This window comes from Pagrus pagrus (genome assembly GCF_965226575.1).
Source record: "Pagrus pagrus genome assembly, chromosome: 9".
Taxonomy (NCBI): Eukaryota; Metazoa; Chordata; class Actinopteri; order Spariformes; family Sparidae; genus Pagrus; species Pagrus pagrus.
In genome coordinates this window covers 19,116,746-19,188,834 of record NC_140193.1, presented here as the reverse complement: position 1 = coordinate 19,188,834, position 72,089 = coordinate 19,116,746, and the positions used below count along the sequence as shown (strand labels likewise).

The window sequence follows — 72,089 nt, the reverse complement described above, 5'->3', positions numbered from 1 at the left end:
GAACCCCGGCTTTAGATCTGAGTCTCATCACATTTCAGCTAATTTTACATAACTGTGCCCCAGTCTGGCCCCTCCATTCAACGGTTTCTAAACCGGGCCTTGGTCTCTCACAAAAACATGTGTTCAGTGCTGCTTTGAGAGGTGATTGCATGCTGTGCCGTGTCCAGACTCCTTGGCCCCGACCTTGGCTCCATTCATTTGAATCAGAAAGAGCTTTTCACTGGATGGTGTTGTAGTCACAGAGCGAGCTGGACTCGGCTCTCCGCTCTCTTTCCCTGGACTTCACAATAACTCGGTGCCAGGGGAGGAATATTCTCTTGAACTGCAGTCCTTATATAAGCCTGCGCGAGGACAAATGATTTCCTTTGCAAAAGTGAACGTATGCTTGACTTTTACGATTTGATCTGAAGCACATGTGGAGCGCACCTACGATTATAAAAATGTGGCTGTAAAGTCAAACAATGCATGATGGGTTTCTTTGTGTGTGTGTGTGACCGCAGGTAATGTCATATTTTTCAGTGACAAACTCTTTTAAAAAGCCTCCACGATAGATTCACCAAAGAAAACATTTCCCCCGTTTTAAAATGACGCCAGCACGATGTCACCTCGGACATGCCCTTTTTGAGTCCAAGGCTCAGATCAGCTGCAGTGTACGCTTCTTCCTCGGTATATTGTACAGGCGTCATAGCACAGGCCCCTCTGCCCTCATAAACACATCCAGAAGGGAGTGATTATTTCTCAAGATGTGGAGATGGAGGACTTGCCAGTTCATGCCTCTTTATGAGTGTTTTGGCATGACGGCCTGTTCCGCCTCACAATGCTTTTGTTCCTCTTGTTAGAGGAGATGCTTAACCCAACCACCCTGTGGGCCGCGGGTCCCTGTCACCTTGATCCCAGCGAGCGACGGGGCCGAGAGAACCAGCGCTGCGGCTTTCCGCGTTTGCGTCTCCCTCTGACAAAACGCTCCATATCGAGTGTCCCCAAATTAGTAACAGTATTGCAGGTCGTAAAACATGGCATCTCCTTTAATCCACAGTGACACGACCGTGCCCGCATTCTCTCATGTTGCAACATCAGGAATGCATTTTCATCTAATATGGGGCTTCTCAGCCATGTTCATGCATTTTTGAGGAGACCAATTTGTCCCCAGATTGTGAAATTCGAAGACGTAATAAATCAGGACGTTTAGCAGGGATCTCATGAGTGGTTGAAGTGTGGGCTTTGGAAAATGATAAAAAGAAAATATGTGCTCAGTCATAAGAAAGTTTTTCATTTTTCCTTTCTTGGAAAGGACCCCTGAATGAATGCCAAGGAGCGAGTTTGTCATTAAAAAGGCACAGATAAGCTTTGATGAGTCAGTTCTTGAAGCGGCAACGTCGTACTTCATCTTCCTCCCCTCAGATCTGCATTTAGTGATCCGATCTAATTACCCTAATGCTTCCTCCCCGACACAAGAGAACTGTCGTATCTTTTTATGATGCTTTATCTCTGATTATTCTTCCATACACACACCTTGGACTCAAGTTTTATTCTCTTGGAAAAAAATGGAAATCTGAACAGCTGCGATTGCACGACAACTGCTGATGAAGATTATATGATATGACTGAGAGCTCCAAACCAGCCATTAAATGGATCTTATGGAGATTGTTTTCACAAATTCTGGACGTCATTCTTCAACTATGAGAAGGTTTTTGTATTTTCCATCCATAAAATTGAAGAAAAACATCGACAAGGTGAAAAATATTTAGGAAATCCATCAAATTAGGATATTTATTTAAACTAGCTCAGTGTTTATTTCAATGCCTGTGCCTGCATTACTCACCATACTGCAGTATAGTCTCTGGAGTCAACAAGACTGAATAATGAAATCATCGCTACTCATCTCCTGAATACCTATCATTTTAATTATATCGTGGAAATACAACTGGCTCTTTTCCCAGACCTATACGTACAGAATCAGTCACACAAGATCGGGCTTGGCAAATGTTTATTTTCCCAAATACTAAATGGGACCCCGGGGATATTATGCTTCATTCCACTTTGTCTCTCACTTCAAAGACGCTGCTGGGAATCAACTGACATATTTCACTGAGCTCACTTGTCCTGCGAACAACTGCAAAACACAGAAATGAACAGGTTATAAAACATATTTGTTGGAGTACCTCTGGATAATTTTACACTTGTAAAGTTTTCTCTATCAAAATGATAAAAACAAATCCCCAGAAACCAGCGAGTAATAAAAAAACCTAATTTCTGATTCTACTTAGGGAGCTCTATTTCACATGGCCAAGCATTATCAACAGGAATGCGCTGGCTTCACATCTACAGACCTCATAAATTAAAATGTGTCGACAAATTACGGTGAAAAAAAAGAAAAGAAAAGAAAATTAGACGAGAGAAATGTGAGCAGTGTGTTCAGCAGCATGCTGTTTGACTCTCTGGCTCTATAACAGGGCTTTTTATTATTGTGCCGCTTCCCGGTACTCCTCAAACAAACTCTCACACTCGCTTAATTAAATCCTCGATTGAAAATGTGTTTGTGGAAAGAAAGGAGATATTCCGTGCTGAAAACACTTTTGCAGACAATTCACGGCCCTTTGTTTTCTCAAAGACGGCTGCACTCGCTCCAACCCAGATTGTGTCTGTGTTTGTTGGCTTATAAGTGGCTGAATTTATTTCCAACAGCCTTTTTTCCCCCCCTTCGTTTCTACTCTTGCGAGGCTGTGGTGGATTTTTTTACACTGCTGTGAGCTGACAGTCAAACGGAGACCCGGGTCATACGAGCAATTAAAATACTCAGCGCATCCAGGATTCCAGATCTGACAATGTGGATTTTATAACGCTAATGAGGCATCTGCTCAGGAGATGTTTCCCTGGAAAAGCCTGCATTCTTGGTTTGTTGGAAGCTGTCACCACCTCTGTTGATTCATGTCTTCAAAATGGTTGTTTTTGAGAGCTAGGATGAAATTTGTAATTTCTACTGAGCATGCTTGGGCTGAAAGACCAGGACCGATGTGGTGAGAAAGGAGCTGAGCCAGAAGGGAAAGCTCTTGATTTACCAGTTGCAGTGTAACAGGGACACACCATGCCGGACCTCCGTCATACGGTAGCAGTTTGTTTAGGTTTAGGCAAGAAAACTACTTGGTTAGGTTAGGGGAAGAAAACTACTTGGGAGTTAGCTTTTCTCAGGGTTAAGCAAGAAAACTACTTAGGCTTAAGAAAAGACTCTGCATTGGGTTAATATCAGTACATTACTACTTCCTTTACAAACATACCTGTTACGTAAGTAAGTTACGCCACTTATTGTACATGACGTAACACTATCCTAGTAAGTTTAAAGAACTTATTGTTGACTTCTGCTTTCACACTGGTCATCTTAAGCATCTTTCATTTACAACTTTATCTGGTTGTTTCCCGATGAGGACAGGCTGGATGATCAACATCCCAACTCTCACCTATTTTCATAAACTGACAAAAAGAATGAGATCACAGATACAGTTTCCTTTGTGGGGTAACTTGGCTCAGCATTAGAGATTGGACATCTCGAGGGAGCTTGGAGGAGAGACACTGGTCCTTCCCTCACGAAAGGAGCTGACTGACCGTGGGCGCCTCCTTTTGCGGTCTTCTCGGCATGACCGACTGGGAAGAGACCCAAGGGCAGACCCAAAAGTCACTGGAGGGATTACATATCTCATCTGGCCTGGGAATGCCTTGGGATCCCCCAGAAGGAGCTGGAAAGTGTTGCTGGGGACAGGGACGTCTGGATTACCCTACTTAGCCTGCCACCACCGCAACCCGACCCCGGATTAGCAGAAGAAAATGGATGGATCGATGGCTTGTTTGGGATGAAAATATGGGGTGTTCTGATAATGGACAGCCTTGAACTGGTGCCTTATTCTGCATGACACCTGCTGGACATTACGGTCTGATCTCTTTTTAAAATGACTTCTCTCGTCTTTCAAGCAGGTTACCTCATCTGTCTTAGTTTACATTTAGCTTTCAAGTGACTGTTAATGGTTTGGATGTCATCACATGCTAATCCAGCCTAAAATAACTGTTTAAAGCCACTTGATATGAATTTTAAAGGCATTCCTCTTGTATTATCATTCTGAGGGTTTGTTCCAAGAGTGGAAAGCCACAGACTAAATCATACATAATGCTGCTCTCTTGCACATGTTTCACGGTTTGGGATCATTTTCGCACAGCGGACTGGGGAGTCCACCGCGGCGCTCTGCTGCGTAGTAGCAGCAACAGGCCTGATTGACACATTTCAAGTGGGATTCGGTGGGATTGAAAGACCGTGAGTGCATTAGGAGAGGAGACACGGCGCCAAAGGCAACACCTGTAATATGAGTTGCATGTTTCAAACAAAGCGTCGCTGCAGTCACTTTCAATCCTGCAAGAAAAGTAAGCACTGCGGTCAGTTAAATCCGGAGAAATCTAAATCTACTCTGTCATCCGAGTTTCTGGTGAGCTTTATTTACCAAAACAGTGACAAGACGGGACATTTGTCTTTTCATTCCGTGCATTAAGGCTTGTCTCCAGAGGCGAAATACCCTCCGTTAGGTGGAGCGGAGAGCAGGAATGCAGCAGGGATGGTAGCTCTGAGAGTGTATTTACTGTAATGAGAAGCAGACAGGAGGAACTCTGAGCTGTTGTGCACAGGTTTGCTTTGGATTCCTGTCTCACCCCTGCAGGCTACAGACCCATGAATATTTAAATAGGAAAGGGACTTCCTCTAAACATCAATCAAAACCCTATCTATTCAATTACTGGCCTCAGATCTGAGATGTTCAGCCAACAGCAGCTTCTGATGAGAAGAAAATTCTGCCCGTGGCAATGCTCGTGATGCGGACAATGAGTCAATTAAAACCAGCCCCTCAATAGCTGGCAGACCTTCAAGAGGGAAAGTCACTGGATATTTATTCAGTGACACTGCACTTGGAGGAAATTCATAAGAAGTTTTAGTCAAATGAAAGCGTCTCAGAATACAGAAGAAAAATCGCAGTAAAGAAATATTATCCCCTTTTTTTGGTGAAGAAAAAAACCCCAGCCAGTATGAAAGTTAAACTCAATTCAATATTTTCTCATAAAGTACGTTGAATAGGCTCAAATTCAAAGGCGCATTCTCTCTCTGAACACATTTCATCCTTGATAAATGCCAGAGGCTAACACTATTTCTTTTGTATGAAAAGAGCAAGAGAAAGCGAGAAAGAGCGAGCGCGTGGGTGTGTGTGAGAGCGCGGGAGGGGTGGGCTGAGATGGGATCAGATACACAAACAGTAAAAATGAAAATAATATATTTGAGAACAAGAGCGATGAGAAAGAAAAACAACGGTTTTGGACACCTGTTCAAAGCCTGCTCTCGTGGGCCTTTGCCATGAGAAAGAGATGACTCACACTGGCAGAGGATCAGTTGATTGGAGGTGTGTCATTTAGCAGCTCCGACATCTCTGTCAGTGAGCGATTGCACACAGCGATCCCGTGATCTTTTTTAAACCACAACAACAACACGGCCCAGCCTGCGGAGAAGCCGTGCTTGACACAAACCTATCCTCCACTAACAAGAGCCAGACACATCAGCCAGAGTGCTATTCTTGGCAGTCAGCGCTGGTCGTCTATGAAAGACAGATCATGCAGCAAGGCCAGAGGACTACTAGGGGGATTTTGCAGCAACCACTGCAGCGGTTAGTTAATATAACGTTTGCTTTTTGTGTTAACTTTACACGTTGTAGCTTCCGGTGCTTGATTTGGTCACACTAATTGAGTTGATGGATCAGAGCGTCGTGCCCTGCAGCAAATGGTTGATTAAGTCTTTAGACATTTAGAGAGGACCTGAATGACCAGTGAGAGTGCTGAAACACTGCGCTAATTAAACATAGCACTTTATTAAGAGAATGGTTTGGTTTCGGAAATGTGACTTTTGGCCTAGATGGTTAGCTTAGCTCAAACCAAACACTGAAACAAAGGAGAAACTGTCAGCAGGGCTGTGTCCAAAGATAATAAAAGCTGCCAACAAGCACCTCTGAAGCTTGCCAAAAAACATGTTGTATCTTGTTTGCTGACTCAATAAAAGAAAAAAACAAAGTGTAAGTGTGTTGCTCCACAGGTGGTTTTAATAGCTCAGCTATGATTATCTGGCACTGGTTTAAGATTTAGCATGGTTTCATGAGAGTGTCATCAATCTGCTCATCCAACCCAGTGGCCAGGATAAAACATTAGCAGTTAACATTTCTGGAAACTACAGATATGTTGACATTTGTATGTGTCATAGGCTATATAATGTAATGACATTTTCACAAAACGTGTCATATCACATGCTTATGATGTCCTTGTGACATCTCAAGCCGTGTTTGTGGCAACCAAAACTGAATATTTTTGACACCAAATCAGGGCGTCTGCAGCTGTGTTTGAGAGGACATGACTGGATGTTTCGCGACCAAAACAGGAACTTCAAGCCAAAACATGATCTTTTCCTAACCCTTACCAAGTGGTTTTTGCGCCAAAACGTGAACACAACATTAAGCACTGTGACAAGGGAAAAATATGTTAGCCTGAGGGGGCAGATGAGTCAAACAAAAGCGGTGTTGTGACATAAATGCGATGGTAGGGGGGAGATGTAATGGCACATTTATCGGCTGTATTTATCTATAACACCTGAAACTGAACCTACAGAAATGTCAAGTTGCAACATAAAAAAAGTTGCATCTAACTCTCTGCAAGAAAGCAAATGAGTGTTTTTGACTGATGTGCTCAGTCACAATTGTATTAAATAGTGTATTAGTGTGTTAAGAGCTTCACCTATAGATATATGATCTGAAATCCTGCAGTTTCTCTCTAAATTAATGGCCTTACTTCTCCACATACTGTTTATGCAACATCGAAACAAAGCATAATGGGTTTGCTTTTGCTTGAGATTAATTGAAACGCTATTCAGAGAGCCACTAAAGAGATGATGGTGAAATATTGTCAGAGCTGAAAAGGATCTGCAACGCATTAAGAGCCTCGCTCGGAGGAGCAGATGAAAGGCGGCGCCCTGATATTAAAAGAACTGCTGGGGAGGTGAAGGATTCTCCTCAGGAGAAATCAGAAACACTCTTTTCCCACTGGCGCACTGACAGTAACTCACCGGGCTGTCAATCCATTTTAATCAAATTACTGTGATGTTTCAAACAGTCTATTTTCAAACTGGAATGACATAAGGCTGCGAGATTGCTAGTTTCACATTAGGAAAGCTGTTTCCAATCAGATCTGCCCAATATTTCATTGTCTTTGGAGCTTCGCTTTAAAGGACTTTGAATACGAGAAGAACACGATCACAGAGATGAGTTGAGTCGAGGGGGATCGTTGGCAGCATCGCGTAGTCACAGGCGTGAGAAGGGAGAAGGCACAATTCATATGAAGCAGTAAAATGTTTCTGAATTGAGAAGAGAAAGAAACGTTTGTTTAGCGCATGTGGATCCTGGAGGAACCATGTGGGTTTTCACAGCGACTCTTGAGGTGCTTCAGCCGAATGACAGCTGATGTTGCTTAAAACAGGGCCTCTGGTGTAGAGTAATTAAACATCAAACAATTATAACCCCGAAATAAGTTGCAGCAGTCATCAGATGTCAGTATAAAGAAACGTGGGAGTGAACTGAGCCTGGAAAGTACACTCTAGGTTTCTGTCATAAGAGATGAAAAGCAGATTGTCCCAGAAAAACTATCAGATAAGTAGCTGATAATGTCATTTATCCCAAAGGTGGGACGTGGTTAACAGCCACTTAGCATCAAAGCGTGGAAAAAGACAGATCATCCCTCGTTTAGCCTCCCTAACATGTATACCATATGTTTTTTTCCTCCTCCTGAGTGTCATAAATGTGTTACAGGCTGCACGGGCACAGTGGCCTGTCCTGACACTGAATCACAGGATTCCCTCGGCTCACCTAAATCTTGGCTCCACTCAACACCTCGACACAAACGGAACTGTTTATGTTGCAAACAGGCTCCAAAAAGCACACTTGCAACGCTGCGTTGAGACAAGGGATTTATGATCGAGATGTCACTGTTTTACTTCGCATTGTCGATCCACCCACTGTCCCAGGATGTCAGTTACTGCAGATGTATGATCCTTCAGATAATCTGTCATTTCGGTGAACGTTTGGACTCTGACAAATGCTCCAGTGGTGTGACTGAGGTATATACCATAACCCTCTCCCTCTGAGACAAACAGGACCAGGCTGCGCCTCAAAGCACGCTGAGGCACAGGAAACGGTCAGCCATCGCTGAGGTCATAAATTGAAGACATGAAAGTATTACATGTTGAACGAACCGTGCATTTTTTAGTCATAAGGTGTACCCAAGTGTCAGAGTCGTCTTGTTCAGGTTGTTTTTGTGCTTTTTAATGTCTTTATATGATGTTAGCTGACACATGACAGAAATCTGGAAATCAGAAATTCAATCGGCGTACAAATAATACAATTTTAGACTTGAATTGTGCACAGTGCATTCGTCAAAGTCCAATTTTGCATGACACAAACGCGACCAAGCATAAACAACTTTCAAGTGACCTGTTATACAGAGCGAGAATGTGTGAGCAGAGTGGAGATCGGGGCTGATGGATGGGTCAAACAATCGCAGGACTTTCACCAAGGAGACTGGTGTTTGTGTCTCCGTGCGAATGAAAAGAAGGTAACGCCTGCACACTTACTCCATGCCACAGACGTTTAATAAAGAGGGCGGTTGGAGCCCACTTGGACCTTCATCAGGTCAAACTGTTTGTGAAATGGAAAAGCCGCACCCATATTTATACATCATGCACAACAATAGGCCTACAGGCTCTACAATGGCAGGTGTGGTTAGTACTTAACGTCCAAAACATCCAAAAGCGACTTGATAATCTGTACACAGACAAAAAATACGTGAGGAGCAAGAGAAATATCAAATCATACATCAAAACATCAAACAAACGTCTTGTATATAAATAAATTTTATATCAAATTCATCATCTGTTGAATCTTTATTACACTTTTGTGGAACAGAGTAAGTGTGCAGGCGTTACCTTCTTTTCAGTCATGCGATTTCCCTGGTACGTGATGTGAATATAACCAGCCTCTCCTCCTACTTGTGTCCCGTGTGAAACCAGAAGTCACTGTTGACTTACAGTAGAGGTCCAATTTGTAAGAACTCCAAACCCGTCAAATACTGACACGTTGGGATGGCGGCCAACCCGACCAACAATCACAAAGCGTCAGTATTTCATGAGCTGGGAATGAGACTCAGAAATCAACTTCCTTAGTTCTCAGTTGACTGACGTGAATTATTTTCACTTCGTCATCTTCTCCTTAATCTAACCAAGGATGCCAAATCGCACAAAATGCCAATTTCTACACAATGTTGCTTTAATAAAGCCATTTGTAACAACTTGTACAAACCTCTTATCAGTCTTATTAGAAATTGTCACATATATGATCTGAAAAATAACTGTGAGTTTATATTTACATATATTTATATTTGTGATTTGTAATTGAGTTAAAGGTTGAACAAACTATTAAATGCTTTATAAATCATTTATTAAGGAATTGTTTATTGTGAAGTTGCGACTAATGTGTAACATAATTTGTAAATGGTTAATAAATACTGTGTAGTTCATCTGTAAGCATTATTTGGATGGCCATTTTAAATTTGCTGATGTTTAGAGGCCTTCTCGTTTGCTTAATAAATGGTTTATAAGGCATTACAGTGTGTTAACAGTGAAATAACTTAACTTAAGTTGAATTAACTATGAATTTACCGCAGCCGTCAGGACATTGCTAACCAAAGCATCAAGTCCATCAAGTGGCTGGCATACGCCGTGAGACGACGACGACCATGAGAGCCGGAGCGGTTGACTTTCACCAGCCAGGCCCTCTGTTTGACATCATGTTTTTTTAATGAGAGCCAGCTGCCCGCGACATCAGAATTCAGCTTCATACCAGCATGAAAAAACATGAAAGTTAGTGCTTTAAACATGTCCAGATTCCTCTGTACGCCACGGGCAGAACGAGCCTGCTCGTCGGTATTACAATCAATGGTGCCTGTGATCATCAAGGGTGGAAATGAGCTCTTAGCCTTGAAACACACACACACACACACACACACACACACACACACACACACACACATACAGGATAAAATACTGCACATTAATTATATAAACATGGTGGTTTGCTGAGCCATGTGCTGGCTTTGTTTTTAATGCATTTAGATCATCTTCATACAAAATAAAAACAAAAAGTATCATCCTGGTGCTAATTTATCCGCGGAGCCAAATTGCTGTTCCATGTAAAACCTTTTTGCCTCTATAGCTGCAGTGATTGCACGTATAAGCTGTTCTTTTACAGCGTAATCAATTTCATGCTCCCTTTTCAGCACATCCCTCATTTTGATTTTTCCCAGGACAACAGACGGATTTAACAGAAATTCTGAAAGACGTCCCAGCTCCTTCATTGTGAGGGATGATTACCTCTGATGCCCTCTTTCAACGCGTAAACAAGCAGGTACATTCATCATGTTGGGTGTAACGTGTGGACCGACCGTCTGAGCCAATTAGGACTGAGACAGAGCAGATTCTCCTCTGAGAGATTTCAAAATAAAATGTAATGTTTATTTTATAAAAGAGCACAATGAAGTACACATATTTTAATCTCTTAACACCTCCCGGAACACATTTTCTCTTCTCTTTTCTCTGTCACGCACGTTTATTTCGACATAAGGAGGGAGCAGAGGCGCTGGAGCATAGTGTTTACACATCAAATTATTCCAGTCACAATTTCCACCTGTACGTACCTGCCACTTTGGATGGCAAACGCATTGTCTTATTAACACCTCCGAATTAGAGGAGATGTGTTTACAGTCTCTGATTCCTTTGCCCACCTTGTGAAGTCTTCAGCCCCGCAGCAGGAAAAGTGGAGGAAGCCCTGAATTCTCCCCCTGACAATATCTCTTTCAACATCCTCCGTGTGGTTTCCATCTGAACTCAACCCCTGACCCTTTCTCTTGTCCCCGAGCCCGGGTCCTGCCCTCGCGCTGCCGTCCATCCTCCTGGGTACACGCTGACCTGTGAACTCTGCCTCGCCTCTGAGGCCCCGGCCACCGACCCCGTGCGCTGACTTCACAGGGGAAAAGAACACAAGACGGAAAGTTGCCCCTCATCACTAGTCACGCCTGGGGCGGTATTGTATTGAGGAAAAGCTGACACCAGTCAAATTTAAAAGCATCATTAGCCATAAAATGTATCATCGAGTGCACATTTTGCCTTATGTATCACTGGCTTGACCACAGCGAATAGATGATAGCAGACTTCCTAACTTCATTAATTAAGAGAGGGTCACTTGGGTCAACATGTGTTTATTCTCAGGAAGGAGCATTAAAGGGATTAACACTAATCAGAGGGGATTATGAGCAGCTATTACCCAGCTGGATGGTCCTTCCCTGCCTGATCTCTTCACTTTGGAGGTTGAAGGATGTTTGGTTTGGAAAGAGGGAGCTGGATAATGATTCCTCTGGTGACGTTTTCTTTGTAAACACAAACACACTGGACCTCTCGCTTACCTTTGACCCAAAGTCCAAAGAATGGCAAGTCCTTTAAACAAAGTGTGTTTCAAGTCAGGATAGGAAGGAGTGTGTGAAATGTTTCATACTGCAGGTCAATTGACTGTGAGGCTCAGCAGAGGACTCGTGGGAATAATGGTCACATATTTTGCGCTGAGTGACCAGTTTATGGGTTAATCTGTACAATCCAATAGTTCTGCTGAAATGTTAAGATTGAGTGATGAAGACATACTGCAGTGTACTCGATGGTGGACAGGAACCCTGTACAGAATAGCTTCCTTCCTCAGGCTGTGAGACTCCACAATTCATCCTCAGCACTCTGAAATTAAAAGTAGTTTCAATTTCATGACTTAGCCAACCTGGATAAATCGTAATCCAGCCTGGTTACAGGCATTAAGAAAAGATATTATAACTAAACAGAAAAACAACAAATCTTCTTGTTGATAGTCCTGTTTGCTTATATGTAGGTCACAGAGAGGCATCAGTACTAAGTTGAGACTGTTTCATAATCAGTTAAAAGTTATTTGTAGTAAGTTAAAGTACAGTTTTAGGTACTTGCTCTTATCCTGAATATTCATGTTATTCCACACCTCTACTCAACTACATTTCAGTGGGATGAGACAGTGTGACACTACAAGGACATGACTAGTACACAGGCAGGACAAACAGTTAAGAGAGGGATGAGGAGAGTTACATTGTTAAATTTCATGCACGTGTAACTATGTGACTATGGGAAATATTGTACTATATACATTTATGTAACAGCTTACATTTACTAGTTACTTTGCAGATGCAAATTGTATCTGCAAAACAACAAAAATACAGCAGGAAGCATTGTTAGAGATCAAAAGCATAAAATGTTAAACTGGGAGATGCTACATGAATGAACAATCAGGTAACGATTAGTTCATAAATGCCTGTCAATCGACATGACCACTTTCTTCATGAGTTGTTCGTGACACAAGGGACGACTCATTAATCACAAAGTACTTCATCATAAGTAACACACAAGTCACATTCTGCAACACTAGTGACGCAAACGCCTCAAAAGTTGATATCGCAGACTTCATCACTTTACTAGAGGAGGTACAAAGAGAGTCATTTAAGATGAAGTAATCAGCAATAGTGTCTAGTTAGTAACTGCTAAGTATTATGTTTCACTTACTTGAAGGTGCACAACAAGAGTAACTGATACTTACGAGCTAATTATTACTTAATGATTCATTATATAGTATCGCCCAATCTGTTATGTAGTAACTCTACACATCAGTAAATCAATTTTTTCCCGATTCCTTCCTCGCTCGTGCTACCAATAATAGCTATAATATAACAATGCATAATAAATAACACTATGAGACAGGTCATTCTAATACCTTTACCAAATGTAAACAGTTTGCTTCTCCTTGTAAGCGAGCTTTTTTGGTTTTGATACTTTTACTTTAAAGAATCACAGCACATTTTCCACCTTTGATTTTACTGAGAGGTAAATGAACATTTTATATTTATATTAATTATTATATTTTATTATATTTTGCCACAACACATTTCTTGGTCACAATCCAATATATCTCTCTAACAACTGCCACAAAATGACAATAGAGCTGAATCAACAGCTCTCTGACAGCATGAATGAACATAATTAAGTTTGAGTTATGCAGAGTTATTGTATCGGACTGCATTTGATTGCACAGGTGAAACATATAAGCCCGTAACTTAGTTTATATGAGAGTGTGAGCTGTACACTAAGGATATGAATACACTGACTGATGTAAAATTGAGAATTGAGAGAGTGATTATTTTTTTATGAGATTATTTTCTTGTGGACGTTTGTGTTTATATTTTCCCGTAGACATTTTCTTTTTTGCTTTGGCTGGACAATAAAGTTTACTCTATTATATTCTCTATTCCATTCTCTGTCATGATTTGGGCTTTTTGGTTTGTTTTATTTTGTAGTTATTTTGTGTCTTGTGACTCTCTACTTCTCTCTCACCTGTACCTGGTGTTCTGTTTCCCTCCTGTGTTCCTGTGCTCCTCCCCCCACACCTGTCTCACATCAGCCCCGTCAGCACTGCCCTGTTCCCAGTGTCTCTCCACCTGCACATCATCCCCCTGTCAGTTTAGTTTGTATATGTCAGCCTGTGATGTGTCCTCACGCTTTGTTGGTTCGTCTGTCTTTTGAGTGTCATTCCCAACTCTTCAAAAACTGATGCTTTGGGATTGTAGGACAGGTCAGAAGCCTCAGTTTTTGACGCGTTGGGACTGAGACTCAAAAATCAACTTTTCTTACAAATAGCACCTTTAAAGCTCACTTATTGTTCCTTTACCTGCCTGCCTCCGTGTGTGTCTTGCGTTTAGTTACATTTTTGCATGACAACATGACGGCTCGAACCAACCGAAAACTAAAACCATTACATTCCATGTGAAATAACTTTGTTGTGGTATTATTACGGCAGCTCAGCTGCTGATTTGTACACCCCAAGATGGCACATCCTCCATTTCATCCAAAATATACATGAATTGAAAGCTTTTCTAGGCTCAGAGACGAGGAAATCAAGTTCCCCTGTGGAGTCACAGAGGCAAAGGAAATTATTGCTAAAATGAAAGGCAGAGAAAAAATACACAGTATCTGTCTGTCTTTGGATGTTTTCACTCTGAATGACCCAGTAGCTGCTATTTAATCAGAGCACACACGTTCGCTTATCGAGCTTTTCACTTTGTCAGAGAACAGCAGACGAATACTAAGCTTGTCAACAGTGTTGTAGCTCTGGTGCTTGTATAATGTGTGGCATGCATGTTCTCAGGTCTGCTCATGTGTTCTGGTCTTCATTAGACTTAGACTGAACATCTTTGCGGCCTGACAGAGAGATCCTTTCATGTGTCCCCTGCCTGGTCCCACTCACCAGAGCCTAAGCAGAAACATGCCACTGCCCAGGGCAAGGTCAGATTTCTCACCATACCGCGGCATTAAAGCAACATTGCCTCTCCTAATGGAGAGAAAGGGGGAAACACTCTGGTTATTTTTCATCAATCTCACAGACAATATATTCCATCTCATCACATTGAAGGAAATTGATGTAGTCCATGTGGTAGTAATTTGGATGATCTCACTGACCTGAAACTCACATCGGGGTAAGATTTCAAATCGTTCAGGTTACGATCATCTGAAACGGGAACGTGAAGTCCATCCATATTCTTTTCAAAGTCACGCTGGGATTTCACCTATCATCGAAACTTCGGTTCCACCCATCCTAACGTCACCGTCGCTCCTTCAACCATCGCAGGATGACCCATAAAAGTGGCTTAAATTTGATAAATAGTGATGCACGGCTCATTGCAATGTTAATCTGCAGAACGGGTGCGAAAGGGGTCAGAGGAAATGTGTGGGAGAAAACAGCCTATCTTTGTTGCGCTCCCTCTCAATGGACTCGCTGTGCTATTCTCAATTCTGGTGAAATGGGGGCTAATGTCAACCAGAAGACGGGTAAATATTTAACTGACTCGGATTATTCAAAGAGCCAAATGAATAATGCTGTTTTCAGAAAAATGTGTTTAAATTTGAAAGCGATATCCCTTCCCTGACTTTCACAATGGGGATGTAATGCATTGCAAAGTGAATAAGCCCTCACTGGCCTTGTACCATCACAGACAAAGCTTTTGTACCGACGACTGGCCTATTATTTAGTTGTTGCATTTTTTCCATTTCTTTTATGTCCTCGGAGACTTGGACGTCTTGCAACACGCCTCAAAAGAGGCTAGAGGCCCTTTTGTTTTGAAGGTTTCACACTTGAGGGTCATGGTATTTGGTGTGTGTGTGTCTGTATGTGTGTGTGTGTGTGTGTGTGTGTGTGTGTGTGTGTGGGTTGTGCAGAGAGGGACTGTGACAGCCTGAAAGGGAGAGGGGCTGGGCTGGCTCACACAGAAAGGAGCCTTGGCTAAACACTGGCCCGGCTCCTAGCAAAGAGAGAGGGATTAACGCGCACAGACCAAGAGGAACTAATCTCCTGTGACATAATAGAACTGTACATAAACAACATCCCTGAGAAGTGAGCGGCGAAGCATTGACTGACTGAAGAGGCTGAGTGTGTGAAAACACGGGCTCCGAATTATTTGTAGCTGGTCGAGCAAAATGGTGACAAGAGCAGCCTTCAGATGTAAACATCTGGACGGCTTCACACACGTCATAGGAAACAGAAAATATACAAACACTGCGGCCATTTCACACTGACACAAACAATACAGTGCAGGGTTCATGATTTCCTATTTAACAGCAACATATTTGCGATTGACCTCAAACAGCAGAGTAGGAAACTATGACTTTGCTCTCTTTGTTTGGAGACATTAATTCTAAGGCGCACAAAAATGTAATATCCGTCATTAGGGGGCTCAATCAAGACGAAATGAGAAGAGGTACTGTAAGTAGCCACCATTGCTGATGAAAATCTATTCGCCGTGGCTCGGGCAGAACTGTTCACAGACGAGGTCATGTTTTAAAATCGTATTCATGTTATGTTTACTCACGTTCCCTGACTTCCTTCCTCACATCCAAAGTTTCCCAGGAAGTCAAAGTGAGAGGCAACCAAAGTAAAAACACACCGTTACCTTGAATAAAATAAGGATTCCTCTGGGCTTGAACAACAACAACACAACAACTTTAAAGTCAGCGTATTTGTATGTCCAAAATGCCACAGGCCTCATTTATAAAACGGATTTAAAATCAATGTTAATCTCCAGTAAGCAGAAAATCACAAATAAGTAGTTTTTATGAAACCTCACTCTGACATGGAAATTATCTTATCTATAAGCCTAGACTTGACGTAAGTGATTTTCCTATGTGTTGCCTGGCTTCAATCTCCTCTTCCATCACCATGATCCCGTCTACTAAAAAAGTTGTTTTTCTCTTCTGGTCCATGGCTGCTCCTGACTAAACCCTCATTTGTGCTGGCATTTTATGAAGGGAAAATGGCAAGGCAGGTGCGTAGTTAAAAGTAGGACTCTTAGAGCCTGCTTAAGCTCAGCATCTTTCAATAAAATGAACATAAGCACACCATCTGAAATTATCATAAGACAAAGTTCAAGTGTAAGTATATGAACATTTTTGTTATATATATAATTGAGGCACCAGATTTTAAATGTCAAGCACAAACAAGGCAGATGCACCGTTTGAACACTCCGACGAGCTGACGAACAGTTCAACGAGGTGATGAAGATACTGATCAATGCAGTGTGATTCGACATCTCTTGTACACATGGAAGATAAATGCACTTTTTGTGAGTCACTTCAGTCAAAAGCATCTGCTAAAAAAAACCCTAAATGCAGCAACAACAAACATGAATCATACAGTCTTACTCTGGTTCAGATGTCTCACTGTAGCCTTGATACTCACAACAGGATACAAAAGGTGGAAACCAGTAAACACCACTCTGCGTCCACTCCTTTCAGGATTATTGTATGTGTGCTAGAAAACTTGCATTCAACAAACACAAAAAAAATCACACGCTGCACACAAACAGGCTCTCACAGTGTCACTCTCAGCTTTATTTTCTTGTAAACATATCCACTTTTCATTTTACGAGGGTGAAAGGCTGCCGAGCGGAGGAGGGATTTAATGCTTTTTAAACACACAAGCGCTCTGAGAAGCAGAGCACTCTGTCGAGGGGTGCCCGACCTCTGCGATGGTAAATTCACTGGTCCTGTTGAGCGGGATGACCTGTTTATTTGGACTTGCAGAGCGCATGTCTCGGGCTCCTGGGCCGATCAGTGAATATGCTGTACACAGTCTGCCATGACGGGTTTTACAGCCAAAATAAGCAACAGTGACTGCCAAATAGTGGAGCTCGGGGAGGAGAAGCATGTCTATTTACTGCTCGCAGCAGCTTCAATTAAAACAAGCGGCAAAAGGGAACTGGTTAAGGATTATTTTATTACTTAGCATTTTGTACAGTTTCTACCATGGAAAAATAACATGTAACATAAGACTGTATTTACAATTCCATTTTTACAAAATGTCTTTACAAGATTTTTTGCCAGGTTCAAAAACTTGAGACTAGAACACACGAGAACATACACATCCACACACATCCAAACCAAACTTTGTAATACACACATAAATAAATATAGACATTCACTGACTGCTCCACGACAAATATTTCTACAGCCAAGAACATGTACAATTCATCGTTTCCACACAAGTTATAATTTCATTAATAAACATAACATATTACTCCCAATATAATTCTTTGTTAATCTGTTAATGAAATATTGCTAACATACTGAAAAAGAGGTAACACAGACATCATTTCATGCCAACAGAATGCGAACGGTTGTCATGCAAAACCATTACAGGCTTTCAATTTGAAGCAAGTAATTCATTTACAGGTCAAAAATCAAATGTACTACATGCAACATTACTATGTGGAATATTCTGGGTTAGACAACAATGACTTTAGTTACATTATCCATCAGTATCGACTGTGTGCCTAAGCGCCTCTTTAACGGGTAACACAAAATAAATAGATGAATTTCTACGTTTTCTTTCCTCGTCAATAAACAGTTGTTTTGCAGTTCTGGCATTTCACTACTGTCCGTGTTCGACCGTCTTCAATCAAGCCGCCAAAGTTTTTCTTTAAACCGTAATCGCTTGTCATTAATCATCTGATCAAATTTGTTATATCATGTTGCCACGACAACGACAGCTGGATTGCGAGCATCTTAAAGCACTATGTAGCTTTGGGGAGGAAGAGAAAGATCTTCGTGCCTAACCAACTAAATACACAAACTCTCTTTGTTTTCATGACTGAATAAACCGAATAAACAAACTGGCCTTAAGGGACAACACAATTTCATACTGTTTTACTTTGTTTATATTTGGCGGACCCTGCCACCTTTCTAGCAGTGTTCTGGGGACCTCATTTTCCTCTGTGAACAGCCTGTTTATTCAGTTATGGAAAACATAAATACTTCTGAGTTTGCATTAGTATCTCACCTAAAATTCGGAGTTTGATTTTCTTCTCCAGAACTACATAGTGCCCCTTTAAACTTTTTACATTTCATAACTTTCCTGATGAGTTGGGGACGTGTTGGGGAGCTGTGCACTACCCAACGCAGAATATGAGACCTTCGGGTATAAATTTCACTGTACAGACCAACCCGTCCAGTGACGCGTATCAGTCAAGACAGAGGTTTTGAGAAGGAATAGCTGATGTGTTGTGGAGCCTGGAGAGGATGGACCCATGTTTCACGAGCAGAGGGGGGTCAGTTCATGGTCTGGTGCGCTGTGTTTCTGTTTGGTTCCACACGTTCCTTCCCTGACAGACTGGAGCAGAGAGCCACTGGTGATTCTCCCTGTTGGGTTTTTTACCTCCGCTTGCAGCTCAGTGTCTCTCTACTGAGGGCTTCTGGTGGTGAGAGTGGTGCTGCCGGAGTCTGGGTCCTGAAATAATAAGAGATCCGTCAGGTCTTAGTAATAATTAACTATTTTTCATGCAGTATAAATGTGCTTGTTTTGCTACTTGCTGCTGATACAAAGCAGCGCTTCACCTGTTATCTAGGTCATAAATACTTTTTACATCCTCTCTTTTTGCTGAGCTAAACACCCACAGTTAATTGTGTCTTTACCTTGAAAATATGCTGCCTAACACTAAGTTAATGTGGCGGAGGCACAGCGTCTTTTCTTGCTGATGATTTACCAACTTACAGGCAGTGGAAACAAGCTGTAAACAGCAGTGACGTATTATCCACTTATAAAGCTGATATGGTGGACTCGTTAACAAGCACATCCAATTTACACATCCGGCAGACACAAAGCAGACACAGAGCAGCATCAGCATGTACTCAGAGTCGTGTTTTTGGCTACCTGATGAATGACAGATCAATAACTTCTCTTCTTTTAGCTTTGTTATGTGCTTCACAAACTCCCCAGGGAAATATCTGACCCTGTTCGAAGGTTGTCGCGATCCCAGAATGTTAATACAATTCTGGTATAAAAAGGAAAGGCAAAAGAAAAAGAAGTCCAGACGCATAATAGGATAATCTTTTTTTCTTTTTCTTGATTTACAGCCTGCACACAGTGCTGGCACTGAAAAAAACCACCACATTTATATAATGTTAATATCTGCGCAGCCTTGGGTTGAAAATCTGACTGCAGATCAGTTTCTGTGATAGCTTCAGGACTTCAGATACAATCTACTGCAGATATTGTACGGTTTTAAACATGTTGTATTGAGACGGTATTAAAGTACCAATAGTTTTGACAACCTCACTATTTTCACCAGCTAGCCGTTTGTTCACACTGTGTCTGGAGATTTTTTGCTTAAAGAAAGCTGACTTTTGCGTCTTTTGAATCTAAACAGTAAAGTTGTGAGCCAGGAGACCAAAACAGTGAGCTGGAAGATGGCAAAAGCGCTCCGTGGAAGCAGAGGGGCACTCTTGATTCTCTGTGGTAATATTCAAAATATATATTGATCATAATAAAAGGAATAGTTGTGTGAATTTCAGGAACTAAACTTATCAGCACACTAATCAACGTGTGATATCTTGTTGGTTTCAAACTTAAAAAAAAAGTTTCAAACACTACTTGTAAAAATCCGCTGTTTGGCAGAGGGCTATGTGCTGGGTTATTTCTTGGCTCTGAGAAGTTGCCAGGTGAAGTGTTAATGTGTTAGCTTCAGAGGTGTGGGTGGGTGGATTTTGTTACTAGGCTAGCCTTTTTCACATGTTTCCAGTCTTTGTGCTAAACCGGCTGTTGGCTTCTATTTATTGCACTGACGCAAGAGCAGTATCCATCTTCTATCTCTCGCCAGAAAGCAATCGCATTAACTAAAATGTGGCACCAATGCTTTGAGGATGACAAGAATAATGGACGACCTGCAGTATGAAGTAAGCACTGAGCAGGAATAGCCACCAAATGAAACAATAGCCCATAATCATACAGCAGCCATTTTCCTCTGAGGGTGGGAAGCTGAACCCTTATAAAAGATAGGTAATCTAACAAATAGTCAGAAGAAAATGGCCACCGTGTAAACAGTCGCGGCAAAAAAAGTAATGAAGCACCACAGATACCAACATTTTAAAAAAAAATGCTGAGCCAATTAAGGCTCAACTCATAAATTCCTTGAGTTATTTGACTTGGTACTCACGGTGTTGGATGACCGGTAATATGTTGGGGGTCTGGAAGGTCTTGACAGTGGCAGGACCTTCTCCTCCAGTCGTTATGACCTGCACCTCCAGCCTGTAGTAGGTGGACGGCCGCAGGTTGGACACGACAAGCAAGTTATGATCCTGCCAAGTGAGGGGGGGGGGGAAGAGCAGCAGAAGACATGCAATCAGTTGAAATACAACAGAACGTACCTCTGAATTTGACAGGACCTGAATTTGAATGGGCTGTAAACCACGGGAGTATCAGCCGCCGGAGCTGTCTTTGCACAAGACACAGACAAAAACAAAGACTTTGTTTTCACAAGGCCTGCTGTCTCTCTTTTTTGCCGCCAGCTTGATAAAGTGTGCGGTGGGTGGTTTTATTTATAGACGAGCTCCAGAGGCTGGGAGGTGCAGATAGGCGGAACGTGTTGTTGATGGAGCAGATTATGTCAAAGAGCGGCTTTTTTCTGAACTCGCACGGAGGATGAAAGAAGAAGACGCAAAGGCAGATGAAAAGGTAGAGGAGGAAAACTTCCAGCAGGACACGACGCTTCCTCAGATCTACCCCTTTGTCTGTCTACACAACGCCGCTTATCGCAAGACTCATGCAAAGAGGCCACAACAGTGTTATCCTTACATCACCCTCACCTCTGACAGATGCAAAGATACGAAGCGTTGGAGACAGAACATACTTTCCAACTGACTATATATGACAGAGCAGGCTCCCCGTGGTACATGAAATCATATTCAATCTACAGAATTTGAAAAACAGCCCTTACTGCATGACCATACTAGAAAAACATCAATCCAGTTTTAAAGAAAATATACTTACTGGAGGCAGAATCTGCGACTGGGAGATGATGCTGTTGGGCAGGCTGTTTTGCCGACTTTCAGTAGTTATCTCAGCCCAGGTGACCTGGAAGCCTGTGATTCGCTGATTGGGAGCCATCCTGGACACACGCCACAGGAAGTTGCCGGTGATGTTGCCGTCGTTGATGGAGAAAGAGGCCGTCAGGTTCTCTGGCTTAGCCAAAACCTTTGGAAGCCCTGGAGCTGTTGGGAGAACGATGGTCTCAGTTAGGGTGCTGATATTAATGGAATGGTTCAACTTTGGGAAATAGGCATATTTGTTTTAGTGCTGAGAGTTAGACGAGAAGCTTGATACCTCACTCATGTACAGTATGTCTGCTTATTATGTAGCTAGTAAGCTTAGCATAAATTGGTTGGCTGGTTTCTCAGCTGGATTACACAAAAACTAAAGAAGGGATTTCCACAAAACTTGGATGGAGGATGGATCTCAGCCCAGAATAGACCCAATTAACTTTTGGCGTGGATCCACAGACACAGACTGAAGGGATGGAATTTTTTCCCTCTTTCTTTAACTTCGACATTTTGGTTAATTTCTCAGGGAATAATGCATGGGTCTTGATGAAAAAAAAACTTGCCTTGGCAAGAAAGCGAATAAATGTATTTCCTGAAATGTCAAACTCATCCTGATCCTCATGATTATAACATGCTACAGTGTCTGCACGAGCACAGATCGATTTTTAAAAACGCCCTTTACGCGTCAAACAGCTGCAGACTCACCTCCCTCCCCCGGGCAGGGGATGTGTTTGTGAGTCTTGCTCCGGATGGTAGCGCAGGATGGGGTGAGGAAGGTGGTGCTCTCGTCCTTGGAGCGTCTCTTGGACTTCAGCATGTGAACGGTGACTTTGTACTTGCAGGAGAACAGCAGGCCCGGGAGGTTGATGTAGTTCTCCTGAGCCAAGAAACACATTATTCAGCCATGATGACTTTGACATGTCACCCAGGTCAGGTCCCATGGAGCTTCAGAGATAATTAAATACACAGCGCCAGGGCAGATCGCATTCCCACTAAGGCTGCAGGAACATGCCCCACATTACAGGACCACTTTGAACAGTCACATGGTCGGGGTTAGACCGCTATTCTTCTATTCAGCTTACAATAAGAATGATTTTTTATCGCTTCCACATGTGGTAAAACATGAGAAGAACTTAATTAACAAGCAGCGAGCAAAGTGAACTCATGTGTAATCTGAAAGGGGAATGGCCTGTAAATCCATGTTAATGAATTCCGTGCAGCAGTCTTCGACTTTACACTCATTTCAAACTTTAATCTTCTATTGATCTCAACGAAAAATGCCTTTCTCATCTATTATCGACGAAACCAAAATAAAATTCGCGCTGACTAGAGGATTTAGATCTCGCTTTTGTAATAAGGAGGTTCTACATTAATAGGCAGTCCCTTGAGAAATGGTGTGTGTATATTCTCTCTGATATGGAACAGCTTTGGTTAAAAGTGAATGAGGCGCTCTGCTCACATGAAAGCACGATCCTGGAAGCCTTCCCAGTGATCTATAGAAAATGTGAACGTATATTTCCTAGCAACCAGCGTGCCGGTCCCCGAAGAATGTGTTGACTGCCAGGCCTCTGCCATCTTGTATCAGCCTGAGCCCCAACAGTTAACCCCCCCACCCCCAGACTCCTCCAACGCTTACGCAGACCCCTCTGCACCCTAAAAGAAAGCCCCAGGCAGGAGCATGTCCGGGGCCGTTGGAGGTGAATGATCCCTCTATTCCGGGAAACAATGTTTAAGTAAATGTGTTTTATTGGCCAACACACCACATGCCTGACCACACGACTGACTCATAATATTCAAAACAACAGCCAGTGATTTGCCCGGTGCAAATCCAACGCAACAGGGCTCCGGCTCACACACTAGAGTTGTTTTCTTTAGCGAGAGCTGTCCTTTTCTAAGCATCAGACAAAAGGTTAGGCACGTGCTTTGCTTATGGCACAGCGCTGCTGATCAAGCCGTAGCTCTGGGCACTGCACTGTGATCAGACGTTGTGTGAAACGGCGGCTGGAGACAAACCTGCGTGACGGATTTCTCTGGTCCTCGGGTCTCGTTGTGGCTGCAGTACTCCGGCATCCACTGGACATGGTAGCGACTCACAGTGGGGTCTGAAACAAAGAGGGTGAGATGAGAGGATGTGGCACCACAAAGACACGACTCAGCGTTCAGATCATCAGAGGATTCTGCATTTTTATGAAGTGTAAAGTTACAGGGAAAACTTTTACTTAAATCAAAGTCTGGTCGTATTAGGGGCAAAACGTTCTAAAGTGTTAAACATAAAGTTTATGCAAAGTACATCATTTCTGTCGCAAGGGATCTTTCAATCAAAACAATAACAAAAGACAGAGTTGTATTATTACTGTGAAGTAGCATGGGATCATGAGTGAGCAACAGAAACAATATCAAGAACAGGGTGGCTTGCAAGCTAGTGTGTCGACTTCCTTCCTCACTTTATGAACTCGCATCTGGTGTTTCAACTAGAGGGGATAAAGTGGATTTGACGGCATTGACAGACAGCCAAATGAAAAAAAAAAAACATTACCTAGAATAAAAATATGGATTTCTCTGAGGTTTGAACATTGTTGGAAACTTTTGGGAGAATGTCAGTACACAACTCAACAAAATACATTAAAAAAAAGGTCTAGCTGTTTTCAGACAGTGTTGTCAGTGTAATATTATTCTATTTGTGACAACAATTTTTGTATCCGGTTCATTCACGAAGCCAAAATGGCAAACGTTTGCAGGTCCCAGGTTCTCAAATTCAATGATGTTTCTCTTGATATTGGCGCAAATCATGCTTTGGACTGTTGACTGATAAAACAAGATGATTCTGGGTTCAGTATTTTCTTACTTTTTATAGCTTAAACAACAGTGTTGTAAAAAGAAGCCACAAATCATACTTGAGTAAAAGTAAAGGTATCGTGCTTAAATCTTACTTTGGTAAAAGTCACTCTTAGGCAAAGTACTTGAAAAAAAGGATCTGATATTTACTGTACTTCAGTCAAGCTGGCAATACATATATTAAAGTATCAGTTACACATACATTTACATGTAGGCCCTTTGCATGTACTATAAAGCAACGGTTGACTGATTATTAGATCTGATATCCAGCATATTTCTGATCACTGGAATCATTGTTGTACCTTCAGACAGTACATGAGTAAATGTTGTGTTACGCTGAACAATAATCAGATACGAAAGACAATCTGACAGACTGAAATGATCAGCTGATGTCTACCTCACAAACTGCAACACTCCCTATCTGAGATCCGATATCACCACGTCCATTATCGATGATCACGATAACTCGAAATAAAAAGGAACTTGAAACCACTTCCTTCTTTGTCTTTGCGTTAGTTTTTTGCTTGCTGAAGGCTAAACTCCCAAAGATTTTGCATTCTCATTCTCGTTTGGCAGCTTCGGTCATGCTGGGACGCTGCGACTCTCTCCGCCGCAGCACCGCTCGCTTCATTACTGTACAGTAGCGCCTCCTGAGCTCATCAGCTGTGTTTATCCGCTCATCACCCTCATCTTATGTTACTAGATTTATTATTCATTCAGCTGTGTCGCTTGCATATGTGAGATACTTCTCCGATTAATAATTGAGTTATGCTATGTTCGCCCCTCGGCGCGGGCCTGGGTTGTAGTGGGGGAGATAAAAGGGGTCCTTTGAAGGCTTAGACACAGATCTGGCACTAGGAGCCCCTTAGGTCCTTGGAAGCAGAAGAGAGGAATTACAGGGAAGCGGGAAATCGGGAAAAAATAAACAAGATATGCTGAGCGGGGTCTGACGGAGAGGGGAAGTGGTATGTAAAACAAGAAATGGGACATGGAAATCAGGTAGAGAACACAACCTCGCCGGTGTTCTATAAATCATGGCTGGAAGCGAGCCTCAGAAGTGCCGCCACCGCCGTCCGGACTGCTGTCTATTGTCTGGGCGCTGGGCAGACAACGATATATTATCTGAGCTGGCAGTACAGTAAGGCTCTCTGGAGACGACCCAGAGGTCCGGGCTGCTCTGGATCACAGAGACAATGAGTGAGAGTGTAATCACGGTTCAGTTAACCTGTCCCTTTTGTCCGTCACACAAACCAGATGTCCAGAGACTCTCAACTCTCCGGGCCATCTGCACGTCTGTATGTTTACAGTAGTGGAACGCAGGTTGTGGAGAGTCGAAGCCGGGGGTCACGGCTCAGACTAATGAGTGGCAGTGACACACACACACACACACGCTGCAAACAAGAGCGAGAAGGAGAGAAAAAACAAGCTGGACCGGGATTAACTCTGCGATTCCCCAGCCATGCTTGATCCCCGTCAGCATCACTCAGCTCTCGGAGTCCAGGCCAACCTCGCTAACAGCTCTGGGCCAACTCCATCTTCCCCTTCTCTCTCACTCTGATTCAGCAGTTGGTGTCTCACCAGGCCTCTCCTTCAGCCAGGGTTTGCATTCTTGACTCTAAGATGTGGAGTTTGGCTGAGGCGATGACATATATTAGTAACATAACATAGACCAGTGAATGGGACTTGACAGGTTACCCTGAGAGCATGGCTTTCAAGGTTTCCATATTTCCACTCTGGTATTAACAGAAGGGCTGGGGGAATGGACGCCGCTGGGACAGGCATTCCTATAGGCTTTAACCCCTTGCGGTGCTTCAACCCGTGACCGTTCCTGTTACCTATGACATCAGGTCTTGTAAAACAAAATGGGCCGCTTCGACTCTCTAGGATCTATTAAATACAGCTGTCAATAAATCCCATCGCACGGCTACGCTCTGTGTTTATTGTTCTTTACTAAACGGTGGCTCCGCTCTACCGGCCCGTGTGCGCAGGTTTACACCAATCTGGCGAGCACAGAGGCACGTTGTTTCATTTACTCCATTTATACCGTCCGATGCTCCGTTTACAAAAGGAATCCTTCCATTGTTTGAGTGACTCAGAATCGCTTTACTGCGGTGCACATGAGTCACGGTGATTGATAGGCATAACGAGGTGCTAATTGGATTCTAACGAAGCAATAAATCAAAACAGTAGAGAGCATACCTCCCCGGTTCTTCCAGTAGATGCGGACCTGCAGCTGGCCATCCTGGTAGAAGGGCGTCCCCACCTCGAGAGGGCCAGAAGGGCGTTTGGCCATGGTCGGACCGACAGGGGATATCTCCTCCTTCTTCGGCTTGAGCGCTGATTTAACTGGGAAGAGAAAGGAGAAATATTTGCCGCTGTAGCTAAGACACAACACTGACTGTTTTGTGGCATACGCTCCAGCTTGGTAACAGAAACACACAATTATGTCTTTGTAAGATCACAGCAGCTACAACACGCTCTTTATGCATAACTCGATGGGTACACACACACGGCACCATCCCTGCCAAGGTTAGAGGTTCAGTTCCCTCTCGGGCCACACATGCTCAGAATGTACACACTGGCAGCACTGAGGCTCTGTCTGTGTTTCCTAAACACACAGGAGCTCCAAATGAATGCAGATGTCAGCGTACCTTGGCCATTCCTGCTTCTTTGCAGTTCTCATGATGATTGTTTGCCCGAGGACTCTCAGTAATTTAGGAAAATTTAACTATCAAGAAATACAAACAAACAAAGGGAACATTGGATTCTGCGAGGCTGGTTCAGCCAATTCCACATGGTTCAGCAATCACAAAACTGCAGATGCGTCCAGGTTTGTGTTTGATTTCAGGTACTGCATGACAATGCAATTCAGCTGACTCTTTATTGCCTTAACCATGCCTATTAAGATGCCACATGTGCTGCATCAATTTCTGAGTAGACACTTGACCGATACTAGGATATTCAGGCCAAAAGTATTCACCAAATGGCATTTATGTAGTGGAACAAGAGTCTGCAGCCATGCCAGCAGCTCTGTGAGGCCTTTTCTTTTCTCATACAGTCTGACTAAAAAAGTTGCGCTGAACTACACTGTACTCAGGCCCAGCTGATTAAGCTAAATGCAAGCATGTTCACAATGACAGCTTACATGCTAGTTTTTGAGCTGGTTTATCACATTCATCATTTTAGTTTAGCATGTTAGCAAGGCGGACTGCCAGCTGCCAGCAAGTATTGAGGACCCATAACAGATCGGAAAGTGCGTCACCGGACCTAAAGCCCATTCGTCCGACAGCCCATTATTCCGAAAAGCAAATGCCCATTGCTCTAAAGGCCCTGTGATCTGAAAATACACATGTCTCGGAAGCTTTGTGCCCTTAATATCTGTGTGTTTGACCATGCAGTGAAGGTCGTCAGGTGGCTTCTGTTAGGTGACCTTTGTTGTCATAGTCAGGTGATTGCGTCATCATGGTAACAATTACAGACACATGGTTAATGTTGGGGAAACGATTGATCGAATAGCTCAAATGCAATATATGTCAACCTCACGGTGGTAGAATAAAAGTCAAAGGATCACCAAAGTCGTATGGATGCTTCAAATAGTGGATTAACTGACCGACGCTGCCATCCCTAGTGAATACAAAATATAACAAGTCCGACAGCTGAATGACCAACAGAAAATGAGCACCAGCTTTTACCTGACTCGTTATTCTGGTTGGTGCTGAAGTGGAGGGAAGCCTTGGCGCTCTTCAGTCGCACCTGTCCCCAGTACGTGACAGCCTGCAGCTCCACAGTGTAGCTGCTGTTCTGTTGAAGCCCCTCCAGATCCACCCAGCTCTGCGCCTGCGACAACACAAAACACTTGTTGGCATTTCTGTGTTACCACACAGTCACTAGAGGCCCCTTTCAAAGCCCTGTCATTGTCCCGGCCGTAGTTCCAGCTCGGCTCAGCCCGGGCCAGCCGGGGCCTGTGGGAAAGCCCTGCTTATTAAGAACACATGCGGAGCTGAGGAAGGTATCGTGGCGAGGAGATAGCCTTCAGGGCCTTGTGAGGGAGCCGTGTTATCAGAGCCTCCCAGGGCTTCCTCGCTGTGTTTGACTTGCAACATTCCACCAGCAGCGTGAGCTTGATGAGTTCTTGTTATTGACTGTGCGTGTTTTGACATTCCTCTACCAGCAGGCTGCTTTCAAAGCCCCGAGGTGCCAAAGTGGAAACCAGTAGTACATGTGTCAATAGGTGTCTGGTGTCTCCCACCTCTATCTCCTGTGTGCTACATCTGCTATTCATTTCATCAACTAATTCAGGAGAAGACTCTATAGAGGTGTGTGTGGACCGTCTAGACTATCTGTCTTTATGCTCGGGTCTCTAATTAAAAAGCTCTTCACTGAGACTGGACCACAGCTATGTCCGGTCACACAAACAAAACTGTTTAATGCAAAACTTATTCAGTTATTCATGTCAGAAGTGTGTGATTTTAGGACAGTCAGTGATCCCGCTCTAAGGTCAATACAACTTCTATGTGCCTATGGCCTCATCGCTTCACTCTGTGACAGTCCAGTCAATGCTTGCATGCATAATTGTGTAATTTTCTAAGTAAAAACATATTTGTAATACAATCAAAATATTAGTCTGTGGCTTTCTCAGCTCCCCAAGCCAAGGAGTCTAACTCTGTTAGCCTGCAGCTTGCCTGTTTGTTTAAGCTTTCATAACCAAATTATATTTATCTTTCTTTGTGATCGCAAGTGGGTTCTTTGTCTGTGTGACATCCCAGACAAAAGGCCATAAAAACTTTTCGGTCTGGTTGGGCCGCATAGTTGAGATTGTTCCAGCATGCAGAGTAAACTCTTCCAAGGAATTGACAGTCGGAATCGCTGGTATTTTTCTTTAAAACACGATATTTGTGTCATTACTGGAGAAATGTTTCTTGGATGTTGTAAGAATTTTAGCTTAAAATGTTCAAAAACTAAAATTATCAAGAGAATATGAAGAAACAATAGTGTTGACGTTTCGTCAAAGACATCTATGTACCATGTTGGAGTGCTAACTTTTGAAGTTAGCATGCAAACCAGCTAGCCCCTAGCCATTTTGTACCTCAAGAGATGAAAGCCCGAGACATGTACCATCACATGTACCATCCCAGTCCAGGCAGGGTCAGCTGATACGGCCACTAGCTGCACGGTTAACTGAGCTTACTAGCTAATGGCAGCAGTCACAGGCAACAGTTAGCAGCAGTTAGCAGTTATGTTTGGAGTATGAATTCAACAGGTGGCCAATTCTAACATACTTCAATATTAATGAGGTACTAACAGAAACTCAGAAATATTTATTTTTTTCCATAACTGAATAAACAAGCTGTTCTCAGAGGAAAATAAGGTCCTCAGAACACTGTTTGAAGCTAGAAAGGTGGCAGGGTCCGCCACATATAAACAAAGTTAAAGAGTATGAAACTGTGTTTGTCCTTTAATGTCAGTTTGTTTATTCAGTTTATTCAGTCATGACAAAGAAGAGAGTTTGTTTATTTAGTTTGTTAAGGCAGAAAAAAATCAGTCAATGAAGATCTTCCTCTTCTGATTAACATTTCTTCTTTCAACATGATATTTATGTCGGTGTTGGATAATGTCTCTTTGCCCTGTTTTGCAGAATCTCAGACACGCTGTGCATTAATGTAAAAGATAAGGACGGGACAGGAACTGTGAGTGTCATTACATAACCACTTGACTTTGAGGCGACTGTGAGCTATGTTAAAAATTAGACAAATGAATGTACCACTTCAGACTTAGCTGAATCACACAATCAAATGCTGAGTGGGAGAAAATGAAAGCTCCGAAATACCCAGAAAAATGTGAGCGATACAAATTGAGATATTTAAGAAACAAGACGGGCTATTTATCACGCTTAATGTGTTTTCTTTCAAAGCTTAACTGTGCGTTTAAAGGTTCTTTCATCAGTATAAGGAATTATAACAGTGAAGAACACATTGTACCAATCTGTGTGTGATTGATAGCCTCGCAAGTGTATATAAATAAATGCAACATCTATTCCATGTTTATCCTTTTTTTCCACCACATGGATATTTACAGTGACGTGTCGAAGCCACAGGCGAAGATGCTGAGATAATCCTGGACAAGACTTAGCGAGAGGAAAAAGAGGAGAAGGAGAAAGAAGGCGTCACTGAGACAGGCCGGGAAGAAGATTACCCCGTTGGTGGTCTTTCTCCTTTTCTTCTTGGATGGCACCATGGACTTGGTGGGCACGGTCCAGCTCCAGAACACTTTGTAGTGATGTATGGGGATGTCGGGCTCCTCTGGCAGGGTCCAGTTGAGACGGGCTGTCACGAGGCCTTCTTCGCCCACGGTCACGTTGGCGACGCGCAAGCTGGTCGGGCTGGGAGGGGCGGAAGGATCTGAAGACATGGCAGCAACATGAAAAAACACTTAGTACATCTGCAGACATTTAGAGGAAGACAAAGAGGGCCTCTGGTTCTTGTATGTGACAAATCTTGAACCAAGGCGGTGTAATTTCAGGTTGAATGTTTTACAGGCCGAGACACCTTTCACCACTTGAGGGTAAGCATGGCGGTTGAGGAGGGGGACCGGTGTGACACTGTGTAAAGTAATTAGTCCTGCACTGACAATCTGCCATGAGATGTTATGACAGGTGTCATGTCACGTCCATGACAAGACCTAGAGCGCAGGTCGGAGGTTAACAAACACATGCTGCTCACTTTGGCTCCACACTCGACATTCCTGTACTCTACCTAATGTGTGTGTGTGTCCAGTGTAAAAGCTGGTTCTGAAAGTATCCGTGTGTGCTGTGACCCAGCCTGCTGATGTCAGGAGGAGAGGCAGGGCCACATGCCAGACACCACACCAGAGGGAATAGCCCTTTAATGAGAAAATGACTCACGCCACGGCCTCGTCTCCACCTGAAACACATTTAATCCGGCCCGAAAACACAAGCGGACTCATCGGTTCTCCATACCAGCTGATGTTGGCTGCTCAACATAAATAAGCAGTCAGTCCTTACAAATTGCCCCAACAAAGTAGTAGTAGTGCGAAATTGCAATCAGATGATACAGCCGCGCTATGTAAATAACAATGGCATGACAGAGCGGCCAGGAGCTCATCAAATCCATGACAGCTCCCATCAATCTATCAACGTTCTGGCACTGATTGGCCTGATTGGAGATCGGTTTCCATCCCCACAGCAGAATCCTTTTCCCACCTGGTGTCTGGCGCTGCCTGACAGCCGTCCAGAACGCTCAGGGGAGTGAATGTATGACGGAGGCTTGACAGGACGGGTCAACGCACACACACACACACTCACACACACACCAAACGCGCTAATACTTTTTGGATTTGGCACCGGTTTTTAGCGTTTGGCAGAACATGTAATCCGCTTGCAACATCTGCCAGAGTTCCACTCCTAAACAACTTCATATTAATGAATAAATAATACAAGTTTTTCTGAAGCTTGTGCATTAGAGGATGATAGATGACAGATAAAAAATTGGAAAGTGGTCCACACAATAGAGACACTCATCTGCATGCTATCAGACACTGGACTCAGGGCTACACAGGTTCACTTTAAAAATGCAGTTAGTATTAAAGGGGCACTGTGTAGTTTCAGAGAAGAAATTCACTCAATTTAATATTTACAATATAAATGAGGTAATAATACAAACTATTTTTCCATAAGTGAATAAACAAGCTGTTCTCAGAGGAAAATAAGGTCCCCAGAACACTGTTTGAAGCTAGGAAGGTGGCAGGGTCCGCCACATATAAACAAAGTAAAACAAAGTATGATATGAAATGTGTCGTCCTTTAAGGTCACTTTGTTTATTCAGTCATGAAAACAAAGTGACAAAGTTTGTTTGTTTAGGCCTAAAAAAAAATGAAGAAAAAAACTACATAATGCACCTTTAAAGTAATGTAACTTGATTCCCTCAATAGCAAACATATGGAATAGAGATTAGAGAAAATAAATGTCATTAAAATGACTGATATTTAATCTTAATAAAGAATGATGTGTATTCTGTAAGAATGTGCACATGTGCATGCTTACAGACTTGTATAACTGTAATCTAATTACATCTTTTCTGTAACTTCACTGGAATAAAGTATCCTCTTTTTGTATCCTCGTTATGTAATCCCATTACATGTATCCCATTACTCCCCAAGCCTGGGGCTGCATAAGGCTGACATTAGGTGGCCACATGGCTCTGCCTCTACATGTCAAACACACACACTGTCTAGATTGAATCTGATCCCACATCAGATCCAATCTAGACACAACATTATATTTACAAACCTGTAATCCCTTGGAACCGCTCAACAATTGGCCGTCGCCTTAACAAATGCCATCTGCAGCACAACACTGCAATTTAGTGTCATTCAACATTGAACTTGGAGAGTAGCAGCACAGAATGCCATCAGAGCTCGTTCGCTAATCTGTGGCAAAGATCTGAAGCGCTCCTCGGTTACGTCAGCCTCCTCTGGAAGCAAGACAACACTTGCATTCATTTGAAACCTGCAATATCCTGACTAATTCAGACATATTACATTTTATATGACTGTAAAGAGGGGGAAACCCCTCCTTTGAAGGCATAAATGAAGATCTGGTTGCAAATGCTCTGCACACCCAGTCGCTCCTCATTACTCGCATTTTGCTTGGCACTGGCATGAATTACTCTTTCCACTTAGCTCACTGGGTAATGTGTGGGAAAAACTGATTGACAATTCAGGTAAACAGGAGAATTCAAAGGTCTAATACCTGAATAAATAAACATGTCAAAAGTTTTTTTATGTAGTTTTGGAGAAGAAATTCAAACTCTGAATTTTAATATTTAAAGTATTAATGAGGTAATAATACAAACTCAGAAATATTTATCTTTTCCCAAACTGAATAAACAAGCTGTTCTCAGAGGAAAATAAGGTTCCCGAGAACATTGTCTGAACAGTGGCAGGGTCCGCCATATATAAACAAAGTAAAGTGTGTTGTTCTTTAATGTCAGTTTGTTTATTTAGTTTATTCAGCCAAGAAAACAAAGAAAGTCAATGAAGATCTTTCTCTTCTGATTCAGATTTCTTCCCCAAAATTACATAGTGCTCCTTTAATACCTGAAAACACTTTTTATGATTAACACATCAAAAAAGTGTTGATGTGTTAATAATCAGTTTGCTGCTGCTGTATGGAGCCAAGGAGTTGAGCATCTGTGACTAAGCCTCTGAAGAGATGAACGGTGCAGAAGGCAGGTAATTAAAACTTTTTTTTCTTTTTAAATAAAATACACATTTTCTTTGTCAGTGATAAAGAATGCTTGGCTGAATGTTCACCACATGCCCTTGGTTTCCAGATAACAGATAACAAGTCAAATCAGGTTTGAAAACTCTTTCCCAAACGCTCCACCTGTTCCAAGGTCTTAACCGTAACAAATGGAGGGCAGTGGGTGTCAAACAGGAACTCAGTCACAAAGCAAGGCCACACACACGTGCATAAGTGCACACACACACACACACACACACACACACACACACCGACCTCTGGAGGAGCGGAAGTGTTTGCTGGGCGCAGTGAAGCCTCGGGTCCCGTGCACGTTGACTGCAGCCACTCTGAACTGGTACCATCTGCTGGCTCTGATGTCGGCCAGTTGGACGCGCTCCTCTGCAGTCTGAGGGACAGATGGGGGGGAGAGCACACCGCAGGGGTCAGAGTTCGAGCGGGGTCAGAGCCCCGTGTGAGTTTGCTGCCACATCAGTCATCTGTGTGTTTCTCTTTGCCAAACTTTCAAAGACACTGCGACTGTGAGGAATGTGCAACCGCGTGCAACAGTCTGTCAGCGCGGTGCAGCACTTTCACAGCTGCAGCATGTGGCACGCTGGGACATGTGGAGCTGTGACACCAATCCCACACGTCTGATCAAAAGAATACCAACATTTGATGAGATCTAAAGACAAAACCTTCATCGAGTGTGTGCAGGATTCCTACCTGCGCCACAGTCTGCCACTCTGTGGCATCGTCCTCGCTGGGGTGGATGCCATAATTCCAGCGGCGCTGCACCACGTAGAGGACGGGCTCCACGGAAATGTTGAACTTGGACGACCAGCGGATCTCCAGCTGACCCGACGGCTGCTCCAAAAACACCAGCTCTTTCCTCGGCTTCAGCGGGACTCCTAAAAGTACATGCAAGGAAGACGATAGCGTGACAGGAGTTAATATCATCACTGTAGGTGAACTTCCAACATGAAATGTGTTGGGGTTTTTTTTTTGTACTTTCTGGGGTGGAAAGTGAAATGACACCATCAGAGTTGGACAGATACAGATTGAAAAGCGAGACATGACCTCACCGCAATAGATTTAATACATGCTGCGGGTCAACAGCATCATCTTTCTCCTGTGACAGATTGTGATATTTCCTGGCCGGGGTGGTGTGTTTGAGTTGCTGCGCTTCTTAGTGATGATACACGCCGTTTACATCAAGGTATGCGAGATGGCGCGCGGAACATCTCTCACTCCCTCAGTGCAAACATACACACATACATTTAAATCTCATCCGGATCATTGCGCTTCACATTCAGCCCTTTCAGACAAAGTCGACGCGGCCATGTGCAATAAATTAGAGATTTATTAAGTGCAGGACCGGGCCAAATGCTCAGCCAAGTCAGACCGACTCTCTCAAGTGGATTTATTGCAGTGGAGTCGTAGTGAGTTGTTGATTGAGCGTCGGGCATAGTGATAATGAGATGGAGATTGGAAAAGCAAGTTTGGAAGTACAGGAGAAGGCTGAATACATCCCGCAGTTCTCAATAAATCACACAGCACTCCAGACCATCATTTCGGACCTCTGCCGCTGCCGAGCGGCCCAACACCGCTCCGCATTTATCAACAGCATCAACGCACGCTCAAGGCTATTGCGCTGCGTGTCGGTAAACAACATAATCGAGACTGTGTTTTGCATGCAGAGCGCCTGATCTACTTATATCTCTATTCAGTCCTCATCCAGGGTATGTAAAAGTGATTGATTGATGCATATAAAACCTCCGGAAGATGGAGGAGGGTCCTTGAGTCACATGCATATGGAGTCGGTACTTTGTTTGGTGCCGCTGATAACAGCTTTCTGCACACTAACAGCTGGGGGTCATTGTGCTGCGGTTTCACAGCTCCACAGTGGAGCTCGTGCGCGCCTGTGTGCGTGCGTGCGTGCGTGTCACATTTCCTGCGCAATAACAAACACCAAGGTAACCGCAGCATTCCTCCGCTCCTCTCCGTCTTAGCTCATCTTCCCACAAAGTCGCACGAGGCACTCCTGCAAAGCACAAAAACCACACGCATGCACACAACCCCTCTCTTCCGCAATATGTAGGAGGGCGGCGAATGCACTTTCTCTCAGCTCCGCTCGTTCCAAAGATAACTCTCAGGGTCAGGTTCGGTCCAAGAATCACACAGTGTTTCATTTTTCAATGGCCGCACGCTTACTCCGAAGCATGATGTAACTGCTGCTGCGGAGGCTTCATCAAGAGCACGGTGTCCATTCATGTGTTAATCACGCCAACGATTACACTCGCAGGAATATAATTGTCAATACTCACGCACACACTGTCATAATGGCTGCTCTAATTACAAGGGGGGCTGAGGAGGAAAACACTGCAAACGCCGCCTGTAGCACAAGGGCTTACCGTAAATCGGAGGATGGCTCTCATTTAATTCGTTGTCAATCTGACATCTACATTTTTCACATGTTGTTTGATTTAACCACCCAACAACTCCTTTCCCTGGTGCTCTCACACATGGTGTTGAACTGTGTCTGGATTTGATCAGAAAAGACACATAACAAGTGGGATTGGTGCCATTTCTTTAAGCGAACAGAGAAAAAGATGTGAAAGTGAAACTGTTTTTATGCCTGAACAAACCGAATTAACAAACTGACCTGAAAGGACAACACAATTTCAAACTGTTTGACTTTGTTTATATTTGGCGGACCCTTTCCAGCCTCAAACAGTGTTCTGGGGACCTTATTTCCTCTGAAAACAGCTTGTTTATTCAGTTATGGAAAAAATAAATATTTGTGAGGTTGTATTATTACCTCATTAATATTGTAAATATTTAAAATTCTGAATAAAGCAATTTTATCTGAGGCACACCCCCACCAATACACAATGGATGATGGGCCACAGGGTCAGGCTCTACTGATCAAAAAGAAGGACAAGGATAGGAATAAGAATAAGAATAAGAATAAGAATAAGAATAAGAATAAGAATAAGAAGAATAAGAATAAGAAGAAGAAGAAGAAGAAGAAGAAGAAGAAGAAGAAGAAGAAGAAGAAGAAGAAGAAGAAGAAGAATAAGAAGTCTTGCTCCAGATCAAAAGCCCAGTGGGGGTCCAGTGTCTCCTCAGTTTTCCTCTCTCAGGGACAAACACATGGACTGGGGACCCTAACCTGAACACACACATCTGAGAATGATCTCACTGAGGGGAAACGCTCCATTTCTCCCCGCTTGTGTTTGCTAATGGCTTCCAGCATCATAGCTCATCACGGCAAAGACTACACACTCGTGCACACATAGAAACAATTACGCTCTTCAACCCATGAGCGCCTCATTAGACCTTTAACACAGAGGAGGACCAGGACGGGAATTCCATCCCGACTTTCACCAAAACGCTCGGTGCGATTCAGTGCGAACGCAGCGCCGACGGTGCTCGGTGTTCGGACTGAATCATCGGGCGGTGCCGCTCGATTCGAAGGTCTCGCGGCGCGCCGAATGCCTTTCATTGACAGGGTGACTGTATTGAAATTTTCAAGGTTACGCCTGCTTTCATCTTTCCTTCCGATTAACGTGCTGTTCACCTTTTGTGCGTGACATCCACCATGAAGTCCCTGGGGATTTTTTCCAAATCAAATATAAACACTAGCAAGCTCTTGTGTGTGCAGGAGCTCTAACTCTGAATCACACGCTGCTGCTTCTTTCGGCTAAACACAATAAAACACACTCACTGCAGTGTGATTCAAAGCAGCTACAGCCTATCACTGCCGCAGTTCAAAGCTTGATTTAGACTCATCCGCCACTGGTCTCACTTCAACATCTCCCCAATGTTATGGCCTCGGGCTGCCAGCAATTGTGTGCTGATAGTGTATATAATGTAGTTCCAGCTCCCATCTCCGAGTTCAGAGGCTCTTGGTTGTCTCACAAAACGACTCAGCACCCGGGTCGCCTTGGGCAGCGCTATTAAACCATTTTACTGGAGCAAAGATTCTTGGGTACATCTGTGTCTGCAAAACCCTCAAGCTTATCCAGCAAATTCGAGACCAAAGATTTGTTCCAATCTACAACAGAGACGGCGTGAGGGATGTGTGGGCGCAGTACAATGCGCAGAGACGAAATGAAGATTCACGGTTTCTAAAGCAAGTTCAAAAATGGTCCGAGATAATCTGCAATTTGCGTCATTGCGATTTACAATTAATGTCTGACAGAGGGGGATTAATTGGTTCAACGCTATTTATGAAAATTATGCAAACTGCGACAGTTTAATCACATTAAGAACAAGATGTTTGCACTGGAGCATTACCACACTGATGAAACGTCGTTCACTGAACAGGATAAATAGAGAGGGAGGGAGTGATGAACCGTGTTAATTTGGTCACTCTCGGAGCAATAATTAAATAACGAGATGAGACGCTGAGCGAACGCACAATTAAACAACTTTATCAGAGCAAACAGTCCGACGTTTAGACACTAAGTGCATCCCTTCTTCCTCCAGTTAATAAATTTGCGACTTCGCAATCATAATCTATCAACGCGTTTTAATCTAAACCTGCAGTAGCTGTTTTTTTGTTGCCACATGGGGGCAACGGACAAGTTGAGGGCACAACATTAACACGTCATCTTGTAAAGGGTAACTTCACCAATTTTTACACATTCAAGTGTGTTCCTTGTGGAGTAAAACTTCATATGTGGGGGGAAAAAAGGAGTATGAAGCCTTTTGTGGCTGCAGAGGAAGCTGCATGTAATCTGATAAATTTCATTCTGGGTTTTGAAAACAGTCCAGTGGGTGAAGTTATCCTTTGTAACTAGGGCTGGGCGGTATGGCCGTTAAATAATATCACGGTGTTTTTAGGCGGTATCCCGATAAACAATATATATCACGATATTTTGAAATGTCCTCAAAGGCACTTCACAAATGCTAGGATAAGGTGTCAAATCACAATATTTTGATACAAAACCTTGATATTAATATTGTGACAATATTGTAGGGATGACTATTGGTACAAAAATATGAACACAAACAGATTTTTGATTAATAATCATCAGTTATATGGATATAATGACTAAGTGGGTCAAGGCAAGTCAGAAAATCACATCACTTTACTGTAATGCAGCCTTCATAACAAGGAAAAGACAACACCTATGCCATATTGTGACGTAACAGTATCCAAAATCTTAGACGGTATATATCATATCACTTTAACAATATATATCATATATGTGTTAAACGCTGTTCAAGGGTCTATTTTAACCCAAACTATGTTCTCTCAACCTAATTAAATATTTGTGTTGCCTGAACCACAACTAAACCAAACCACTGACAGAAAAACAAAAAGAAACAGACAATAATAGGTAAACTTACTGCACTATATGATAATATGTTCCAATCAAGATATAAACCCTGGTCTCTTGAGTGAGAGTCGTGTACTGAACATATTCAGCCACAACAGCTTGTTTGAAATGTGGAGTTTGTCTCTTTCTTGTACACTGAGATGACGGTCCTGGAGCAACATTAATTATAATGTGTTAGGAACAACAACAACACGCCGATGCAATACAGTAACAAGGATCAGTGGGTTTATATTCTGAATTACTTCTCCATATGCTACTTTTCATTGTTTGTGGTGGAGTCTGCGTTTCCACACTGGAAGTTATAACCCTCAAGATTTACAAGCATACCCTGTTTTTGATACTATTTGTGGTGAGAATCTTTTCAGGAAGAGTCAGCCAATGAGTTTATATTGTGAAATTACCTCACTATATAGTAGTTTTCATTGCTTCATTCCCACATTGGACTCAAACTGCCTCCTCAAGGGATTAAACAATGCATCTATGAAATCCGTCTTTCCTGTTTTCAATTTCATCTCACTGATAACTGCCCCTCTGTTTACCGTTTCCTCTCCTCCTGGTGCACCTTCACATTAAAAGCATTCAACTGGCAAAACACAGGAGGCTTTTATTGTGAGGCAGTCACAGGAAATGGACATTTTGTTTTGCATCTCTGGACGGCAGATCAATTTTAACTGTTGCAGGGAGTAATGATACACCGAGGAGCAGCCAAACTGAGCTCTTGGATGAGGAAGTTGCAGGCGATGGGCTGCAAACCTCAAACTCAACAAGGTAACCGACTTCTTCTGCAATGCCCTGCAGCTCTATGGGAAACTGGAACGATGATCGATTGCACTGTAAACAGATACTCCAGTTGCTTTTTTGTTGTGTTTCTGATAAAGTTGCTGGTCAAGAAATCAACCAGGACAAAAATCTTAACTTAAAAACATTTGTACTCCAACATCATTTTATATTAACACAAAAAAGCTGCAAGTTACTCCGTCAGTGTTACCTTTGTAGAGGTTCTTAGGCAGCTGGCAGGTGTGGCCACAGCCGTTGGAGCAGCACTTCTTCACAGACGAACACTCTCCATCCTCCTCACAGCTCTCCACGCAGGCTGCTGCAAAGCCGCTGGCCTTCTCCGGGGCAGGACAGTCGCCTTGCTTCACTCCCTCTACCGACTTCAGGAACTCGCAGCTCGTCAGACACTCATAATGCTTCTTGGGAAAGAGGGGCTAAGGAGTAGGAGAAGGGGGAGGAGAGGGGAAAAATATATGTCAGATTACTTTTTAAGACTAACCTGCCTGGCTGCGAGCTGGCAGTTCTGTGAGCTAACAGGGATTGTCCTGTTTACATTTCAGCTTATGACTCACAGGAGCAGCGACTACATTAAACAGCTTTGATTCAGCCTCACGGAGTGCAGAAAGAGTTACTTCACACTCCTCTCAAACTTTCCTCTTACTGAATTTTCCAACTAAGCATGAATTTTAAAAAAAAAAATGCGAGAACACTCGTGTCTGAGGCAACCACGGTATTTGCGGTAGTGACATACCTCGCATAAATCCTGGCACTGGTTTTCCTTCAGGTCCCAGGATTCCTTGCAGGGCTCCAGGCACTGTGAAAAGGAGAAGGGTGTCAGTTCTTCAAAGAGCGAGCCACATCAAAGAGTCACCGCTGTGGAGATGGTGCTGGCTGCCTGACAGGCACCTCACTCAGCCACATCCCGCGCCCGTTCACGGCAACCGGTCACACCTCTTTTTGTCACAGAAGCCCGGCATACCTTCATAGAATATAAACAGTCTTCTTTCTACAAAAGCAAACACGGGGCAGAGGGGTTGTCCGTAATGAGTAGGCCGACACACCCTGTGTGCGCTGTGTCTAGAAATCTACCGATGCTTGGAAGTACCCTGGCGGATTCCATCTTCATGCCTCAACACCATGATGTCTACGCCTCATTCTTATACTGTCGCTTCTCCTGCTCATGTCTGGGCCTGATACGCGCTGGCACCACACTTCCCTATCGTCTGAGCAGAGAGCACTTAATAAATGATACACTTGATTTAATGTTCTTGGGATTCCCTTTTTTTTTAAAACACGTGGAACAAATTTAGTGAATGCTTGGCATGGGCATCGGCAAGTCGTGTTGCCAAACATAACGGGATGATAAAATTTTAAATGAGAGTTTACCAATCCTCCTGCTTTTAAATGCTATACCCTGAGTGAATCTAATTGAATAAAAGCAAACGGAATATAACACAAAAGCTCATGCGTGTCCAACAGAATCAGGCAGATGCCGCCGCAGGGACGGGGAAGGCGCTCAGATGGGGGCCGAGAGAAGCTCGGGTCTTATATGCTCCTGGTGCTGGCCGCCGAGCGCTGGTGTGAAAGAGAAGAGTAAGCTCAGTCAAACAGTCAAACGGCTGCCAGGCTGCTTCTGTGCTGCACTGGGGAGCAGCCCAAACCACACCAACCAGAGACCTGCCAAAGTCACTCATTCAACTCCATTTAATTTAGACTCCTGCACCGGCTACAGTAATGTCTGGGATGAGGTACAGCAGCACATTTTCAACACATTCTTCATCTGGGACAGTCCAGTATGTTCAGTGAGTGGGAGAGGGAGATATGATAGAGCAGATATGGAGATCTGCCATCAGCGGAGGTCCACTTTTAGCCCGGATAAGAGGCTCCTGAAAAAAGATCATCAGTGCAATATGTGCTGTTACGTAAGGCGGCGTGGTTAAATGAGGGCGCCTACAGTAGAGAGTGTGTTCAACACCAAGTTGATGTAAGAAATTTCACATCTGAGTCAGGGGGCCGGGGTTGTATTTACGACTTTAATTCGCTCATTAGCCGACTCTGTCATTATTATGCCATTGCCAGTGAAAAGTTTATTTGCTTTTTATGGAGTGCGGTGGACGGGCGCATGATGAAACGTAAACCTTGCTTCTGGAGGAACGCGCTGCAATCAGGACCGTGCACACGCCTGCCAGCGCTCGATTACAACCCGGGCCCTCTCTGCTGTGCCCGGCCTCGTCTCGGGCAAACCGAGAAGCCCTGTGTGGACAGTGTGTTGAGTGTTAAATAGCTGGCTCCAGAGGGCGGGAAGAGCGAGGGTATTTTCTTAATTACTTCATAGCAATATGGATATCTCTGCGGCGATGATATAAAACGTAACGCGCCAAGGGGGGAAATCGGAGACTTCGGAAGGAGAGCACGCAGTTGTGACAGCCGAGAGCTGCAAAAGAAACTAATGTGGTTTCTACACGGCTGATCAGGTGAAACCGCTGCAACACCTCAGAGATTTAAGAAGACATATGAGCTCAATTGCACCGTCCAGACAGTCTGTGCAGTTTTATCATCATCTGCTATTAATAATACGCTGACCTTCTGTCATTTATTCTGTTCTCGATTGTGTCCTCTGAGAGTGCAGCCCGCGGCGAAGACGAGCAGTAGCAAGCAACCTCAGCATCCTCACACAAGCCAGGCGCTAGAACAATGAGGTGTTGAGGCGATGGCTGTGTGCGCCTACACCAGTGTCTAAAGGACATGCAGCCAGCAGACGCACATGTTAAAGCCCCCCAAATCCCTTCTACAAATCACTGAACATACACACATAAGCCGGGGGGATCAAGCTCATTTTACTCATTGAAAGATCTTGTGTGCACCGGCTGAATGCATTCCACGGGCTTTTCTTGAGGACGAATCTCCTTCTGGTTCAACACGATCACAACTATGCAAGTGAAAATAGAATCATCGTTACCTCAAGATGCTCGGGCTTGCGTGCCAAGCAGCATGAATTAACACAGCACATTGCGTACCGAGGATATTGCAACACACATCAGAATGCTGGCTGTGTGTTTCGTGTTGTCTCACCCCCCACCAGTCCCGGTTTTTCTGTTTTTTTTCCTCCTCGGGGCAAAAGTTCCCAACTAAGAAAAACTGCTGAATTCTTCTAAGGAAGTTGCGTTTTAAAATTCTTTGATTTCTGCTGAATGAGCTGGTATCTTGTAAACTCCTCACAAAGATAAGCGTTTGTGTGGAGGCAGTGAGAGCTCTCTGCAGGTGTGCTGAAAACTGACAATCTGTCAGCGACTCTCGGCGGCCACACCCACAACCTGACATTTAAGTAGGGAAGAGGAGGACCGACGACAGATGTCTTGCCAAAGCAAATAGGATGGCTGTATATAATTACAAAGGTGCTCTCATCAATCAAGTCCCTGATTCCTATTTACACAGTTTGGTGCTCAATCTAAACCATGGCACCGCCGCCGCCAAAAGCATGCTTGGGAGAGTGCCACCACATATCTTCTGTAAGCTGTTGTGAAACTTTGGTCGATGGGGGGGGGGTCGCAGTTTCCACCCATTCAGACACACACCCTCTTCCTCCTGAAACATGTACTTTCGAAATCGAAAAAGATATACTGCATTGGTCGTTGCAAGTACGGCTGCATTTGATTATTTTCATTACCATTTAGTCTATAAAAAGAAACAAAAATGTGAAAAATGCTCCAGTTCCCAGAGCACAAAGTGACATCTTCAAATCGCTTCTTTGGTCCAACCAACAGTCCAAAACTCAACTCTTGGTGACAAGAAAAAAACATAAATGTCAAAGAAAAGGAGCATAATGTTATTGAAGAAGCTGGAAACAGCAAATGTTTGACATTTTTGCTTGAAAAATGTTTTGCCCTGTGCAGCTTGACTGCTCCGGCGGCTGTAGCGCAGCCAAAGCTCTGCGCAGACGGGCCAGGTGGAATCTGGGTTTGAGTCCATCAGTCGATTAGTTGATTGACAGAAGATTAATTGCCAACTCTTTTGACAATCGACTGTTTCAGTCATTTATCAGGCAAAGAACTCGACATTTGGTGCTTCCAGCTTCTTTTCTTTGTCAATTATGACAGTAAATTCAGAGTCTTTGGGTTTTGGACTGTTCGCTGTAATAAAGAAGCAATTTGAAGACGTCACTTTTGGCTCTGGGAGAATGTGATGTGTCTAAATGATTAATCGAGAGAATAATCAACAGATTAATCGATCATGAAACTAATGCCATTCTATTCCTGGGATCACATCAGGAGATATCCATGTTCTCACAGTTGGTGTTACCGGGTCCCTTCGAGGCTTGAAAACCCTCAAACATTTGCACATCTTGCGCCGCCGATAGCTATGCTAGTGTTTGACTTTTCTGAGATCTAATCTGGGAAAACACACCATGGAACTGGAGTGGAGAACATAATTGAGCTGGACAAAGTGTATCTGCTGGGTTTGGGTGCCAATGTCTGGGTCTCCCTCGAGCAAATCTCTCCAGCTGGCAACGCAGCCGCCATCTGTTTGAATGGGAATGCATGTCATTATCCTATGTGATGTTAACATATTCCTGGACAAATTTCACCTAAAAAGACACCAATGGTTTTACTCTGAGAGGTAAACAAGAGCCCTGGGTTGTTTCAATGGACTTGAGCTGTTAGTCCGAACAAAAGCATTTGAGCGGCTGATTTCCCCTTTGTCCTCTTATCTTCCTACCCAACAGTGACACATTCTGCATGGTTAAGTAGGAACATCCATGGCGCTCTTTCACTCCCAATTTCACGCTGTAATAAAACGCAGCGGTTGTTACTCTGGGGGACCCTGAAAGGCATTCTGTGGGGCCGATGAGAGAGTCAGGCTGAATGGCAGCCAACGCCACAGCCCATCTTCACTTTGTCATGGCTGGGACGAGGCAGGGGGTGAGACGGGGGGGGAGGAGAGGGAAAGGGAGAGCGATGGGGGGTTGGTTGCTGTGCGCCGAACTGCCTTTTTCCATCATGGGGGCATCTCCACACATCGTTAAAAAATGGCCCGGGTGAGTGAACGGCTGAAATAACATAAGCAAAAAGTGCATACATATAATGTCACGGCAGTGTTTTGTTTTAGTTAATGGAGCATGAGCTGCTACCAGTCGAGACTGCCCCGGGCTTAGCAATACGCGCTGTATACAAAACATACAAAATAAAAGACGGGCTATAATTCATAATTGTGCAGCTGACATTTTGCCACAACATATTTGTACAATCGCGGGGTGATGAGTGAGACAGCTCCGACTGATCTTGTTATTTTGTAAATTAAATTCAGCAGACACACACCTACACAGCTCCCACTCCTGTATCTTTTCTCTCAAAAGCTCGGGGATGACATCTGGGAGCCGGGCGCATCGATCCCAGCGGTCAGTGGAAAGCCTGAGCGGTGCCAACAGATATTTACAAGGTGCCTTTGCCGCCCCTCGGGATGGAGCAGCAGCGCTCTGCTTCCCTGGGAGACTCCGATATGGAGGAATCTCTGTTGTTGATCATACACGTCGTAAATCTCACCCCCAATCTCATTGAGTTATGGCTATTTTCTGCTGCCCTCGCGCTTTTCACACTCCCGATGACCAGACTCAATTATTCCGGCAGCTCTCAGCCCCCCGCTCATATCTATCGACCCATCCAGGAGCAGGTCGGCGGGGCCTCTGCTCCCTCCTCTATTGAAACAGGCACTTACTCCACGTACTCACTCACTTCTCACTCTATTTCACTTTTATTTGGCTGTCGCCTCCGCTCGACTTGCCCAGTTTCTCCTCAGTTCTTATCTGCCTTTCGTTCTCCCTCACTCTCAGACCATGTCCGCTCTAATCCAGATAAATTTTGAAACTCATCTTTTCTCCCTGGTTCGGCCCTCCATCTGCCCTAAGCCAGCGTGATCACACTAAAATGGATGTTTTCCAAAAGTCTCTCCAGAGCAGATAGATCTGAGAGCGCCAGGCTCAAGAATGAGCTTTTTATCATGTGATATATCTTTCGCAAACACGGCCAATGCACTTTCACTTGCCAGCAACGATACAAGGCCGTGTTTCTGTAGCCTCCAACTTCTTTTTGTGATCTTTTTCCGTGTGTTTTCCCAGCCTATAGCCAACCACACAGTACAGGTGATGTCACTGACACATGTTTTGTGTCTGCTGTAAGACAACTGCACAAGAAGACAAGTCATTTAATGAAATATGCCAATCACAGACTGTAGAACAGGTTCTCGAGGGACATGTAAGATGTGAGAGACGTTTCGCAGCCTGGAGTTTACTGTTGCAATCTTGGCAGCTGAGGGATCCAGAAATTCACAGTGGTCAAAGTGGATGAAGGGTTGAGCTGAGGTGGGACATGGAAGCCACAGCACAACCACGGCTGACTGCGAGCAAGTGGTCACACCCCGCATACCTTTGACATTTCATCAAAGAACTTTTTCGACTTCTTTTTGATGCAGGCGACAATCTTTTGTGCCAATGATGGCTGGGAGAGTTTCGTACCCTTTTGAGGCACTTTAACAAGCCGGTTTCCCAACACTGTCTGTGCAGAAAACACCCACTGCCCAAACTGAGCACAGCTTTTATAGGTAACCCTGAACAGCACGAATAATTCAAGATTAACACTGAACACATCACAAAAATATGTCAGTGACCACACCTGCGTTACTAAATTGGCCACGCTGAGACACTAAACATCTGTTGTTTTCATTATTTATTAATCATTAATCAGCCCGATATCAACCAATATCAGGCCCCTATCTGAATGAATGGGGAGAAAGCCATAATTTCATTTTGATGGTCACCAGGACCATAAAAACTGCATGTACAGTATCACCAGTCGAATCTGATAAAAAGATCTTTTAAAGTTTGGCAACTTTGCCCCGAAATAAGGTTTAAAACGCTTTTTTTCAGGGTTTCAGGGCACCAACTTAAATATCCGATATTTGAATAACCTGAAGTCTTAGTAATCCTGTGCCTTAGCGTGGTATCCTCCTCCTCCAGGCTTATTAGAAGTCTGTTTTCAGCAACACACTAAAAGAAAATTGTTGTCATTTAAGACAAAGAAATACTCCATTTGAGGAGAGTGTTTGACACTTTTGCTTTAAATGACAGAATTGACCAATTACTTAATCGACTAATAGAGAAGTCACGCCCCCTGTGGTGGACCACCATGGGACCTTTTTTCAGAAAAAATATGTATGGTAGTGAATGGAGAAAGATAAATAATTGTTTTATTTTGTCTGATTTGTGCCATGAATTACACTCACGATTTTTGTAGAAATATAACACTGTGACAGTATGTAATTAGAAGGACTACATAGCCAAGAGTTGCATTAGTGACGTCATCTTGTTTAATGTTCATCAAAAGCCAGAACCAAAACCTTGTAGAGCCGATCCTGTATATGAGCAGCTCACAGAACTGACAAACTCTGCTTTCAAATGATTGAAGTAGTCAAGTAGCCAGATTTATTGTGATTTTTCACCGTTTTCAATACTGTTTCTGAACCGAGACGACAGCCATGTTGGCGTTGGCGACGTATGATGAGCGAGACGATGTAGTTCAGAGAGCTAGATATTTACCATCTTTACAACAAACTGTAAAATTCTTGGGATGCATATCTTTTGAACTGACAAATATCACATGTGTAATTCATGGCGCAATTCAAACGGGATTAAAATTCTATTTGTCTCTCGAAGGGACAGGACCTCGCCTCTCTTTTCTCACAGCTGTCGGCTGTGTGTGTGTCACAACAGCTTATATTCGATCCCATTTCTTTCCGAATTAATGGTGGTTCTCGAACAATGAAATGGTGCACCAAAGCCACAGACATAAAAGAGGAGGAAAAATACAAGATTTTCCTGTTTTTCCAATTATTTTTGGCATTTCAGCGTGAATGGATTTAGAAAATCCAAAGATGGATGAAAAACTTGAGACGTGCGGACAACACTTTCAGATTTACCCGTGACACAGTCAGTCACCCTCAGCGCTCAGTGAGGACTATTACTCTTGATGATTTCTCTGCTCTCTCCCCCATTCTCATTCAAACTCAGCTTTATTTACATTCAAAGTTAAAGTCTATTTTTGGACACAATAATTGAGTAGCATGCCTTAAAATCCTTGTCCTTTCCTTCCAGATGATGCCCACAGAGTCTGTGATTACAGATTAGCCAGGCTGAAACATATTTCATCAAGTGCATGAGCCGTGATCTCAATGAGTGTAAAATCATATGCTAGCAAGGCTTTCCAGTACGCCTCTGACGTGCCATTAAGTTTCAAAGGTCTGTAAAAAATCCAGCAAATAAATCAGGAAGAAGATATCCCCGTCCTGAGCTGTTATATAGTCTAGACGCACCATTTCCTCAACCTTATGTGACCTTATAGAGCATTAAGGTCCATGAGATATTGTGTATTTAATTTCTGCGCCGCTGTAAATCAGCACAGGTGTGTGTTGAGTAGGCAGTGGCGTGGATCAGGTAGAACAAAAAAGATTAACGGCGTGCCGACTTGAGATGTGAGTCTGCAACTCTATACGCAGCGCGCTCATAAATATGAGATGAGGTGTTCCAACAAGAAGAAGGATGCTTATCTAAACACTTATCTGGAAGGGAAAAGGGTTGAAATTTTTATTAAGGAATTGTATTAGAGCTGTTGGAAAGATCCCCAGTCGTGTCGATGATATACTTGCAACTTAAACTTACAGTACAAAGGCAGTGCGAGTCAATGAAAGTGCGTGTTAAATATTCATACAAAGTTTGGGTTTTGTATTTACATATTTCAGGGGGATGCACAGATAAAATTATACCGCAGTGGTTGCTGTGGGGTTTTCTATTCCGCAGTTATATAAGCCTCTGCAAACTAACAGGAAACCTGCATGGCTCGCAGTGTCAGATGAGGATTCAGAGCGAGGAGAGACAACAATTACAGCGTGTAGGTGCTCATGCGCTTAGGTGTACAGGAACCGGGTGTAATGTACAGTGTGTGTGTGGAGCAAATTGGTGGCTGTCTGCTCTCCTCTTGTCTCCACAAACTTCATGAAAATTGGGCATTAAGTGCAGTCAAGCCTATCGTCCCTGCATCTGTTTATCACTTCTGTCACAGCCGCTCTGAGGAAGGACAAGCTGTCTGCAGCGATACCCTGCAGCACCCGAGTAATACTGAGAACTGCCAACGTGGATTTTTAGAAATTATCGTCTAAAAATGGAATGACATGCAGAGCTGCCACAGGCTTGTACTGTTTGTAATATCAAGGCAACTCATGCAACTATGCAGGGCTCCAGACTAACTCTTTCCACTGGTAGCACTGGTGCTCCCTCAGTACTTTTACTCAAACACTGTACTTAAGTACAACTCCAAGGTACTTGTACTTGAGTATTTATATTTTATTTTAATTTTCTGCTACTTTATACTACCACTCCTCTACATTTGAAGGCAAATGCTGTACCTTTTACTCCACTACATTTACTTGATAACTTTAGTTACTAGTTACTCTGCAGACAGCATGCAAAGTAACTAGCCATAGCAGTGCATTTTTTAATTCATAACGCCAACGCCAATAAAGTCAAGCAACACCAGGTATACAGTTTATAACTACCGGTAACATATATTAATTTACTTGTACTTTTGATACTTGAGTACATTTATTGTCAGAAGATTACTTTTAATACTTAAGGACATATCATATCATACACTTTTACTCAAGTACTATTCATATGGGTGACTTTCATTATTACCAAAGTAATATTTTAACAGGATATCTTTACTTTTACTCAATTATAACTTTTGGATACTTTATACAACACTGATGCAGTGCAACACATTCAAGGGCAGTGCTCAAGTGGACAAGAGAGAGGAAGCATGCGAAGTGACACAAAAACGTTCTCCTCGGCTCTCACGGTGAACAACAACCACGTACGTATTGACGAAGTGATTCAGATAACTGATTGAGAAATGTTTTTGTTTTCTTTTTTTGATTCTTCTTTTTTACTGCTGTGGCAGCCAAGGCAGACGTCACCAATGGAGGATGACGATGAGATGAAAAAAACAATGATGAGGGACAAGTTGCACCACTGCTCCCAATTATAACATTTTGTTGCACTGTCTCCAAAAAATGGTTCCAAAATGACACTAAATGATCGCAGACTGGAGCCTTGTCATGATAACTAGGCTAATGAATTCAGACAAAGACTGACACAGTCTTCTTCGAATTACTCCTACACGACTAACAACACATTTTCCAAAATCTCCAAGTGTTTTACAGCCCTGAGAAAGACGTATGCTGCAACTGTTGCCAGTCTCATAACTCCTTCACATTTACAACCAACTAAAACACTGTACTCTTCCAGCTCCGGTGGGGTGAACTGAAACGTATACGGTTCAAGACTTTCTATTTTGTTTCTCGGAGACGGTGAGTAACCTAGCAGGTGGTGTCACAGACATTCTTTGAGCATCACTTTAATTATTGATTAAAATGCAGTTGAAGGCCCAGACAACAAAGAGCTGAAAAGGAATAGCTTGGCAGAAAGTGAGAAGAAAAAAGAGGAGGAGCAGGAGGGGCAGTGCATGAATTATACATTTAGCCCCCAATCAGAGGTGCCTGCCTTATTTATGAGCATAAAGCCCACACAGCTTAAGCCAGAATTTGTGCTTTGTCTGCTGTGGAATGCAATAGCAGTGCACTTAATACTTAATGACTCTGAAGTTTCACCCAGACACCCCACACACACACACACACACACACACACACACACACACACACACACACACACTGCAAGGCCTCCTTCTCTTACAGGTCCTCTGCCATCTCATGTTGTTATGTTCTGCAAGAGTCAGGAAATACAGTGGCTGTAACCAGAGCCTCAGTTATCACCTACCTCTGGGCTCGGTTTACATTTCATGACAATTAGACTCAACAGGATGTATCCATCATGTGGGGTCAGATTGGTGATAAAGAGGCCGGCTGTGACGTGGCATGGGAAAGCGAAAACCCTCTCAGAAAACCATGCCCGGCGCATGATTTACTGTATTTACTCCCACACCATCACGCTGAATAATGTTACGACGGAGCGGAGTTGAAAGCGTGATCGCCTGATAAAGCACTTCCACTCATTCAACCTGTCCGTTCGGTTGATTTACAGCGGCGGTAATGAACTCGCACTATCCGTACGCAGGAGATGAAAAGTGCATTTCTGTCACGGCGACGTCGGTCACTGCAGATTGAGGAGATGGTAAACAAGATAGAAGGACGTCCCGGCGGTGACCACTCAAGCCGTCTCAATCCCTCCTCGCCCCAAATGCAACAAGACCTGGAGATTCTGTGTCAATGTAGGCCAACAACATGTAAAACACGCCACGCCGTTAAGGGGAGTAAAGCCGTCCTAATCCCACGCTGCAGTCACATTCCAGCACTATCTCCATTTGTTTATTTGAGCGTCAGAAACACTTGAAATGCACTAATCCTACTTGCCCTCTCCAGCCTCCATCAACATTTCCTAACACCAGTGCTTCTTTCCAGTGTCTTTGAATTGTAGCACATACACATTGAGACTGGAGCTGTAATAATTGATAACTCAATTAACTGTCAACTATTCAAACAGCCAACTATTTTGATTTGTCACTCTATCTGGTCTGGTTTGAGTAATCTTATATATATATATATCTTATATAGTATCTTTTATAGACCAAACATACCTTGCGAGGCGGCTGAATTTGCTAGATCAGGTGATCTTGCAAACCCACCTTGCCAGGTTTCAAGCTACGTGCCTGTGGCCAAACACACAGGAGTTGAGCCAATCAGCGCCCTCTGAGAAACTACAGGCAGCTACAGATGTGGTTTGGGTGTGACCATCAGCGAGAGAAGTCACTGGTCATTTGAAAGCGAGAATGGCGGCTCCTCAAGAGGTTAGCGTAGATACTGCTATAGCACTTTGGTAAAACAATGGTTTACTCTCCGCTGGTGGTTGCATTCCAGCAGATGGTTCTGCGTAGGAGATTTCATCGACAACGAAAATAATAATTAGTTGCAGCCACGAAGGTGAATTATTAATCATTCATTGATTAATTGCTATAAAGAAAAAAAAATTTAGCCAATTAAAAACCTATTAACTGACAGCCAGACGTTGGCACAGATACATTAAAAAGCATCTTGTTATGACAGCCCTCTTAAAGGACTCCTTATAACTGTGGCAAGGGTCATAACCCCTTTGGCACATAGATCAATATTCTGAATTGGAAACAGGCACAAGCTCCAGCAGTGACCTTGTTGATAAACGATGTTATATAGAGGCTCGGCAGTAAACATCCTCCCAACTCTCTGCTACTGCAACTAGGTTAAGTGAGATGTCAGTAATTACCAAGGAAAGCAGCCCGGTACCTTGTACAATTATACTGTATATCGTTCCTGTTTCTGTGATGTCTGTGCACGTAAACACTATTTTTGTGATATTTCGTATCATTTACATTCAGCCTGTACTATTTGAGAACTGAAATACCAATGAACAGATGGAAAAAAATATCTTGTTACAAATTACAAATGCCTGCTAATTGAACATGTGAAAATAAAACACAAATATTGGTATTAAAAGTAATTTGTAATTTAAAAAAATACATAAAAGATATTCTATCCAAACTGATGTCACATTTTAGCAACTTAGTAATCTCAATATGGGTTAGATTTGGTTGGGCTAGTTGTTGAACAGCGACCGACTGGAGCTATGCAATTGAAATGAAGTCGCTATTTTGTGAGTTTGTTATTAAAGTAACCTGATGTTTACTGTATCTGTCTGTTTTAACTCCTAATGTAGCCGACTGATTGTGCATCAGACATAGATCACGCCAGTAGATAACTCCCTCACCCCTAACCTACTGATAACTGACTGTTAAGGCAGCCGACTACCAATTCAAGAAATTGCTTAAAATGTGCATCCCTAGTTGAGGCCCTAATTGAGACGTAACGTGCAGCCCAATAAAAGTGGCATTACACATTCTAATTGCTTGAAGTGATGATTGAATTCTCCTTTATGTTTTTCTAAAGCTGAGAACAAAGACTTTACAAAAAGCGGGCAGATCTTGGCGAGCTGAGAAGGAATTTTGGATTTCTGTTGATGTACGAAACAAACAAAATAACCAAAGGAGGCGGTTTTCTTCATCTCTGATACGAGCTCTGGGTGTCTCAAGTAGAAATTGCTCCACTGGAGTTGTCATCTTCAAGTCAAAGGTGAAGAGAGCTGTCGATCAGCGAGTCTTTGACACACATTCTGCATCTCCGTCGTCCTGAAACTGTCACACACAATCTTCGGGATTTATCGGCAGGATGCAGCAGCTTTGGGGATAAATTGATAAGCCCACATCTGCTAAGTACATCAGCTTTAAGATTCTTACATTCTAATCTTCCCTTTCGTCTATGTGACTGTCTGCACGATTACTGGCGACGCCGCATGAACGCAGACCGCGGACAAAGCCACAGAATCTTTTCTTGCTTCAGCACCTCTCAACACGTGAGAACGGGAGGGAAACGGCCAGCACAGCCAACATAAAAAGGTGTGCTCTCGTCTATGATATTCAGCCAATCCGTCCTCGGAATGAGCACAAACACTTTGACGACAGCAGATTGTCTCAGTGTGACTGGTCATTATTGCTAAAAGAGGATTTCACAGCAGCTTTGATTACATTAATCCTTCATGAGAATAAAATCCCTCCTGACAGGGAGAACATGTGAAATCGGGCTATCTGTGAACGCTCGATTATCCCAGAAAAATAAATGGCTACTCTTTAAAAGGCCGCCGTGCTCTGCGGGATCAATAAAAACACAGGCTGGTATGAGACGGTGAGTGTACTTCTTCCTGGAGGGTTTCCTGGAGTGTTCATCACTCGCATATTGAACAGACAGCAGCTTCAGACTGCTGAGGAAGTCTAAACTGCAGTTCCACAGCCTCGTCTCCTGTGGCCATGTCTTTGGGTTTTTTTGTTTTCTTTTTTTTTTTTTGCTGTGGGGGCTTTTCATTCTCTGCCACCCACCATGTGAATAATGAGCTCCACAGATAGCAGCCAATGAAGCGACCCCCCCTTTAGCCAATGAAACTTAACAACCATGTCCAGATCAGGTCCTTCCTGCTGGGACTGACCAGCCCTTGCTTCACACTCCTCCGCCACCCACACGCTAACGCTCACACTGCCTCGAACTAGATAGAAGAGCCCAAGAGGAAAGGCTTCAGAGAAACCGCACTGATGATCTCAGAAGTCTTACACATATATGTGAAATTAGAGAATCAATTAAACCAGCGAGGAGTGTTTTCTCCAATTTTACACTCTGCTTAGCAGCCACACTGGCAGGCAATCCAGACGAGCTGCCCGCTTGACAGATTGATTTCTAGCTCACTTTGAAGGTGTTGGGGCTGGTAATGTGTCCAACACAAGGAGGTGAGAGCAGCGTCTGGCCTCAACGCGACCAAAAGGTGCTTTGAAGTCTGTCTAAGCACCTAACAATCCCGGCCATGCCCGGCCGTAAACCCACCACGAGCAGCACCCACTTCATCACATCTTTTCAGAGCGCCTCAGAATATACTACCTACCGCCAAAGAAGAGACGGCCACACAAAAGACTTGTAAACTGCAATGACACACCCGCCTCGAAGCTTCAAGCGAAAGTGAGATCTGTCCGCCGCGCTTCTGATTTTACTTTATAGCTTCAGCTGACCCTTAAAAATCAACTAATGGGAAGTTCGACCGTTTTATTTCGGCGTGAGAAAACGTGGGGGTTGGTAGGAGAGCGGCGGGGGGGTTGACAGTGGGGCTTTTGAATGACACATAGTAGCATTCCTGTGATTGTTATTCAGGCAAACGGCTCCAAAGCTTTAAACACGTGAAGACGAGGGCGCGTGTAATCCTAAAGAGCAAACACTTCTTATTCTTGCGCTGGTATGTGCGGCTCGGGGTGTGATTGGTGAGGAAAAGAGCGCTCCGAAAGAGCCATCAGGGACGTGTGAGACGTCCGTGAAAGAAGATGTGCACGACTCATTGCCATCAAATGGTGACCAGACAAGGTTGCTTTCTAAAGGCGTTCCCTGTGGAAATAAATAAAGGGCAGGGACGTGGCTGGTGTAGAGAAATGTGAGGCCGAGTCAACCCTGCTGAAAGATTATTAGAAGTGCACTATGTAGCTTTGGGGAGGGAATTTTAATCAGAAGAGAAAGATCTTCATAAACAAACTCTCTTTGTCATTATGACTGAATAAACTGAACAAACAAACAACACAGTTTCATACTGTTTTACTTTGTTTATATGTGGCGGACCCTGCCACCTTTCTAGCTTCAAACAGTGTTCTGGGGACCTTATTTTCCCCTGAGAACAGCTCGTTTATTCAGTTATGGAAAAAATAAATATTTCTGAGTTCGTATTATTACCTCATTAATATTGTAAGTATTAGAATTTTGAGTTTTAATTTCACCTCCAAAACTACATAGCGCCCCTTTAACGTCTGCTTTCACCAACCACCCATCTAATTCACTGAGAGTTTCAATGGAAGTTCAGGATATTCAGCGTGTTTACAAGAAAAATATTACACTTTCATCCTCAGGAGCTGTAAATGATGGACACGTTCCAATGACTCCCCACAGGGCAAACTTATCCAGGCATAATGCACATGTCCTTTCCTCTCTTCCCTTCCCTGAGAGGAGTTTGATTAATGAAGCGCACTGCTTTGTTGCAGAGCGGTATTTAGCTGCCTTAAGTCAATCCTAGCATTTGATTTTGGAGGCTGGATCACACCCATGGGGGAAAGCAATCCCTGCTAATATCAGCCGTGCTCTGAATGAGGAAAAGCTTCTTGGCTGCCTCTGTGCACGCACAAAATCTATTTTCTTTGCACCGACAGAAAAAAAAAAAAGAAACACCCTGGAGTTTTTCAAACTTTCAGGGAACACGTCCAAACTTCTCAAGTCGGGGGAGCTCTAACAGTAGGGAGACAAAATGACAATGGCCTCATAGAAAATGCCGCCGCCGCTGCTGCTGCTTGTGTCTGTTCTCCTGGCGTCTCCCCCATGCTGAATGGAGTTTGTCTGCTGGTCCAGCGTTATGGCATGATAATGACTCCCCGGCTCTCCAAATGCCACCTCGCTGTGCACTGAAGAGAGGGGGCAAGCAGGTTAATTACCATGACAATGGGGACGCTGGGAGCGGGGGCTAACTCCGGACACCGCATACGAGATGACCGGGATGACTTTCTCATCAAACGGGAGGCATTGATTTCCTAAAACGAGGACAGATGGACGGGGTCACAGCATCTTTGTCTGATTATTAGGCAGCCCTTCCTCGCAGTTTCTTCACAGGCGGGGAGCCCTCTGTTACTCTTTAACAGAGCTCTGGGTGGACAAGCCTTCTGCCCTAACGCACTCCCCGGGAGCCACTGCCTTTGTCTCTCTGTTTGAGTGTGTGCTGTTCATGAAGTGAAGAGGCTAATCAGTGGCTGTAGAGCTATTCACAGGGAACCACTGTACAGCATGGGCCCATTTGGTACAATTGTTAGAGCGGCCACAATAGCCCCATGTTTTGACAGGCTGCACACAGGCCCTGAGTGTGCACTCGAGTCATTGACGTGGATGTGAAGTGTGGTAATGTTTGCTACCAAAATATTGACTTCTGGCCGCAAATTAAACCTCAGCGCCGTGCCCTGGCCGGCGTCCTGAATGGCTGAACAAAAAACCGAGGATACAATTAAATTAATTAAATTCAGAGAGCCCTTGAAACTACTCGGAGCAGCGGAGTGGCAGAGCAAACCCGGTAACACAGCAGTAACACAAGCACATCATTATTTTTAGAGGGCTTACATCAAATCCAGTCTCATTTATTTACAGCCTACAAGTAGGATCAAGAAGTGCTAACTGACATGCTTGTTACAGCAAGGAGAACAAGAAGTCCATTAAAAAGTTTTTGGGGCATTTTCAGACTTTCAGCAATGTTAGCTGGTTGATTATGAAAACAGTCTGCTGTGCCGGGACTCACAGCCAGCAGAAGGCTTTTTTCAAACGTGAAACTCTGCCGAGTGACTGGGGAGCGACCGGTGCCAAGAACCGATGTTGGCCATCACAGTGGAAAGGAGAGAAACAAGTTTCACAGCATTATGGTGAAAACAACGGAGACCTGCCTTCTTAAGTGAATAAAACATGGGCTTTAAAGGGATAGTTCACACAAAAATGAAAAATGCCAGTTTCTCCTCTTACCTGTAGTGCTTATTATCTATTTATTTTGTTTTGGTGTGAGATGGTGAGTTTTGAAGATATCAACCATCAGGGTTGAGTTTCAATACCAATTTTATGAAATCTGTTTCAAACAAATATTACATTACACGTACACGTTGTGAGCCCGGTCTCTGGGTGTAACCTATTAGATCTTGTCACAACAAGCATGCCGCATGCTTATTGGCTCACTGGCGCTGATGAGATGAACTCCTTAGGTATTGAAATTTGGTATCGAATGAAAAGACATTTTTCCAAACGCGATAGTATCAGATCAATTCAGTCGGTGCCATAAAAAGTATTGCGGTTCGATACCCAGCCCTATCAACTGTAGAGATGTCTGCCTTTTCTACAATATAATGGAACTAGACGGCACTCGGCTTGTGGTGCTCAAACTACACCTACCAACTGTATCACCAGGCAGAAGGAAACTTTATCTGCTCATGGACGAAAGGCTAGCTAACTAAGCTAACTAGCATTTGAACTAAGCCAAGGAGGATGTCATTTATGTTAACATCACCGACCGTCACAAGCACGAGCCTCTCGTCCATGAGCAGATGCACACTTCCCTCTGTGTAGTGATGCACTAGAGAGAAAATAGTTCCTACATGAAACTCACCAGAACAAAGTCTGAAGATTATCTTGACAAACTGGGCCATGATTTCTGGAAAAGAGACATTGCAGCTGAGTTTTTCCAATTGTACTTTTTCAGCACTTTGAGTCCCATCTAGCTCCATTATATTCAAGACGAGACAAAACCATTCAGGACAGCCTGTACTGCCTCACACCAAAACAATCTAGATGGATAAATGGCACTCCAGGAAAGAGGAAAGATACTCATTTTTTTATTTTAGGGTGAACTGTACCTCTTTATTTAAAAGTCAAACTTAAGCCGATTGTGCTTTGCCTTGAGCTGCTTCAGTTACCACCTGGAGTTCAATAATAGAGCTTCATAATTAGAAGTAACACAACGTAACGAGAGCTTACGATTTACACACAGTTGAGGAAACATTTAGTGGTTTGACAGAACAACATGTTGTTAACATTTGCTCGTTTGGCGAGGGGGAAACACCTATACATTTGCAGATGTAGTAGAAAGCACAAAGCACAATAGCTCAGCTGCGGTCCAGGCAAATGCAAATTGTCAAGGAAACAATTTGAAATTCAAAAAAGGGAATTTAGAAATCAGGCACAAGGGGTCATTCTGTGAGGACGCTGATACTCGACACTGATTGTGATTAATATGTACAGCGAATGTAAGGCCGTGTTAAGTAAGCACAAGAAAAAAAAAACTGCATTTTCTCGATTTTCCTATTAATCACCATCACTGCAGTGCTGTGCAGTGCTGGCCCAGATTCTCAGCATGCATTCCTCTATAGGCACAACAAAGTCTGAGGTCTGTGGAAAAAACAATAAATACAGACAAGGACTACATGGAATATGTCATCACCTGGGCAATAACATACTTCCTACATACTTTTGTCTTTTATTTAGACAACACACGCCGTCTGTGTCCTATTTTGAGTCCTCATAGGCTAACAGCATTAAATCCTGCTTTCACGGTCCGTGTCTGAGGAGATGAGAGCCTTGGACAGCCACAGAGAGCATTGTTTAGATTTCTGCTTGGACCGGCCTCTGCTAGCGTATCATCCTTCTTATTTCAGCTCCATAGTGTTCTCTGTCTACAGTCTATACAGCACATCTACGCGGGCCTTGTCAACAGCTCCAGGAGAGTCTGATAGAGTATGTCAGCGCCATCTTTTTCAGAGGAGCCTGTCAACGCCAGCTTTGTATCAACCCTCTTTGGGACAGGGCAAGAAACACAAACAAGCCCTGCGGGAGGCGTAGCGTAGCGCGTCGGGACTGAAAGTCCAAATGGCAAGAGGGGGGAAAAACAATCATGCTTTGCTTTCATAAGCCTCTTCGAAACTTATTTAATCGCATCCCATTTACAGGAGCAAATGGGTATCAATGAAAGCAGAAGCCATCTAGCAAAGACTCGCTGAAGAGAAAAGAGTTTCTCTCATGATAGTCTATGTCAACAGCTCTCGAAGGCTCTCTTCCTGCAGGCATGACAAAACTAGTCCTGTCGTGACTCGCGCACTTTATGCTGTATTATCCTCTGATAATGAGGCATGTATGTGGCATGCGTCTCATTCATGAAAGACGGGAAACCGCATTACCTTGGAGCACTGCTTGTGATTCTGGCACCACACCAAGGATCCATTATTCTGTGAAAGAGAAGAAAAACATATCAATAGAGACATAGAAAACAATCAATTCATCCAATGAATGAATACGCAGTTGTGATTCTTTCCTCTCCCATCCTATTTTGAGTAACAATAGTGCTAACGGTAGACAAATTTCAAAAACAGACTTCAGAGTCAGCTTTTGCTTCCTGAGTGCATGTAACCCAAGCAGGAAAGAGGGGTCAACAGCACCAGAGCCAGGGCAAACCTCTGGTCAGTTTCAGCAGCACGACGACCTCCGGGCCTGTTTGATCTCTCAACAGACGTCCCCAAGGCCGTCGAGGTGGGAACTGATGTCAGCACTCCTGCCTAGACTGCAGATACTGCCAATTTCCTCTAATTGCTGTGGAAGTGCCACCTTCTGCGCTCAGACGAGGCAAACATTTGGCTCTAATAGTGCTGCGTATTTATAAACCCCTCTACGTGTAAATATGAGAGTTGTCGAGCGGAGGACCAGTGGGGGTAAATGGCTCATGCAAGTGGTCATTTCCTGAATTCCATTAGGGCGGAGAATTATGCTGTCAGCCTCTGCAAACATAATTGTGCTTGGATGGCGCAAGTGCAAGGCTGGTGCTTCAGAATAAATGACCAGTGGGATCAACATGAAAGAGGCGAAATGTTTGAATGTGATGAGCGACAGAAAGAGGGACGTTTAGGTCAACCTGTCAAACAGTTTCTTCCCAGATAGCACACATACGCTCCATCTACGACTTTGTCTTTCCAACGTAACTCGCGCTGACGTCTGCGAGATGTATGTGTGCTATTGGGGTTAATAATACATTTAGCAGACACAGGGAAACATTAGCACAAAGTTGGAGTTGAGTTTCTGTCCACTTCATGAATCTAAGCCAGATTATTCATTTTTCTTTTTGCTCCATTTTTGGTCTCTACCAACTTCTGGGCAAAATATTTATTCACGAAATGCTACGCTACGTTCGCCAGCTAATCGCCAACTCTGATTGGGCGCTGTTTGGAGGGCAGGTACAGCCATGTCTTGACTTTCCAGCAACAATCGATTTGTTGATCAAAAGAAAATTAGTTGCCAAATATTTTCGTTATCGAATAATTTTTAAAGCAATGACGTCCAGGATTTGATGCTTTTCTTTGTCATTTATGAAGATACTTTGGGTTTCGGACTGTTGGTTGGACAGAAGAAGCAATTTGAACGTGCATGTAATGTAATCTTTTGTTAAACTGTATTTCTTATAATTTGTGTGCAGGAACAGGTATTGAAGTCAAAGCATCCATATTAGCACCGGTATTGAAATTCCTTTAACCATACCCAGCTCCAGTTTGGGCTCTGGGAAACTGTGATGAGCATGTTTCAACATTTATTGACATCATATAGTCTAAACGATTACTTATAATTAATAATTTGCAGAATAATGACACAAAGTTAGTTGCAGTTCTATTGCTGTGGCTAAAATGACACTATGAGAGTCGTGGGAGTGAACCAAAACAGTTTATATGCAGGCACAGAACCGAGGGTTCATCACCGCAAACGACATTTGGTCCATTAATATCCTAAAAATATTGATTTTAGCCGCTTTACTTTCCTGCTTTACAATTCTGGAGGCGTTATAAAAAATGCAAATATTCTCAATGGAGCCTTTGAGTTTCATTAATGGATTCCGTCCGTCGATGACCTGGATCTGAGCTTCACTACTGGAACTTCCCTGCGCTTCTTAATGAAAGCAATGAAGCAGTAGGATCCAGCCAAACTTTCAAGCTCTGAAGGCAAAAAAGTCTGCTTAAGTTCAATGTCAAGTTCAAAGCCTTTTCCCACAATGTAATCCAGAAGAAATTTCCCATGAGACCTTAGGAGAGAACTTATCATTAAAGGGTTTTAATTTGACATCCAGTACCAGTAAGTGCTGTGCTTTTAGTGTCAAGGATAATGGTCAAATGGCTTCAAAGGAATCCACGATTGTATGGTCTTGTCTTAGGAGAATAACTTCAACGCGAAAAAAAACTACAGATAAGGATGAAAAATATATGAGCCGGAGCACCACGGAGAATTGGAATAGTTTGATTTTGTTGGTGGAAATGAGTGCAAACTTGGCTGACGAGTTCAGTGTGCATCAGCAAGTTTTCTGTGTAATAGAGCACCTTCACTCGTTTTGGCTGAAAGTTGATTAAAACATGAATTATTCCTCCATCAAATGATTAAAATCCTTGTGGAGATCGCTAACTTACATAAAAATGATCACTGTAACCATGCCAAACCCCCTGTTGGTAACAAGCTGTAAATAAAACCTTGACATTTTCGCTGGCAGCCAATGCCTCGGGGATAATTTATACAGATTGTCACAACTCTAGACCATGTCCTAAATCATCAATCCTGTTTTTGACACCTTTCTTCGCCCATCCATCAACGGCGACAGGGCCAGATCCACAGAGGAGCTAATTTTGCTGTGTGACAGCATCCCCGTAGCAGAGAAGCTCAGCAGGATGTTGCCCCAGCTGTCCAGGCCTGACCCCACCATGTCAGGGACCAACGGGGGAATAATTATAGGTCAGGACTTCATCCCTTTGACTCACCATGACATTCCTCTGCAGTCTGAACATTATGCAGTGCTGAGGACAGTCAAGGACTCCAGTGAATGAATGCTTTCAAGATATCTTCCTGAGTTACTGGGGGGTCAAGGAGAGGAGAGCAGACAGTGGTCTACGAATGCGAGGCTAAGGTGAACTCGCCGCTTTGTGGTGGAGTCGTGTAAACGGGGAATTTATCACAGAGATGCATTATGGCTGTTGTCAGCTGAGAAGTTGGAGCAGGTGGCCAGGGGCGTGTTGTATTGTCTAGACAACTGAGGGGAACATGGACAAAACCCCTTTTATCTCCCAGGACAGCATTCCACCTTTTGAAAATGGGAATCCTTTGTTTCCTATGAGCCTCTGATTTGGGTTAAATGGATCTCAGGTTACACTGAAGAATGGCTTTTGAATTGTGTCCGATCTTGACTATATGTTTTGCAGCATTAAAGGTGCACTGTGTGGGATTGGAGAAGAAAATGCAATCAAAAGAGAAAGATCTTCCTTGACTGATTATTTTATGCCTAGACAAACTAAATAAACGAACTGACCTTAAAGGACACCACAATTTCATATTGTTTTACCTCATTTATATTTGGCGGACCCTGCCACCTTTCTAGCTTCAGTGTTCTGGGGACCTTATCTTCCTCTGAGAACAGCTTGTTTATTCACTTATGGAAAAAAAGAATATTTCTGTGTTTGTATTGTTACCTCATTAATATTGTAAATATCAAAATTCTGAGTTTGAATTTCTTCTCCAAAACTACATAGTGCCCCTTTGAAGTAGCAGTTGCATTAAATCTTTAAAGGTGTACTATGTAGTTTTTGGGAGGAAATTTTAATCAGACAGAAAAAGAAAAATCTTCATTGATTGTTAAGTTTAAGCGTGAATATCAAAGTGTCTTTGTTTTCATGACTGAATAAACTGAATAAAAAAAACGACCTTAAAAGGACAACACAGTTTCATACTGTTTTACTGCGTTTATATGCGGCGGACCCTGCCACCTTTCTAGCTTCAAATGGTGTTCTGGGACCTTATCTCCCTCTGAGAACAGCTTGTTTATTCAGTTTTGGAATAAATAAATATTTCTGAGTTTGTATTATTACATTATCAATATTGTAAATATTACCTGAATTTCTTTTCCAAAACGACATAATGCACCCTTTAAGTACTGAAAAATACTGTAGCTACGTTTCTGGTTAACAGGAGGCAGGACTTCAAAGGACAGACTGGTGTCTCTGTGTCAGCCTAGGGGTCCTCGGGCTACACCAAAATAACTGATCCTTAAGGGCACATATGCAGCACTAAAATAAAGGAGCCTCAAGATTTAGGCTTCGACTTGAGTGGGTGTGAGGGCTGTGGTCATTCTGCTCATCAATTATTCACTTTATATGAATTATTTGACAGGCGCTCTGAAAGTGAGCTAATGTGCTGCTTAGCGCACATCCAATGTTAACATAAAAGGGTGTTTCAGAGATCTCAAACAACACTGGTGTAAAGTTGTCTCCACTTTAGGAACGAAGCCTATTTGTCAAATGAGGTAGCTCGGGGTGTAGCGGAGATTTACAGACAGGAGTGTCATGGTTTAAAAGCATTTACGGAGAGGTGAGGCCAAGCTACATAGACCCCTATTCATCCGCTGTCTTCACTAATGAAAAACTCCACACATGAGACGAGCACTGGCTGGGGTTTGATTCCACCGCACGTTATTTAATATCAAAGGCGAAAACAAGGGGGACACGGAAAAACTACTTTCCAATGTTTTCCTTCCCTTCGCTTGAAACACAAATCTCTCAAGTAAGATGCTTAGACTTTACTCTGCGGCACATTAGAAATGAATGACTGAATTTAAAATGTTGGATTTTTATTGCTCTGAATGTAATAACAAGACCTCATGGACACACCTTGTTTTTGGCTTTGCAGGTCCCCACATAAATAATCCACTACAAGGCTGATGCTTTCAGAGTACATTATTGCACAGGGCTCCCAGCTCGCTCTTAATATTTTAAAGTGTCCGAGGCTAATATTTATGGTTGGGTGTTCCCCTCTGTCTATTGTGCCGGGGTGACAAGTTCCCCAAAAGTGGAGTAAAATGTCAATAAATCTGTATTTGGAAATACTATTACATCAATAAATCTACAGTTGCAATAAATCTGACAACCTATGGCCGACCCGTGGGTTTCCCAGCTCTGCAGCTCTGCCCTTGTTTCCATTTCACACTAATTCATAGTTGCAACAATTAAAACAAAGTCTCTTGATTTGTCCTCAGATTCAGCCACATAAAAAGGAAAAGCGGCGTGGGTGTTCATAACATCTGCAAGCGCTAAATTCTGCAAGTATCGTTCCAGTATTCGCAGAATGATCATATTAAAAAAGCTGATATGAAAAACAGAGGTTTTAAATTCCAGCTGCAGAATGTGTTAAGAGGACAAATTGTCTCCTGTACCGTAACCAAAATAAGTAGTCCGTATAGATTACTAGATATTGAGTAGACACTGTAAAATATTGAGAAACAGTAGGCAAAAGTCACCGCTTTGACATGCAGCCCAGACATTTCATTTCCATGAAAATGGAAAGTGTTGTATGTCTTGGTTTCCCTATCGAGTATTAAATGACCCCTGAAGGATGTCCGAGTTGAATTAGGAGGTCTGTCGTCTCAATCATAGGAGTGGAGCTCCGAGCTGCCTGTCCGCTTGTAATAAGATCTCCCGGAGGAAGCAGATCCACCTGTAGGTTGTGCTGACTGAGCATGCTCCAGTGTTGTGGCAACAGCACATAAGAGCTTATCACATTTAGCGCAATTGGGCGCCGGCGTTTAGCAGGAAGGTGACCTCGACGGAGCAGCGTCGGTAGCTCAGCGTGCATCCTCGGCATGCCTATGAGGTGTGATGCTGGCATTTATTGGCAGGGCCAGGGGGTAGAGGGCAGGGTGGAGGGAGGAGGAGGGGCGGAGGTTGGGTCCATATGTTTTTGCAGCTGACCAGACCCCCCATTTTCACATGAAAGGCCCGTGCATAAGACAGTCCTTGCAGATTATCAACAATTGCCTTCTATTCTTAGACCCACAGGCTTGCTCAGGCAACCTTGCTTATCACTCACCAGGAAAACGCTCCACAAACACCTCCCTCTCATTTTCCCCTCAGACTCTGAGGCTCTGCAGTCAATTATGTAGACTATTAGCCGCTCATTAGAGGTGGGACTTCCATCACTTATTTGACTTCTCAGTCAGCTGGTGACTAATTCGATCCCCAAACTTTGCAGCAACATACCCTTGGAGACTTCTCAAAGCAAACCCCCAACTGTACTCTGCCCAAGTTGTGAATTAAGGAACACTGTTTTCACTCTGTGTTCTTTGGGAGTGCAGCGCTGCTTTTTAATTTCAGTTAAGCACATTCATCCCTCGACCCAGGTGTATAAAGACCCTTAATAAAACTGCGAGAATTGACCTCAGTGGGTCTCTGTGTCCACATGCATCAAGACCTGCCACACGGGATCAATAAGTGCTTTCAAAGTCAACTGAATTGGTGACAAAGAAATAAGCAACTGAACTCTCGGGCTAATTACAAATTTACCTTGCGCCGCAGTGTTTCCTGACAATTAGGGATTCATTAATGCACCTTGAGAAAAGACAAGCCTTGCAAATGCAAATGAAGCCAGTATAAAAGGCGGCCAGCACCAGATAGATAGCTGGTGAAAAGGGAGCAGAGGGGAGAAGGATCAGTGACCGGGTCCTTTTCTCTGGAGTCCTGGGAGAGAACAGTGTGTCCAGTGGAGGGTGAAAAACAACTTCTGATAGCACACATACCAAATCAGGCAAAGGAATACGGCTAATTTATCAAACAGGGTGTGCATCACAGCAGCGGGCTCTGTGGGGACCCTGGTAGAAAAATTCTCACTGTGAATATGTAAGGCGGTGGAAGACAGATGGCTTGGAAGTAAGTGGGCAGCAGAAAAACACCAGGGTTAAGTCCATCACATTGGTAGTGACAGAAATCTCATTTAAAACAAAACAGAAACAAATGAATGGACACTGGCGCAACTGAAATGCACCTTTTAATCTGAAAAACCTGTGTGTTGATTAGATTCCTCTACACACTTGTGATGCATGTGGCAACTTTGCAATGAACTCAACCCTTCACATAGACGCTCATATCTGCAACTGGTGCTTTTTATTCTGGTGACACTCTCACAGATCTACTCATTCCTGACAGAAGACACGTTGAGAAAGTATTTCAGCACCATACTGTCTCCTCACAATGAGCTCAGGAGAAACAGGTTAGACTCATGTGGGGAGGCTCGGCTGCTCGCACGCTCATTCATCAACAAACCACACAACAGCGCCTTTATCCCTCGTTTTTCTAACGCACTGGCAGAAGTTGAGGAGTCCGCGGCCGCATGCTCGTACCTGCGAGTGCTTGAAGAAAGCGGAGATGCGAGTGATGTGCAGGCTGAGGCATCTCGAGGCGCATCTCGCTCGGTAAATACTGGTAGTGAAGAAAGAGTCGTCCTGCTTCCTCGCGCACACACTTCCCGGGCTCGTTAACGCCGTAATCCACAAACACAGGGTCAGAGACGCGTTCAGGCTCCTGGAAAACATGCTCCCCGCCGATGTGTATTTAATCCCTCCACGGATCGGACAATACTGCGTGCGGGCTCCGCCGGAGAAACTAAAGAAACTTCAATTATACACTGGGGAGGAGTCACGGGCTCACGGGCGCCGCCATTGGACGAGCAGGCGGTGACTGACGGGCACGAGGAGCCTTAAAGCAGGTAGACTGCTGCTGCTGCTGCTGCAGAGTCCCACCGAGCACACTGCTCATACAGCAGGGGCAGGTTGTCCACAGAGCAGGAGGAAGGAGAGGGTGGGTGTGTGGATGCAAATCATGTCCTATAATCATGAATTATAATAGAACGAGCTGAGGCATGAATAGAAGACAGATGAGTTGTTATTATCATGTTAATTACATATTAATCTACATCAGATCAATCCAGGACCTGGCTGTGGAGTACACAATTTGCACTATTAGGCTAATGTTTTATTACCGGGCACATTGTCTAGTGGTGCTGAGCATTTATCCGTCACCTAAACATATTAGCAAAAGTTGGGTGGACTCACAATAAACTCATTAAAGGTGCACCATGTAAGAATTTAGGTTGAATACATTCTAATCTTTGCCAAAATCATCAACAATGTGAAGGAATAACACTTTATGACATTATGACGTCATTGACATGCTAACTAGCCCCGTCCTAGTCCAAAGCTCCTGTGCTGGCAGTGTAAGCACCAACACTTCCCCGGTGCTCTAAGCTCCCAGTCCAAGGTGCTAGCTGCACGGCTAGCTGAGCTAACTAGCTAACTGCAGCTACAGTTAGCAGCAGTTAGTGGTTACTTTGATATGCTGCCCCTGATTTATTTTTTAATATGACTTCAGCTTGCCGATAATATTTACATATCCAACTATTCAACTGGGACAACCCCTGAAGTCAAATTTTTCAACTCGAAAAGTCAAAGCAAGTGACGTTATGACCAGCTCCAACTTTCGACCTAAATTAGCCCCCTATTGTATGGGAATCCTACATTTCCCATAGTGCATAGCATAGCATCACCCACAAACGCCCACTCCATAACTCCAGCTGGTGAAGAAGTCATTCTGATATGAATTAAAGCCTAAAGTCCAATCAAAGATAACCCTGATGACATCATTGGGGTTATTTTTTTCAAAGTTTAGAAAGTTCCTACACAAGATGCGATACTCGTGTTTTCACAGGCTCTCATAAGTAAACAGAACTTCATGTGTAAAATTGGCGAAGTGCCCATTCAATACATACGACATGTTCACGAGTTTTAGTTAAATGTAAATAACAGACATACAATAAAAAAATATTATTATTGTTAGAATATGGGAAATGGCCATTTTGTGCTAATTTATTGTTGCTTGGTTGGTTGGTTGGTTGGTTGGTTGGTTTGTGAACAGGATTACATAAAAACTACTCAACTGATTTCCATGAAAGTTAGATGAACGATGGGTCTCAGTACAGAATAGACCCGATTAACTTTTGGTTCAGATCCAGATAAAGGGACGGATCCAGGAATTTTTCCTTTCTTTCTTTATCTTTGCGAGATAGGGCGTTTTTCAAAATTTTTGTTAATTTCGCAGGGAATGATGCATAGATCTTGATCTTGAAAATCAAGCGTCTTTAGGAGGCTGGTATCTATGAGTGAGTACAATTTGATGCAGATCCTAGAGCTAGTGAGCATTGATTATGGTTTAGCAGTTTAAAAGTTAGAGCGATACAGGGCTATCAGGTTTCATATCGGATTAGGCTGAGTTCAACTGAAGGGAAATGGTATGCTCTCTACTGTGTACCTTTCTAGTTTATTCATGTATCTTATTTGCTTACATCCTTCAATGTATTCATTCATTTCTCCTTTTGCCTTCATAAAATACCCCAACAATACACCCAAACATCAAGTAGGCCTTTGGAAAGCACCCACCTGTCTACTGTATGAGTAGGAGGGTTAGACCTACTGCCATCTACTGATGACACAACTCATTAGAAATGTGGAGAAGCCAGCTTCTCTGTATCAAACTCCTCACATATGGCCTTGGTGAAGCTTGCCAACATCCCAGGGAAGCCCTTTCCCCTTCAGCTCTCGCCTCCCCAGTTTAACAGTAGCTTGGAAAAACAATTCGACTTGGAAAACTATTAAAACCATCCTGCCTAAATTCCTCAAGATGGACTCCCAACTTCTGGCATCATTTCATAGCCTCAGGTGTGGAGAAAATATGACATGTAGGAAAAGCTTGAAATCTTTGCTATTTATTGGCGTTAAAGAGTGAGTATTTAATTAGAAAGTTCCCTCGAGGGGTTTACAAGACACTCAGTGCTTTTGTCAGCTCATGGAGTACTTCCCTGAACCCCATTACAGCAGCAGCATAATGAACTTTTATAGGTGTTGCTCTTAAACTGTGTGCAGAGTGGGAGTGGAAGCACACTCACACACACCATCATTAGATTTGGCTTGAGTCGCCATCTTGCCGGGGGCCAATTATAGATTGTGCCAAATAGTTCGACCCATGCCCCTCTGCTGGAATGGTAATATGCCCATATTAGCACATCCTGAACCAAATACACCCTCTTTACGACGGGGATCATGAAATCATACTCACTTATTCCCATGTCATTCATGAATACCCAGCATCCTGTTCGATGAGAGTAAGCAGGACGCTGTAATGAGAGCAACAGCCTGCTACAGTGGGAGTGTGTGTATCATACAAATCATCTCACAGCTCTCTAATGATAAGATGGATGTGCGATCGTTTCCCTGGTGGTCTCAGACATACAATGTAACTCGGGGTGAGAGATCCCTTGCCACTCTTAAAACATTTAAACGCGGATGTCTGTGTACCTTAAAAACGGTATAATGGCTTAATTTGTTGGCTTATTACAGCCATGTGTGGCGGGGGGGTTTTATGGTGTGCAGTGAAGGAAACACACTGTCTGTGTGCGGTCCTGATGTCTCCTGCAGCCTGTGGGACACGTATCCCTCCGACGCCATGCTTTCATTGACTGGGAAAAGCCTCTGCCAATTGTGAACTCAGGCTAGAAGATATCTAGATGGGGCATACATGCTTGACTGACAGGATTTCATCTCGAACTCACGTCCCTGCTTTAATTCACACCTTTGTTGACAATGAGTCATCGTTAACAACCAATGTAAATAAACCTATGTGTACATAAACCAGCTCATGATCTAATAAAACATGTACCTACAGAAACATGCAGTTCTTGTTTTTACCTGCATCAGTGCACCCAGTCGTCATGACTTCATGTGATAGGTGACTTGGCTCAACATTGCCCAACATTTACCCCAGTTTTCAAGCTTAATTTGTCCCGTCTCACAAAATAACATCAGCAGTGGTGGGCTCAGGATGTTTGAGGGGCAGGGGCAAAAATAATAACAAACGGCACCACCACTAACAAACGGTATGCGAGGGGGCACTAGTGCAAAGAAACAGAGGGTGCTTCACCATGTTTTGTCCTCTGGAAGGGCATCTGAGAATGCAATTTATCATGTTTTATCTATGAAAGGGGCATCCAAGAGGGCACATGGGGCCCCTCCTGCAACCACCAGTCCACCGGTAAACATCAGTGTAAAACAGCCAACCAATATCCCAAGACTCAGTCATAACTAGGAACTGATCATCACCTTTATGTTGGAAGTGTTGTTCAACAGCACTCAGCCCTACGGCCGTGTGACAGGGGACCATCTGCAGCCCAAGAAAAACTTGGTCCCTCTCATATTATCTGACAAAAGGCATCTCAAAAGACAACACATGCCGGTATCGGTTTTCAGCCTGCATACTCCTGAGAAAAGAAGGTGTGTTGCGATCAAACACTTTGAGTATCTTTGATCTCTAAAGGTGCAGGTGGACTCAGAGTTCACAACTTTGATGAGAGGCCCCCCCGAATCAGAGGAGAGAGGCTTTTGTTGCGAACAAATAGCAAACAAAAGGGAAGATTAGCTCAGACGGAGGCGGTGTTCCTGCATGGATCACTGAAGGATGAACAGAGAGCACAATAATCGTGTAGATGCACGTCAGAATGCATTTTGAATTCAATTGTTCCTTTCTTTGTGATCATGGACGCACAGTGTGTTAAGAAAGGGCTCACCGAATAAAACGGCACATAAATATTTCAAACAGTGTTGCATTATGTAAGATTTTGTTGTTTTCAGAAGTTCAACACCTGCTACGGAACAGGTTGATACCTGCTAATAGACGAGACAGAAAGTTCAAAGATTTCGCATTCGTCAGCAGCCAAAACTCTGAGTCTATTATTCCAAAAGTCATGATGTTATCACTGCTTCATCTGCACAGGCTGTGATCTCATATGAATTAATTCTCCAGATTGTTACTAAGGAAATGGCTTTAGGCAAATCAGCAGCCAACGTTATATAAAGAACATGAGGTCTGTCTCAAAGACCAAGTTACAAGAGGGACATCACTCTAAGAGATCTCCTCAGCAGTGTCATCCACCAGGTAGAGGCAGCAAACACTGAAATCTTCCCTCAGTCCTCACTGCGGCAGCCGCGTTTGATTAAACACCTTTCATCTCACGCCAAGTTGAGAAATCGCTATTCTTCTTCTTCTTTTGTTCCTCTTACCAAGTCAAATAACATGTCATGGCAAGACACTGCTTCTCTTGCAGGGCTTCAAATGAAGGCAGTAGATTAAAAAGTTCACCCAGCCTTCTGTCATATTCCTGCGATTTTACTCGAGATAAGTGGAGCAGGCTGATTTACATTGTGAGCATCTTAAAGGTGCAGCACGAAGCTTTGGGGAGGAAGAGAAAAATCTTCATTGACTGATTTTTGTATGCCTAAACAAACTAACTAGATAAACTCTCTTTGTTTTCATGACTGAATAAACTGAATAAACAAACTGACTTTAAAAGACAACACAATTTCATACTGTTTTACTTTGTTTATATTTGGCGGATCCTGCCATTTTTCTAGCATCAAACAGTGTTCTGGGGACCTTATTTTCCTCTGAGGACAGCTTGTTATCAATTATGGAAAAAATACATCTTTCTTGAGTTTGTTTAAGTATTTAATTAATATTGTAAATATTAAAATTCTGAGTTTGAATTTCTTTTGCCCCTTTAATTATTCCATTCCATTGAAGATTTTTCTTAAAACTGAGTATTGCTATGTGAGCCACAGGTAGGATAGCTTTGAAGATTTACAGTATGCTCCCTAGTATCTATACATTTATGTTGCTCTTTTATTTTGAGTTTTGCCTTTACGCCTGCGACGCCTGCACACTGCCATCCTTTCACATGACCCATGAGTGAATGGTTATGTCTTGAAACTAATAAAAAAAACAGCATGCGGTATATGTTTTTCTGTCTCACTGATAAAACCCCTTCAGCTCTACAGTCCCTCTTTTGTCTATTCATAATTTTAAAAGTCTATTCACTCCTCATTTCTAACGTTCCCTGTGAAAATATTTGTCTTGTATACGAGGTTTGGAAAAACCTACTTGGCGTGGAGGACTTCTAAATAGATGTCCTGCATGAAATATATTTCTTCTTTCACCACGTCCCGAAACAATGCAGCGTTGTGCAATAGTCCAGTACAAGCTGTTATTCACATATAAGCCACCCACTCAGACTTACATTTTCGGTTTAGACAGTAATGGTTGACTGACAGCTGAGTGTCCCTCGGTGGTCGTCAGCAGCACCTTTTTACAAAGCA

General features: G+C 43.3%; 1 protein-coding gene across 1 annotated transcript; it reads right to left on the bottom strand.

The window, feature by feature from the left end:
• Positions 1-17,473: 17,473 nt before the first annotated feature.
• anos1 (anosmin 1) lies at positions 17,474-66,576 on the bottom strand. The gene is made up of 14 exons (XM_084363002.1): positions 66,234-66,576; positions 59,227-59,274; positions 40,560-40,622; positions 40,020-40,242; positions 34,407-34,591; positions 33,960-34,089; positions 30,617-30,822; positions 28,117-28,261; positions 26,624-26,770; positions 23,603-23,691; positions 22,295-22,466; positions 21,540-21,760; positions 20,707-20,848; positions 17,474-19,001 (listed from the first exon to the last, which is right to left on the bottom strand). Exons 1-14 carry the CDS (start codon positions 66,423-66,425, stop codon positions 18,943-18,945), a joined length of 2,022 nt encoding a protein of 673 aa, XP_084219128.1. The 5' UTR covers positions 66,426-66,576; the 3' UTR covers positions 17,474-18,942.
• Positions 66,577-72,089: the final 5,513 nt, after the last annotated feature.

Bases quoted from the DNA above. Each gene is read 5' to 3' on its own strand.
- anos1 (XM_084363002.1), bottom strand. From the start codon at position 66,425: ATGTTTTCCAGGAGCCTGAACGCGTCTCTGACCCTGTGTTTGTGGATT. The intron at 34,090-34,406 runs GTAGGAATCCTG...TCTGTCCCTCAG, and splicing joins AGTGGCAGACTGTGGCGCAG to ACTGCAGAGGAGCGCGTCCA. The intron at 30,823-33,959 runs GTCGGTGTGTGT...CCATGTCTTCAG, and splicing joins ACACTTCCGCTCCTCCAGAG to ATCCTTCCGCCCCTCCCAGC.